The sequence below is a fragment of the Aythya ferina genome (assembly GCF_964211825.1).
Source record: "Aythya ferina genome assembly, chromosome: 10".
Lineage (NCBI taxonomy): Eukaryota > Metazoa > Chordata > Aves > Anseriformes > Anatidae > Aythya > Aythya ferina.
Window position 1 is genome coordinate 11756340 of NC_140306.1, and position 70484 is coordinate 11826823.

The 70484-nt window shown below is 45.8% G+C and overlaps 1 protein-coding gene across 2 annotated transcripts; it reads left to right on the forward strand.

Annotated features, from left to right (window-relative positions):
• The first annotated feature begins 19779 nt into the window (after nt 1-19779).
• LOC311442238 (uncharacterized protein) lies at nt 19780-54594 on the forward strand. 2 transcript variants are annotated; one of them, XM_084531165.1, is made up of 8 exons: nt 19780-19937; nt 22269-22432; nt 31368-31556; nt 35509-35596; nt 37375-37465; nt 42097-42175; nt 52834-53198; nt 54346-54594. In XM_084531165.1, the coding sequence occupies exons 4-8, from the start codon at nt 35562-35564 to the stop codon at nt 54436-54438; spliced, it is 663 nt and encodes a 220-aa protein (XP_084387291.1). In that variant the 5' UTR covers nt 19780-19937; nt 22269-22432; nt 31368-31556; nt 35509-35561; the 3' UTR covers nt 54439-54594. The 2 variants fall into 2 exon arrangements, with proteins under 2 accessions (XP_084387291.1, XP_084387292.1); XM_084531166.1 differs by lacking the exons at nt 19780-19937; nt 22269-22432; nt 31368-31556 and having other exon boundaries at nt 33943-35596.
• Nucleotides 54595-70484: the final 15890 nt, after the last annotated feature.

The window sequence follows — 70484 nt, forward strand, 5'->3', positions numbered from 1 at the left end:
GGATTTCTTTTCTACCGGCCTCCCTCACTAAGCAGAGCTGGCAGGAAAAAAAAAAAAGAGAGAGAGAATGAGCAACTGCAGCAGAAAAGTGATTAAAAAGAATAATTAGCATTTGCCCCCGATAAATGAGCAAAGCCATTAATTAGACTGATTTACTCCTGGCTTTTTTCTTCCTTCTTCCTTTCCTCTCTGTATTTTTTTTTTCTCTTTATCAAATGGCAGCGCCTTGACTGCCCCTTTGGTACGTTTTCATCAGCTTTTCACCAGTTGTCAGAGCTAGCACCCTCCTTTCCTGGAGCCCAAGCAGCCTCTTGTAGCTAATGGATATGGAAAGCAGCCAGAGCTGATAGCTGCTAGATCTCCGCTGGCTTACAGGTGTTTCCATCATTACTGGCGTATTATCTGCCACTGGGTCTCCTTCCTCCTCCTTCTCCTCCTCCTCCTCTTCTCTTTTCTATTTCCCCCCCCCCCCCCTTCTTTGCAGCATTCTAGAAGTAATTACAGTTTTTTTTAAAAAAGAAAAAACTCTGGCAGATTTTTAAGAATTTTATTTAATGCAACACGATGTCCCGGTGATCAAATCAATTTCTTTTTTTGGCATGGTGACAAGCAGCGATGCTGCTGCTGTCGCCTGTTTGAATGTAATTACCAGGATGAAAGGGAGAATTTTAATTAAGACAATTTCCCCCACGCACCTTCTTCCCTCCCCCTTATTCAAATCATGAGCTGGGGGCTGTGTTGTGTGGTTTTTTTTTGTTTTGTTTTCGTTTATTTTTTATATATATTTTTTTATTAAGAAATATTAGCAATCATCAGGCTGTTGCTTATTATATCATGAGTGTGTCCTCCCCTCTGCTCCCACCCTGCTGAGAGCTGGCAAAAGGCGTGGGTCTGTGCAGAATGGGGGAACGATATGTGTGTTGTCTGCAATGGGGGCTTGGCAGTTTACAAGCAAATACAAGCATAAAAGTCCTTGTTTCAATTCCGAATGGTGCAAATGTGTTCACTGGCATATATGGTGCTTGGAGCCTTTTGTGATTAATTACTATGTGCATTCTTGTAATGCCCAGAGGCCAAATTTTTCATGCAGTTTAGGGTATTTGAAGCAGAGACAGACCCAAATCACTGCCTTGGAGCCAAAAAAACATAGAAACATTGTGAAATCTGGATTTAACCTTCACTCCTCAGGCCTACCTCTAATTTCAGGTAAGCATTTGTATTGTGTGCTCCAAGAGAGGTAAGAGAAGGTGCTTTGGAGGTAGAATGAGGAAGAAAAGTGCTGGCAAAAGGGAAACATGAAGTCAAATGGGAGAAGAATATGCTTGGGTTGGGTGGAAGGAGCTGGTAGGAAGCTGTGTAAAAATAAATGGGAGCTTGGAAATCGAGGCCTTTTGTGGAACGAGCTTTGCTTTTAAGGCTTAAGCAAATACAAATGGATATTTCTTATGAATCTCTGGCACCGAGATGTGTTGGCTAGAGATTTTAAAAGTAAAGACTGAATTAGGGTTTTGCAGAGAGGATGTGAGGTGCTGAGCTAAAGATTTTGGGGGTTAGTTAACCAAATTCTCCGGCTGTTCAGGCCAGTGTTTCGATTTTTATCTTGAAGTGCTTGCATGCTGGAGATCATTTTAACTGGCTGTAGTCTGGGAGAAGCGTGTCATCCTGCACTTCTACCATTTCTCTGCTCCCAAATCCCACCACTGTTGGCAACACCCGTACAAAGAGCAAGCTCCTTGCCTTTGGGAGTGCTGCGACACAAAGGGGGCATCTAGGGAAGGAGCACAGAGAGGAGCTTTCCTCATTCCTTCTGGAAGAAGCAGGGGACACTTTCCCTGTCCTGCTGAGATTTGCCGATACTTGCTTTTATCCCATACCCTGCATCACAAAACCTCTGTGCTCCCAGGCGTGGGAAGGGCACACTCTGCAGCCTGGCCACGCAAGTCTGTTAACAATCCAGAGAGGCTGGTGCAGGGTAATTCCAGCTGCCTCTTCCCCAAGGGCTGCCTCCAAAATATGCTATTTAACCTGCAGTTTTGGGACCAGGGCAGAACTATTATTTGGGATTGAAATTAGGTCTTCAAAGGGTCGGTGTCTGGGGGGAAACGTTCATGTCCCAGCTGCATTTTTGAAGCGTGTCTCATGTCAGCAGAAGGCAATTTAGACCAATGTGGGTCCTCAATTTCCCAGAACAACTGCAAGGTGATGCGCAAGTGCCTTAGCTGTGCACCTTGTGGTGGGTTCCTGAGCAGGATTAGTCCCCAGGCTCCCCACGTTTTGCCCTGCTTTCATGGGATTCGCTTCCAGCAGGGCTTGGTAATTGCTGGACAAATGGAAAAACCTGCAGAGCAAGGTAGGTGGCTGCTGAAAATGAGGAAAGCAAGCTCTGGTTTAGTCTTTCACTTGTGTAGTGGTATTCAGAGGGGTTAAACCTCTGCCTCCTGCCTTGCCTGGCATGCTGGCAGCTGTGCAGCAGCAGGGCTGGTGGAAACAGCTGAAACAAGGGAGCTGGTGGGACTGGAACCTCAGCTGAGTGGCTGTCCTTGTCCTACGCAGAGAAACTGTTCCTGCTGATAAAAATCCCTGTGTTTACACCTGTCCTTCCGAGTCCAAAGTGGAAAACGCCTTCCTCTAAGTAATTTCTGAGCAAGTCGGGTGAAAGTTGAGCTGTGGTGGGCTGTGCCTGCCAAGGTTGCGGGGTAGAGGAGGTCCGAGGGGTCTGGGTGAGGGTCAAAGCCAAAGACAGCTTGCTAAAATTGGAGGAGAGGTTACAGCATGGTGCCTTCAAAGGCCTTGGGCTCTGCAGGATCCTCAACCTGACAGAGCCCTTTGCAGGTTGGCTGCGACCACCACGATGGGCAGTTGTGTTGGAAGAGGCATTTTCCTTTGGATGCCAGCCCTCGAGGGTTTGGCAGAGCTTGGATGCCCTGGGTGAGGGAGCAAGGATTGGTATGCACATCCCAGCCACACACAAACAGATGCAAGTAATCCGAATTATTCGTGTGCAACCCAGGTCCCTGGCTTGCTCAATCCATGAGTGGAAATTGCGCCCGAGGTTAATGCACTGCAAAGAATGTACGGGAAATGTTTTGCATTTTAAACAAATAAAAATCAGTGCGTATTTTTTTAACGCTTGCTGACCAGCTCTTCACATCCTGTTAAGCTAAATATTTGCACGGCAGTAGTGCAAAGAGGGCCGAGCAAGGAGCCCGTGTGTTTCGTTTGGGTGGCTGTATATTGCGATCAGCTGCTCTTTCCTCTTCTGTCTGTTTTTCTTAGCAGGGTCAGGACGAGTTTCACAGTCCGAATGGTTCACTGCAATTCTCTACAGGATATCCTCATTTTACTTTAATGGGGAGGAAATTAATGAAACATACAGGCCCTGGGGCTTCGAATACTATACATTAATATTATCCCAACGCATTGTGGTATGTGCGCGCTCTCAGACTAAACTTTACACTGGACAGAGGAAGTTGTGATCAGATTCAGGTGCCTGTGAAATTTAAGTGGTGGGGGGTAGAGGGGAAAAAAAATAAAGGCAAAGAGAAGCTTGAAGCAGTTTCCTTCCGTTTCAGCCCCTGATCAGTGTGAGAACAGGGATGTTCAAATGGGATCAGGTCAGCACAAACCAAACAATCCGAGCTCCTAGGACAGGACTGTTTGGCTGTGTTTGTGTATCTGGGAAGTTTGTTCTGATTTGTCCGTTACTTTCTTTGGAAAGGGAAGTCTTCCATCTTCTGTGGGTAGAGCAGTGGTGGTCTTTGCAGAAGGTGTGCTGCAGGAGGCTTGCAAATCTTCCTACCTTCCTCTTCTCTGAATGAAAAACACTGCAAATGCTTTCCAATGCGTGCATGCAGGAGGGCAATAAAATGGGAGAATATCAAAGTAGTAAAGGAAAATTAAGCTCAGCTTCAGGTTTTCTTGGTGGTAGCTGAGAACAATGAGAAAATGAGGCTGAGAATGAAGCCGTTACTCCTTGTGCAAACCACCTTACAGGGCAGCAGTTTTCATGTGCCCTGTGCGTGCTGGCTGCATCCTAGCCCCTGACCGAAGGGCCAATGGTGCTTTGCCCCAGCAGTGGCCCTACAGGCTAGGAAGCCTCTTTAAAAAGACCAAAAATCTTTGGCCTTTGGTTGGAACAGCTTAGGCCCAGGGCTTTCTGCTGCCATCCTGGTGTTGCTCCTAGCTGCTTCAATCTAGCCCCTGTCCTGGTAGCTGCTCCGTGGCTGGAAGGGGTCAATAACGCTGGGCTGGGTCAGGCCCACTACTCAGAAAGCTGCTGACAGTGGATTCTGGTTTTCCTTCTGGGATTTTTGTTTTGTTTTCTTTCCCCTCGTGGTGCAATTTCCTCATGTTACAGCAACTGGCACTGTCTATGCATCAAAAGGAACAGAGTCCTTCGCATTTTTGGTGGAAGAATGTGGAGGAGAGGACCTTATTTGGGGAAATTGGCTGCATCGAGGAAAAATAAGAAGTTAAAAGGTCATCATGGTTTTGGGCTCTCGGGGGGGTACCGAGGCATTTTTGCTTTCTTTCTTAAAAATACACTAAAATGCCAGAAATTTTCTATGGGCTGAAGAAGGAAGTGACCCCCTCCTATTCCCAAACTCTGCATCGCCAACTCTGTCCATTTGATTTTAAATGTTGCTGAACCGCTTGCCTGGTGGAGAAAACCACAACTTGAATATTACCACATTGTGCAAACTGAAGGCTCTGCCTTGGGATACAGGGACAATTTATTAGTGGAAATATCTTTAATTAATTTGTGCACAAGTTCGTGTTTTTCTTTAATTCTTCTCCCCAGGCACTTGACCCATAGTAATGAAATCCGAGAGCCTTTTTCAGAAAATGACTTTCTCAGCATTTTTGTTCCTTTTAAAGTTAAGTGTATCGCATAATGACCATGAAATGTTATCCTTTATTAGGAACACACTTTTCACTGAGAGTCTTCAAATAGACTTTATTACCAAGAACTCTGTGGTAAGCTGCCATCCGCTGCCTTCCAGTCAGACAGGCCTGGCTTTGAACTCTGCGTGCGGGTATCTTCGAGGACAAGTGCTCTGCTCTGACGGCTCCGTCAGGACTGACTGTCGATGGAAGTAGGTGGGTCCTTGCTTGGGTTCCAGCCTCGAAGGATGGAAATGTAAATTTTAAAAAAGTGGTTTTGACCATGAGAAGCCAAAAGCCAGCTGAGGGGCACCTGTGAACCAGTCATGCGTGACTCCAGAATGAATGTAACCAATGGACACTGGTGCCTGGGGGCCTCATGTGTGACTGGATCCCCCTTAGGCAGGTTTAGGTTCCTCCAAATGTTGCAGCTGGAAATGCAAACCTTTTTACTAGGTCTGAGTGGGCACTGTGGCAGGTACGGCTTGTGCTGGCCTAGTCCTGGCCAGTATAGTTTTGGGGTGGCAATATCCCAAAGGCTTTCTTTTCTCTGGTTTCCCCCAGGGAAAGTTTTCCAGCTCAGAAAATTAGGACATGCCTTTAGCGAAGCTTTGGTGTCTTAGATACTTTGCTTCTCACTGCAAACAGTCCTTACGGACTGAACGGTTTCCTTTTGCACAAAGATGGATCAACAGTCCCCTGTGGTTTGGCGTGTGGGAACGTTAGCACTGACACAACAGACACGCTGGTGATTGAGGGCTTGTTTGGAGGTAAAGCTGCCAAAGCAGAATGGGATTTTTCAGTTTTTTTGCAACTGAGAAAGATGGGAGGGGGGTGCTTAACAACAACAGGCGATGAGCAGTTCTGATTTATAACCCATCTGAAATGTGTTATCTCCCCACCCCACCTCCTGCCCCGTAACTGCCACTCTGAAAGCCTGGCACCTTCTGATGCAACATTTAGGGTGCTGATTCAGTATGGATTCAGAGGACACAGTGTCGTTGCTGACTGTTTCTTAGAAAATCTCTCATTCAGATACTAACCGGGCTTTTATTCTGCTGGGCATGTGCTAGGGGAAGCCACTATGCTGTAACACGACCATGTTATCCTGGAACGGGACAGAGCTGCACAAAGTCACCTACACACCTTCAGCTGCAGGTCAGAATCCCTTTTTCTGGGGCAGTAGCACAGGGCATTTGCTTCTCCTCTTTGTCTCTGTTTCATGCCCAGTCCAAGTAGATTCAGACCCCAGGAGCTGGGGTCAGCTCCCTGATCCCAATTCACATCATGCCTCAGCGATTTGTCGTATTGCAAAGATATTATTAGCGTTTAGAAACCCTGCCACCAGCAACAGAAAGGGCTGTTTCACAAAGGGTCTGTCCCTATTGTTTTGAGGTCATCCATCTCCCTGTCCTGGTCCCGTTTTCACTCTAATTTGTTTAGACCGCAGAATGGGCGCGTGAACAACTCGTTTTGTTTTTGTTTTTGATGGGCGACCACAAGAACATTGGCTGCATGTGCTTTTCGTTTGGTTGCAGTTGAACAGCTGTTCCCTTTGAAATAACCCTGTTTCTGCTGGCTTTATTTCTTGGTTGCTCTTACCCAACTTTTCCGACCAGTAAGCTCGCTCCCTCCTCCCCACCCACCTGGCCCTGTTCCCTGCCCTCCCCACCGCTACCCTAGGAACCCTTTTGGTTATTTCAACCTCTGTGATTAAACTGGCCCCCAATTGTTATCAAGAAGATTCAGGAAGGAGGATGAAAAAAGGAAACATAATCTTATCTGAGAATAGAAAATATGATAAGGGCCCCCTATCTGGAGGCTGCAGTGTCCCTCGTGGTGGGGCTGCAGCAGTTCCTTTGAAAATAATCACCGACACCATCTCTGCTAAATCACCTTTCACACAGCTCAGGCCTTTGATACAAAGGCCTCTGGCAAAATTAGAGCAGGATTGTGTAGACCCCAGAGCAAACGCATTAAATGCTCAGGAGATCAGAATTAGGGGGCACCCAGCTCTAATTGCAGAGGAGGAGCTGTCGCGGGCAGAGGATGGCGTGCCTGTTTGTGTACATGTCTGTGCATTTCTGTGCCCCTCTGGTTGCTACCAGACGATGAACACGGCTTATAAGGTGTGACGCGCCATGCTAATTAAACGGCCTTTGTACCTTTTAATCATCTGCATAGGAGAGGAATTAAAGCTGGACCAAATGCAGTGTATGATTGTGAGTGCTCAGCTCCTGCAAAGCACTGGCAGAGCAGTCCTGTGCATGTTGTGTGTGAGCAGCAAGACCAAGCAAGGCTTTCTTGGTTTAGTTTTTCCTTTTTTATCCCCTTTTTTCCCTGCTCTCTCTCCCCCCACACCCTTTTTTTTTTTTTTTTTTTTTTTTTTTTTTTCCTCTGCCTCTTTTACTGTCAGAAGCCTCAGGGTTAAACATCTCTTGTTTAATTTCAGCTGAAATGAATTTAATAGTCTTGTATGCTAATAGGCCCTACCGGGCACATTTCTGGGGGGGGGGAAGGGAAGAATGGGACAGGACAAAACCAAACAAACAATACCCAACAGCAGTGCATTGCTCCCAAAAATTTGGCAGATGCTTGCGTTGAATATACCTGACCTGAAAGAGTTCTGGCATAGTGAGAGGGGGCTGTTGGGGCTGGGAGAGTGAAACGGGGCCAAGGTGCTTTGGGTGAATGTGTAGAGTTGCAGGAAATGCAGATATATGTCCCATAAATAGTATTATTTTAAAAAGTAAAACAATCTTCCCTGTGATCTTTCTGTAACGACTGGCTTTCTAAGCAGTGCCTAGTGGTTCGGGGTGCTGGGTCTTTGGCATGAGGTGCCTTTCGGACAGCGTTATAAAATGTCCCTTTCTAAAACAATGAGGTTCTTCCAAAAAGTCTGAAATAGTCACCTAAACAAGGAGGTTCCCCGGGTCCCAGCTTTCTTCTGATGATTGTGCATTGCTAATTGGCTTCATTCATCTGTGGTGGCCATGTCTTATATCTTTTAGGAGCTTAAACTGAAACTGGAAAAAATCTCCCAGGAACAACCCTGTTTTGCAGGTGTTAGCCATCAGCCAGATTACCCATTTCCAAGACACTTTGAGACAAAACTAAAAGTATGTTGGGGGTATGTGTATTAAAAAGACTCCACTCTCTTGTGAATTCTGTGAATATCAGGTTCGGAAGTTTTGCTTAGGGCATAGAAAGTGCTGAAATTGTCACATCTTGTGAAATAATTTCAGTAAAGAATCCAAGCTGAATTTGGCAAAGCTCAAACTGTAACGGAGCTCCTTTGCAACGTACTCATCTGAAATTAATTCCCTTTTTCCTGTGGACAGAACTACATTTTTTCTCATGGTTTTGTGAGGGGATGCTGCAACAAAAGGGAAGGACGTTACAGCGTTGTCACCTGGTGTCTCAAGGCAAGGTGCAGACTCCAGGACTACATTGCTATTTTAAGGTAAAAAGTTTAAAGTAACAAAATGTTAAGTGTTGGCTTGGAAGCAAACTGCAGTGGTGGGAAATTGGCACAAGGAGTGACAGATAAGCTCAGAAACCCTTGTCTTTCTGCTGATCTGGTTTTCAGGGGCTGGCACTTGTGAATGCAGCCCATTGAAAAGGAGAGCTATAGCGGGTTGGTGTGTAACAGAGAAGCGGTCCGTGTGGGATAGGGTTGTGGATGACTGGCAGAAACTTGTGTCCAGTTTTTTCCAGATACACAAAATATGCCCTTTAGGTCTTTTCCTCCTATTCTTTCCTCCCGACAGCGAGAGTTATGGATGGAGGTGCCAGCCTCAACTTTAAATTTCCTGTCGCATGTTGATTTGTGGGATATTCATGCAAGTGAAAAACACGTTGATTTGTGGAGCCTTCACAGAGGGCTGAGCAGTGACTTTGAGCATAAATCCATGTTACCTTTCAGAGATGGGTGGAATCCTTTCCTTTACTTCTATAGCTGTCTATGAACTGCACCTCTTCCAAACCCTAAGGTCTCCTTGATGCTTGTGGGAAGCTCAACTCTGAGATGTCCCAGAAGGAGCTAAGCTAAAAACACAGGTTCATCAAGATGGCTATTTTAAGTGTTGTTTTTTTTTTTTGCTTTTTACAATTGGTCTTAATTGCTGACTCAGAGATGCTATGCTCTGATTTGCTTGCGGAGAACGAAGCAAGGTGCAGGCCAGCTGAGGCAAGCTGTCACTTCAACTGCAAAACTGCTCCTTGAAGTCGTGGTCTGGAGGCATTTGTGTCCTGCAGCACCCCTCTTGTATCGGTGACCCTGCAGGTTTGTAAGGTGATGCAATGAAATGTCTCAGGGAACTGATATGGCTGCAGGAGAAAGAAACCCTGCTGTACAGTTGTGCATGTTTCTTGTGAAAGTGGATCAATCCCCATGCCAGGCTAATGTCAACGCATGGCTGCAGCAGCACCGCAAAGGGATTCATGTGCTGTAGGGCAGAGACAGTCAGGAGGGGAATCCCTTAAACCCATACTGCTGGAGAACTTGTAATGTGAAACCCAGCAAAGCAGGAGAGTACAAGTGTGTCAACAGTTAAAAAGAGAGAAAAAGGCAGGGAAGACTGAGTGCTAATTTAAAACTTTTTTTCCTCTTAAACAACTTAGAAGTCGTTTCTGATCCCAAAGTGTTGAGGGGGCTGTTCCAGCAAGCTTGCAATGCAGAAAGGAGGGAGTGGAGAGAAAACAAGCAACACCGACAAGTGCACGGTCAGTGAGACTCAAAACTCCTTGTCTGAGTTTTCACAGCAGAAGGAGACGTCAGCCACCGTAAGGGGAGAGCTTTCCCATGCTGTGTCTGACCCCGGCCTCCTCCTCTGTGCCGCTAGAAGGGGCTGCGTGCAGGGCTGGCATCCCGCTCCGGTTTGCAGGCCCTTTTAATGGTTGCACCTTTTAAAAAGGGGTTCCCAGGCATTGCTCAATCTGTAACCTTTGTGCACTTCCTGCGGAGCGCACTCTTAAATTATTTTTTATCAAAAAGGCCCAGAAATTTGATAGGGGAGATGAGAAGATGGGCACAACCAGGGAGGATAATAAAGAAGAACTGTCACTTCCCCGGCTGGAGCTTTGTTGGCCCTCCTGCTTTCTGAGATAAAGACACAGCGGCTGGTCTGGGTTCTATATCAAAAGACTGATTTGGCTGCTTGATTATATATGAAATATAGATTTAAAGCTTAACTTATGTTACCAAAAGCGAATCAATTGCAGAGTAAAGCCTGACACATTTGTTATGATCACTAAAGAGCTTTGCTGGGCTTGTTGATGCTCGTAGTGGCTGGAGGGGCTTTAAAAAGCTGTTTGGAACCCGTTTACTGAGATCTTACCTGTTCAGAATACGTTATTTATTAATAACAGCTTGGGGTGGGAATATTTTTCTCTTTGCTATCCTTCTGCCCTGAGTTTCAGGAACCACCTCCAAAGGAGGAGTTAAACATCCTTTCAGCAGGCAGAAAGGGAAAAAGGAAGGCAGAAAGGGAAAGAAAGGCAAACTTCCAGAGCCATGGTCCAGAATGGCTGTGATCTGGCCAAGTCCTTAAGTTCTGAAGATGACCTTGCACAACCCCCTGGACAAATGCTTTGCTGGATCTGCTGCTTTAGGCTTTGTTCCTGGAAAGCAGAGTGTGTTAGACACAGGGAAAAGCCATCCTAACGTGACTAAATGGCTTGTGGTACCCGTGTGAGCTCTCCCAGAACAGCCCGGCACGTATCTGTGGGTACTGGAGGAAGAAACACCTCTCGGGGGCCGTGGCTCTCTGCCAGGCTCACCTCCCTCCCAGCGCCGACAAGTGCACAGCCAGAAGGTCAGGGCTGCAGCGGGGATTTGCCAGAAGCCGTGGTTGGAGCCTCCCTGCCTTGGCTGACAGGCCTCTGGGGCTTGTCTTGTCACAAATGACACACACATGCATGCACAAATAAAACCCTGGCAATCTCTTTCTGCAAGAGCCTCGCTGCTTCCAGGGGGAAGGAGTGCAAAGTAATTTGATGCCTTCATTATCTTCATAACACGAAGCAATTTGTCAGCAAACTACTGTGCGGCCTGATTCCTGATTGCAGAGAAAACCAGGCTGGGAGAGAGCACTGTTATTTGCAACTAGTTTAAGCATTGTTCTTTTCAGAGGAATATAAATATACTGTGTAGAGCTGGCTCATTAGACACTTATCCGTTTGTATTTATGGTTTAATTAAATAACTGCGCAGGAGGACCTTGGTTTCTAATCATAATAACAATAACAGTTTTGCCCTCCTTATGACAGTTTCTTTCTGGGGAAGGCTTTGTAGGCATGAGTGCATTTAATCTGTCAGCTCCCGTCCCTTGAAGGAAAGAAAGAAGAAAAATATTTTATCCCTCATTGTACAGGTGGGGTACCGAAGGGTGAGGAGCCTCAGTGACCAGCCACAGGTTGCCCTGGCCTCTGGCTCCTGGTGGGAACACTGTTTTCTGCCTGAAACACAGGGTAAGGTTGTTCATTTGGGTAGTTAATTGCTCTTTTCATCTTAAGAGATGGGGACCCCATGGAGCTTCATTCACCTCCCTTCTTGTTTTCTCACATATTGCAGGCTGAGGCCAGCTTTCCAGTCCTCCCAAGTCTTGCTTTTGGATGAGTTCTGTTTGAGCTGCAGATTTGGAAGAAAAAATTGCTTGTTGTGCCTCTAATTGTAACCCAGAGCAGGAAGGATTCATGTCCTGGATACGATCCCTACGCAGGGGGACCTGAGCCACTCCCCATCCTGGAGGGGAGCCCCTTAGGGCCAGAGCACAGGTGAGGATATGCAGGACAGGGGCAGGAGCTACCTTCTACTGTAGGCATAGCATGGATGTAAAATGGATTACAAACCACCAGAAAAGCTGCAGCTGAGTTAAGCATCCCTCTGTCTGTCTCTGAAGGTGGCCCCTAGCCTGATATTTATTCCTTTTTGTTCTAGTCTGTGTGTGCACTGTTGGCTTCAGACCTACCAAACGCTGTCGGTTTCTTGTCATCCCATATTTCCTATAAAAACAAATCTACGGAAGATTTGCCTTGAGTTTTTGATGTGAGAGACTGTCACAGCTCTGGCATGGGGGCTGGGTGAATGTAAAGCTACTTCTAGGTAAAGGCAGACTTTCTGCATCCACCTACCCCTTTACTTCCTTGCTCTCGCTCCCCTCTGTGATCTCGAGCTGGGACAGAGGACAGAAAGGTCATGAGACCTGATCAGGCATGCATCTTCAGGCAGTGCTTTGACTTTGAGGCTGAATTTTCTCTCTGAAAAGTCAGGGGAAATCTAAAGGAGCTGCCTGTTGCTTAGAGAATAGAGAGGAAGAAAGCTTTGACATCATATTTTGTTGTTCGTAATCCCTATGGTAGCTGCTGTTTTGGGTTTTTTATTTTTTTCGCTCTTCTATGTTTAATATTGTCCCTTAAATTGCTTAAGCTTCTTTTTCATTTCTTCAACTCAGTTAAATCAGATTCCCCGGTACCCTGAAATATAAAATACATGGAGGTTTTCTCTAAAGCATAGTTTATGCAAATAATTCCCTCTCTGCATTCCTGTGCTAGAGTCAAGCACTGCATATCTGATTGGGCTCTTAATGACTTTTGGGAATCATTTAAATATCTAGCTGACTAGCCCAGTTAATAATCAAAGCTGCAGCTCCTTGAAGCAGGAGTGACTCATGGAAGAAGAAGAAAGCTTCTGGTTATTTCTAAGCTGTGCTCCTGCCCCTTCACCGACATGCAGCCTCTGAAGGGCACGGTGTTATCAGATGTTCCCAGGCAATGTGCATCCTCTCTGTCTTGCTCCCAATCACACGTTCAGGTGATACAAACTGCCAACTCGGTTTCTGAACATCTGTTGCCTGTGCATCCCGTTGCAGAGAGATCACTGAAGCTTGCAGATTAAGCAGTTCAGGGGCAAATTTAGTGTTTGAATTGCAGATTTTTCGAGGGGGGAAACCCTTAGAAGTTGCAGAGGGGATAATGGTTGGGAGGTGACTGCCTTTTACTCTTGTGTGCTTAAGTGTGCCCTGATGCTGCTAGTACCAGCCGTGAATGAATCAGAAAACAGGGAACATTGGGATTTTACTTTGGAATTACTCATCTAATTCAGGATGTCCTTTTCCAAATAAGTGTTACTTTACTCTGATGCTTGTCCCAGTTTTTAAAGTATTTTCAGACTATCTCACTTAATGGCTTCTGAAGTTTATGAATAGAATCTCTATTTTTGTTTTCTGTTCTAGTGTGTCGTGGATCATTGTCATGTGCTGTTACTGCTGGTGGCATGGCAGCCAGACAAAACTACGCTTTGGAGATGGAAATGTTTTAATGGAAAAACAATCATCACTGTAAGTTTCCCCTTCTCCTCCCCCCCTGAAATACCCTCCCAAACTCTAACGTGATGTTAGGGACTACCTTTGGCAACTCTGTATCCTCTGTTGTGTCCTGGATGGCAGCATTCACTGGGACGTGCTGCTTCTCTGATTTATGAATCAAGATATATTCCACCAGAGAGAATGAGTGCCTGGGGGAGGAGAGCAGGGCTTTGATCTCACTGTGCATTTGAAATATGACTGTAAAATCTGAATTAGATTGTAATCTCTTTGGGGCAGGGACATCTTTGTTTGCCTTGTACAGTGCCTAACATGCTTTGGGTGCTACATTATCAACAGCAGAGGGTGAGAAATGAGCAAGGAGCTGTTCTATTCTTGTCCTATAACTATTAGTATGTTTTCTTTCCCCTGCTCCCTGTCTCCATAGTAGCGTGACTTTGCTGAGCTCTGTGATCATAGCTGTGTTGGGATGGATCCACAGCCCAGCCGTCGCACAGGGTTTGGGGCTCTGCTGTGCAATTCTGGCCTTGCGGGTAGTGGGGAAGAAAAAGAGGGTAGGGAATGACTGGTGCTGAGCACTGTCTCTTGTGTGCATTGTGTGGTGCTACACTAAAAAATAGCTGGAAAAGTACTTTGGGATCACTTCTGGGAATGTGTTTTCTCTGGCATTGCAGGAAGCAGCCATGGTGCTGGCTCTCCACCTGCCCCCAGCCCTGTGCTGCAGGCAGTGCAATGGCAATGTGCAGTGAGATCCTGTGGCTAACCTGTAATGCCCAACTATCCATGGTTGGCCTCAAGCAACCCTCTGTGGCCTCAGGATATCTTGAAATGGCAAAGAAAATCATGGGGTATGTTTGCATCTGAGAGGAGGCCAGCAGCCTGTTGACCCAGGGTTTTTATTGCTCACAGACTGCCCTAGCGAATAGCTCAACTGCTGGGTGTGCTACTTTTTCCGGTTTGATGTAAAGGGTTGCAAAAAGCAACCTTAGCATTTGTTGTTCTAGATGTTTTCTTACAAATAAGTTCTTAAAAGCCACTGAGAGCCCCTTTGTTGCCCTTTGGAACAAAGTCCCAGTTCTTAAAAGGGGTCTGTGACTTTACTTGTCAAATACATGAGCAACTGAGGAAAGCAGTGCCCATCTTTCCTTCTGGAAAATAGAATCCCCTGATGAGAATCCCAGACACACCCCTGCAATGGGCTTCTGGGGCCAGTCACAGACTTTTTCCTCCACCAGTGTGAGCACAGAGGTGCAATTTGAGGGCTGATAGACACGGCTTTCTCTTGATTTGATGTTTTGGAGTAGGTGTACAAAGACTGGGGGATTTAGTCACCAGGCTGAATTGCCCTAAACCCACAAAAATCTCTCTTCAAGTTTCCTCTCCTTCCCTGCCTTCTTGGGATTTGCTATTGAAACAGTTGTGATAAACGGTGTATGTGGCTCTGCTTTTTAGGCAAAAGATTGGGTTTCTGTCCACTCCGCTCCTGTTGGCTGGGATGCAAGGACAGTAGGTCCCACAGTCTTCTCAGTTCTTGGAGTTGTACAGCTTTGGGATAGAGGGCTGTCCCTCTGCAGGATGCCCTTTTGCAGTGGGGAGGACGTTGACCTGATGGCAACCACTTTTTGCAGAGTGGAGAGCAGAATGGGCTCTGAGATTCTTAGGACTGAGCTGGCTGAGGGAGTAGATTGTGGTTCAGAGAGAGACAGAAAAGATGTCTTTCTTGAGATCCACCAAACTGCCAGACTTAAAACTGATACAGGTAGGTGATGTCTCCAGATGCCCACAGGTATGTTGTTCTAAAATGGCACGTGTTGTACCTCACTTTGTATGGGCTACTGAGCTGTGTCCTTAAACACTCACCTAATTGTCTTAGTTCTTCAGCTACAAAGATTCATTAGCGGAGGCTGAAATTTCTTCCATCCCCAGCCAGAAACAAAAAGGCAAAGGACCTGTGAAAGGGAGGGGGAATTGCTCAGAAGGAGATGTTGCTGGCAGATGACTACAGCGAATCTCACGGCCCCTTTTAGCGCATCTGTCTCTCCAGAGCAGTTGATGGCATATGCAAAATGCAGCAAGTCCTTGGGCTATTGTGTAACTTGGGGGATGCATGCAGCCTCTGTTCATAATTAATCATTTAAGCAGCAGTAAAATCAAGTGACTTTACTGACAGTATCCAAACTGCTGACCTCAATGCATTTTAAAAGTTCGCTGGATACTGAACCTCGAATGACCCATGGATGGATCTGGAATAATAATTTTCATAATCCTCAAGTCATTATCTTAAGAGGGAACGTATTGTTCTCCTAATTAAGTCCGTCCACACGCTGTGCATCTTCCCATGCAAATGCACTGTGCATAAACTAATTAAAAGAAATATACAGCCACAAGGACTTAAACTGTCTTTTGTGCAATCTCTTTAAATTATAAGGAGCCTCCCTCCTCCCCCTTCGCACACAGTCTAACAAGGGATTCAGCACCATATTCAGCAGGGAAAACCACTGAGTAGTTTTGGATCAGAATGTGGAATTCCCTAAAATTTATTAGAAAGCCTTTGCTTTATGACATTTTTGTGAGTCCCCTGGATGTGTAGAAGACCTTAATTAAGAGAGAGTTATGATAGCTTAATAAGAGACAGTCCCTGCCCTGAAGAGCTTACAGTCTAAACAGACAAGACAGCCAAAAGCTGAAAGAGCTTCATTTTGCAGTTAAACAGTTCAGCCATTGAAGAGTTGAATGGCTTTTTCAAGGTCATACATACAGAGCTGGAAATGGGAGCCAGTCTTCCTCCATCACTGCAAATACACGATTCTTTCACCTTTAGCAGTAGACCCAAAAGACGCAATGCATAAAAACCTATTTGATGCAACAGCACCAGAAAGCAATATCCCAGAAACTTGCTTGTGTTGGGTTAGATGAGAAATGGCTGCAAACCTTATCGTCTGTTTTCGGTAGCTGCTTCAAGTTCTCTGGTGGGGTGAAGGCTGTCCCTCAGAAATGCCATTTTTTAAGGACAGGTGATCATCTTAAAATATTTCTTGTTATCTCTTCCCACTTACATCTCAGCAGCACTGCATGGATGTAGCAGAAGTGTCACACGCACCATGCCAGCAGTGTGTGTGCTCGTGTTGTCTCCGTGCCTCACACGTAGGTCCATGATCTTGATGAACCCCAGGCTGGCACCTGTATTTGGTTGTGGCAAGGACATGAATGAGGCAGGTTGAAACATTGTCAGGGTCAGCCTTTTTGTTGTAATCTCCCTTGGGACTGCTGCTGACATTGCCTTCACAGCAGGAGCAGAGCGGAAGCTCTGGCTGTGTCTTGCTTGCTATTTTACGCTCCTCTTGTAGGATGTGTCAGTATCTGGTGCCTACACGTCTACCAGAGCACTGTGACACTTCTGCTTGCTCTCCTCCTGTAAGAAATCAAGCGCAGTTAAGTACTTTGTCCAATATGCCATCATGGTCTCCGTGGGTGCAGGAAGGGGTGTCTGTGCATACTGATATGCTAAATTGTTAAACTACTGACAGCAAAATAATTTGGATTTTGTCTTGCTCATTTTCTCCCACAAACTGTTCTTAGCTTCTGAGGCTATGGGATAGCACGGATTAAATCTGGGGCCTCTGGGCTGCAGAACTATGTTGTAAACCGAGTCTGAGTATAAGATCATCTCAGTGTTTTCACTGGTCTGAATGGTCATCAGTGGGTCTGGTGACAGAGACTCTGGCATTTGCAAATATCACATGGATGACTGTGGACCAGCTCTGCACAAAGGCAATAAGTGACAGGTCATGGTAAACGGGACAGTCAGCAAAGGAATGGTTCGCAGGAATAAAAAAGTAGTTTTTGTGCAACTCTGCTCTGAGCCAGGTGGAAGAGCACCAAGCAGCAGATGAAGATGGGCTGCATAGTACACAGTGCTGCACAAGTCCTGAGTTCTGCCAAATGGCCATTACTTGGTGCATGCAGCTTCTGAACAAGTGATATCTGCAATGCTTGAGACAATGGAGCTGCAAATTTCAGGAGCAACTGATCAGCATGCATGAATGCCTTCCACAACGGGACTAGCTTGGGAAACTGTCAATCAAGCCTTCAAGAGCCCAGGCATGGTTGTTAGCTGGGGAGTGACGTATTCCATCTTCCAGAGGGAGTCTGTCATTGCAGAAATGGGAGCAGGCTGGATTTGTATTGTCTTCTGATTTACACAGCTTTGAGCACTGTCAGAGAGAGGAGATAGGGTAGACCTTCGACTTGTTTTGGATAGCGATTTGCACATGGATTTTGAGAAAATGCAGGGGGGTTCCTTGCTCTTTTTTTTTTTTTTTTTTTTTGGTACTGCGTGTTTAGAAATGCAAAGTGAAAGATCTAATTTCCTTAGGCTGTTCTTGATCGCTGCCTCATTCCTTGCAAGTGCCAGGTTTCCTGACAGCATCCCTACCAATGCAGCAGTCACTGAAGCAGGCAGCTGGAGAAGGAGGGTGAGGAAGAGTCTGGCTCTGCGGCTGGGAGGCCCCGACAGCACAGCATCAGAACCGGAGCGAGCAGGCAGTTCTCTTATCTGATGTAGCCTGGAGACCAGACAGATAGGACTGCAGCAATCAGTATGATGGGAATGTGGTGGGTGGACTCTACCAAGAGAAAAGAAACCCTCCCCTCTATGGATGAGCCTTCATCTCTCTGAGATGTTCCCCCCTCTGGAGTCCTCATTCCGGTAAGAGGGAGGATCTTTTCCCCATCCAGCCATGAGATGAAAGAGTGCCCCCCATTTGACACTTCATGAGTTGGCTGAACCCTACAAAATGATCTTCATAAAATCCTGATTCCAGAGCATCAAAGCCTTTTCCTGACTGGTAAAAACCCTAAAAATTCCTGGAAGAACTGCCAAAGGGCAACGGGGCTGATTCTGTCAACTGCCTTTGGTTAGAGCTGGGTTTGGTTATTTATGGGGGCCGGGGGAGGCAAGAACTTTCCAGATGGGCGGCTGAACCAAATATAACAATGATAAAAATCAATGCAGTTATGTGAAGGAAAAAGAATGCCTGCGCCGAAGGCCTGCATGAGGCACACTTCTCTGTGCTGAAACATCCCTCAGCACGGTGCTGCTCTTGGCATCTCACCCCACGTTGTTTCATCCCCATGCATTGCACAGGCACCTCCTGTGTGTCTGCTGAAATGTGGCTTTAGCTGAGGGTATCCTAGCTAAGTTGAATGGTACCTAACAAGACCATGCACTGATTGAGGTGTAAATACCAATTTCTGCTAAAAACACGGCCAGAGGAGTGATCAGCTAAGTGCTGTGATTCCCACCCCAGTGAGCTGACAGTAGGGCTGCTCGCAGCCCCTGCAAGAAGCCAACAACTGATTTAGCAGCATGATATTTGCTTCCTCTGAAAGGTAACAGTGATTCGGTGTTCAGGTCATGCTGGGACTCCAAGGAAAGGTGCTTCTTGCTGAAACACTGTGATGTTCCCTGGAGCAGATGCATCTTTTGTCGAGTGATACCTCACACAGAACTGGTGCATAGGGTATCAAGCAGGTTGCGTGGAAGCCTTGGGTGAAAGGCAAAATATAAATATGAATGTTTTCTGTCTGAAATGCCTGGAGAAAGTTGCTGTTGTGGTATGACGGTGTACAGGAACTGAGCAAGCAGGGGGACAACCTTCAAACTCCTCTGGGTTCTTAAGTCACCTTGAAATATTAATTCTGATTGCTTAGAGCGCTGTTCATCTGCGTGGCACTCACCGCATGCTTCCAGGTCAGGCTAAATACTGTCTCTTCTCCAAAGGCTTTGCAGTCTGGGAGCACAAGGGAAGAGAAAACAGAAGAAAAGGCAGAACATATGGGACTGGGACTGGTTGTTATGTCTTTGTATGCATTCCAAAATAGAGGATGAAGATTTATTAATTCAGTCAAGAAGAAGCTTGCTTGCCATCTACTTTGGGAGGAAGCATGCTGAGTATCTGGTATAAGTGGGAAGATGGCTAGGAGTCAGGACTGAGAGGGAGAAATGAAATGTCTGGTGAGAAGGGAAGCTTCCTGGGGAGAGTTGGAGTTGGAGAGACTGCAGACTGCCTCTCGCTGAGTGTAGCCTTGGGTTTCTTGCATTAGTGCAGGTTTGGATGCCTTGCATGGGTGTTTAATAGCCACACAATTATCTGGTTCAGTATCAACATCGTCCTAGTCTTTTTTAGAGGTATCCTTTGGTGGAAAGCCTTCAGTATTGTCATGGAAAGTATATGTAAACTCTACATTCTCCCTTGAGCAATTACATTTTTCCAAAGTCCTCTTGTACTTGTTTTGGTCTGGTATTTGCACTTCTTGGCCTCGTCTGTTGAGCAACTTGTGTTTACACTGCTGAAGAGGTGTTGAGGCTCAGCCTGCGAAGGTTGCTGTTCATCACTGTGCAGGGAGTTCCAGCTCTAGGTAAGTCAAATGAAACGGGGAACAACTTACCCAACAGGCAGCCTCATCCAGTTGTTTTGCTGGTGGTTGTTTTTTTTGTTTGCTTTGGTCTTTTTTTTTTTTTTATATATTTTTTTTCTTGTTTAGGTCAGGCTCTCCATCTGTGTTCATAGTCCTGCCATCAGGTTTCACCAGACTGCTGTTTTGTGGAAGCCCAGCTCTGGTCACAGCCATCAGTCAGCTGAGGTACTTGCTCCTCTCTGCTCCTTACTCACAAGCAGACCCTGCTTGCAGCACTTCAGCAATTTGGCAAGGAGAGAGCCAGGATGAGGTGAGTGATTTGTTCACTAGCGTGATGGCAGGACCCCTGGTTCTTGTTAAAGGCACGGGAGATAAGAGATACTGTTGATGTTTTAAGGTGTTCTTATCATAGACTTGAGCCCCAAATGGCACTTCATCCACACTTTCTCTCCAGCTTGTTGATGAAAATGGAGCACTTTCTCCCGCTGTCTCCAGTCTCTGGAAAGCCCCTAGACAAAAGAATAATTTTTCAGACACATCATTTCCTTTTGTGAATCAAACTCTAACCCCTTAATGTTCAGCAAATAATTTGTTCCAAAGGGACTGTGTTGTATGTGATCGTAATTACATTTGGTTTTTAATAATCATAAACACTCTTATTTTCTAAGAACCAGCAAAACTGATTTCCAAATCATTTAATTTGAATGGCATGTTTTGTGTTTGTGTAGCATCTTCTCCCCCCATACACACTTCTAAAGAAAAACAAACAATGTATTAAAAAAAAAAAAGGCAAGTGTGGGGGGAAAAACCTTGGAGAACTTTAAAAGACTCTAAACCTGAAAAGGGAGGGTGGGATCAGCTAATTTGTCCCTCTTTTGTGTCGTTTATTAAGCCTTTTGTTCTGGAACGCATGGGTTCAGTGGGAAAGCGGTTTTTGATATATAATGTATTTACTTTTGCTAATTAATTAAAGCAGTATTCATATGAAAATGCCGACTGATAATGGCTTTCACAGCAACAACTGTGTTTTTTAAAGTAGCAACTTTTAATTACAAATTGACTGGCAGAAATATATAAACCCAAATATTGTTCCACTGATTTCCTTTTAACTGTGTTACTCTTGCTTGATTTATCGGATTAGGGCTTTTCACACATAGTGCGTACAAGATATTGTTTTTAATGAGAAATTAAAAGATTACCAACAATACCCATAAACCATTAAAAACACAAACTCTAGATGAATGGTAATTAGACAGAATGATTTGAGGCTGATAAATTGAAAGCAATTAATGTATTTGTTTGGGATTCTGAAGATAGCTGTGTTCCAGAAAGCACTGAAGGGTTCAGATTTGGTGCTGGATTGAGTGCGGAGATACCTGCACAGCTTCAGGTGTCCAGGGTACCAGTAAAGCACCAGTGGAGAAGATGCTGAGGGGGCTTCTCTGGTCTTTGAGAAGGGGGAGAGGTGAGAAGTCATATGAAAGGGCTTTGTGGGGAGGGCTGAAGGGATACATCAGAGCAGGGCTGCCTTGGATCAAGCCTTTTCTGTGTTTTGTTATCTGTGACATAATGTAAGGGGAAACTTGAGGAGGTAAGAGGGGGATAAGTCCTGAGGACAAGAGTAAAGGCTCCTTATCTGTGCCGTGGTTTATCAGTATTGAGTCTTCTGCTTAACTCGAACAGTCCTGAGTCAATGAGCCTGTGTGAGGAGCTGAGGAGGAGCTTGCATTTGGAAATGGTGGATTGTAACCCCAGCAAAATCATCCTGTTCCTATTCCTGCTCATGGTCTTGGCAAAGCAAATATTTCAGAATGCTATTTCATCAAAAGGGAGAACTGTTGGGTGGTGATGCTTTTGGATTTTGTGTCCCTTGTACTTAGGTCTAGAACAGAGCTTACCATGATTTCCTATCTCAGGAGAAATTTTTAGGACATGAAAAATCGCAAAAATCAAGTAACCTCCTAAATCCAGGATTGGTATGTCTCTTCTCAAAAATATTAAAATAGTCCTTCACCCCAAAACAGAAAGCCCCAGGCAACACATGATCTGAACAACCAAAACATCTCATTTAATTTTTACTTACTTTTTTATTTTCAAGTCTTTTCCAAACGTAAATTAAATATTGAAATGAAGAGTCATGGCAAACAAAAACTTGCAATGTTTTTCTCATTTTCCCTGAGCGAGAAATATTCATCAGAATCAGCCCTTTCTTACATACAGTGTTTTGCTTATGATAATTTGGCATTTCTGACTGGGGGGGATGGAAGGGGGGTCATAAAAAAAAATTCTTGACATGGAACTGTGCAAGTGGAACTCCCTTCTTCTCCACCATCGGCTTATCTCTCTGTTCCAATCCCTCCTTTAGATGTATTTCTTCCATGAGGCTTTTCAGCGCTTATCCGCTGTAGAAAGAAATGCATTATTTAACAAGGCAAGAGCCAAGAGAACAGTGCCTGCCCTTCACGTTTAACCATCAGCTGCTGGTATCTTGTTCAGGGAAGCAGGTTTTCAAAGGAGCTCAAGCTCTTGAAAGCCCTTACGAGAATGGATGCTGGTGGGAGCTCAGCTCTTTTGACAACCTGACCATCAGGTTCCTAGTGGGAACTGTTGGACTCAACCAGATTTTTATTTTTATTTTTAGGTTTTGCTCTTTAAAAAAAAAAAGTTCTCTGGAAACTGACTGGAGCAGGAGCCCTGTCCTCTGTCCCTCTCATGCTTTCTGCTGTGTCTCCATCCCTTCACAAAACAAGGATGTTGGCTCTCCTCCATCCCGCTGGAGTCACGGTTGGCTGCAGAGGAAGGCAGGTGTGTTAGCAAAGAGTTTCTGAGTTTCTTGCTTCCAGGGATGAACTGGACAAGGTACGGCTTAACCCACAGGGCTTACTCTAGGGAACATTTGCTGGGTTGTTGCCACTGCTGTAAAGTAGCATCTCAGGCATTTCATTAACTATTTTTCATTCCTCCTACACCAGTTCAGCCATCAAATTAACAAATAAGGTTCCTGGAGGAGCCACCTGGGAGCTATTGCAAAAGCTGGATGCCAGTAAAATCCAGTTGCATGTTGCAAAAGGGAAAAGACCAATAAGGAAACAATAACAGAAAAGCTCTATTAAAAAGGCATATGGATACAATGTTGCTGGCCCAGTTAATGAACCTGTTATATTCAGTAGTGCAATAAAATCCAAAGTAATTGCAAATGAAACTTAATGCCTTGTAAAAGAGTTCAGCTCCTTTCTTCCATGGCTACAGCTTTTTGAAATAAAGGCCTGATCCAGCAGGAGGTGTATGTGTGCTGTATAGCTTAAACGGTGTTTTAGGAAACATCTGATTAGCTGAGGACAATGTTGAGGTTGTTTCTAAAGTTCCTGCTTTTTAGGCCAGCCCAGCCTTCTGCAGGAGAATGTGACCTCGACCCTGTGCATGTGGGATCCTGCATGTTCTGGTCTTCCCTGCAGTCTCAGGCATCACTTCAGACTGGTGCAACCAGGAAGCTGTTGAAGTGATGGTTACTTTTTCCCCATTTCTCAAATTCCTGTGTTTTGCCATTGTTCTGACTACCCTGGTGAGCTCAAAAGCCCTGTGAAAAGCAAGGCAGAGGAGTCCCTCTAGCCTTCCCTGTATATGTATTCATTCTGGGCTTCAGCCCAGACTTCTTCCTGACTTTTTCATGACCTGTGATTCCTACCTGCTTCAAACTCCTTTCATTTAGGGAAAATAGACTGAGCCTCATGATTTTTCTTTTATGGACTTCAGACAGTAACAGTTTCTGTATGTCATAAGGCTAAATCCTGATAGTCTTCGCTTGGTTCTCAGGTCAAGCTTCCTTCGTGCCAATAAGAAATATATAGAAGGGAGAGGATGTGCAGCACCACCATTTTCTAGTGAGGCTATTGATTTTATTTTTGGTGATTTAGTACCCGATCCCTGGGGATTAAATAGCTGCTTGATAGTTTTAGCTTCATTTTAAAAGCATGTTTCCAGTCCTTATGTTTGCGTAAACTCCATCCCCCCCACATAATTTGAAAATGTGACTTGGTTATGCCTGAAAGACTAAGGATCCAGAAGGCAGAGAAAAATAACCCAAAGCTGATTGTTATTAAAAACAACCACCACCCCCTCCCCGAACTGATGGTATTTGAATTCCTGGGTTTGCATTGCTGATTTGGGGCCAGGAGAACTGAAGGCAGGTAGAAGCCTGACTTGCATTAGATTAGAAGCTGGGACCTGGCAGTTTGCTTGAAAATGGCCTGAGCCTGGTGAACGACCACCTCAAAATGGGGTGAGCAAGGACAGAACAAGAGTCACAGAGGGAAATATGAGCCCTCAGAGAATCCTTCCTAATTCCACCTATAAAATATCATTTTTCAGGAGAGATGTATCAGTCCTACAAAGGGTACTGAACCTTTCTTCTCCTTACTAATCATTTTTATGTTTAATTTGCAATGCTTCGTTTCCCCACACGAATTGACTATCGCTGGTAGATAAAGCTGCGAACGGCCCTTTTAAGTTCAAATGATGGTTCTAGTTGCACATTCCTCAGTTAAAAATGTGCAGTGTCCTTCTTTCCTGGCATGTGCTAGCAGAAGTCATGGGGTGCAGTCTGAGAAATAGCCTGTGCTTGCTTTATTGTTGTTCTTTCCTTCCTCTGATGGCATGAGTCAGGGATACTGTTAGTCTCTGAAATGACAGTGTCTCCATTTCAGCAGTTACTCTGTCCATTTCATTGTTTTACTGAGCTCTGGCAGGCTATAAAGTTTATCTCGAGTCTGTGTAGTTGACAATAAAGGGGCAAATTTCTGAAACTCTAGTGGGATTTCTAGAGAAAGCTCCTTCCCGCTTTCCTCCTTGAAAGGAAGCAACCTCCTGCAACCTCACCAGCCCAGTCCTTTCCTCACTGGGCTGGGGCTGGACTCCTTTATTGGTTTCCTGTGTAAACGTGGGTTTGACTTGGCTTCTGTCAAGGTTCTTGCTGAAATGGGTCCAATGCTTTATCCTCACGGCCACCCACGCACGTGAATTCCTGGGTATCATAAATCGGTTAAGATCCATGCAAGTCATGGCACCTCTCCCTCCTCACCCCTTTGTCCACCCCTGGGGAACTGTGCAGCATTGTAAATGGGGGCAAATGCGGATAGGTTTAAGGTGGGGAGCTTTTGTTCTCTGCAGCTAAGAGATGGCAGCAGCAGAGACATAGTCTGTGGAAGGGCATTAGGGCTCTTCGATAATTAAAAGCAAGGCTGTCCTTTAAAGCTGGATGTGAAGTCTGATGAAGTCAAAGGAGAGATTTCTATTGATGTCAGTGAACTCTGGATCAGTCCCTTCCAAAGCAGCAAGGAATATGGTCCTAATCAGATGATGCAATTGTGGCTAATTACTCATATATTGGCAGCTGGATACTATAGAGGCTAAAAATAGGCTTAGCATCTATGCAGGACCCTAAACAAAACTTCACATCTTTCAGGAGTGCTCATTAGGAAAAGGGACAGATCCTGTACTCAGGAGGGTATTACAGCAGAGGCCAGTGGGTATTGTGTCCTTTGGCAGCTCAGCTCCTTTGTATGGTTAAATGAGAACACCACGTATTTTTGGATTTGGCTCCACTTGTAGGTGTTGAAAGCTTGAAAGCCTATATCTGAACAAATTTTAAAGACTGCCTCCCCTTCCATTTCAAAACTGCATTTTGCAAGGTGTTATGTTCCTTCAGCTGCTTTTGATAGCACTGAGACAGCACGATACCTTTTAGGGCTATGCATATAGATAGTCAAAGACTTTAGGAAGACCAACATTGGATTTGGTTATTTAGATCAAGGATACATTTGAGAGCACTTCAGAAACAGCAGGCCAGTCAGCAATTTCACGTGTAGCTCTTGATTTGAACTTTGAAACCCCAGCAAAGCTGGGGTATGTGATCCCAAGACTGGGCTTGTCTAAACACAGAAATCGCACAGAACTCCAGTCAGAAAAAAGCAAACATAAAAACACTGAACAAATGCAGTGGTCATGGGTAGCTAATCGTCCCACTCAGGAGCCCTGGCGTTCTCAGGACACAACCGTTATCACCTAAAATACTACCTGTCCCACTGCAGCCTGGGTTTGGTCTCCTTGCCTGTGGATTAGGCATAAGGAATATAAAACAAAATACATGCACAAAACCCTTGTGTTTCCTTTGCAAAATCAGGCTGTGCACATAGCTAATTCTTTTCATGTTAATCTACACTTACAACCCGATAACAAGCTAGAGCTTTCTTCTTAACCAGGCTTGATTAAATTTGGAAGATTTCTTCCCAACAGGAGAACCCTTTCTGCTTTCATGCAGTAAACATGATTTTGTGCTTTCTGTATTTCCCTTTTTTATTTTTATTTCAGGAATTCTTTTATTATTATTATTATTTTTATGAATAAGCTAGTTTTAAATCAATTTCAACAGCTGGAATTAATTTTCCTGTTACTGACTCTTCACTTGGGCCTGTCACAGAGCGGGAGGCTTTCTATTAGCATAAACATAACTGAAAGCTCTGGAATTTGCATTAATGTACTTTTAACAAGTTGACAGTCTTTTGGCACACGCTCCTGAGATCTGAGAAGCAAGGGAAAAAAAGACTGTATTATACCTTACACTGGCTGGATTGTAAGAAGCTGTCAGGTAAAACCTCAGGTTTCTTTTCCTACTGCAAAAATATTGGACAAAATACCCACTCATAAGCAGGTGCATACATCTGACAATTTTGCAAAGTCCTTATGGCTTGCTCCTGGCCTCTGACAGAGCACGCTCACGACTCTGGAGTGAGCTGTTTTATTGTTATTTAATGGATGGGGAACTCAAACGAGGGCTGGAGGTGCTGAGGTGCAAAATATTTTACAAAGTTTTTAACAGGTCACAGGAAATGTATAGTTTAGTGAAAAGGGCTATGGACCCTTTGAGAAGCGATCCGAACCCTGCTAAATAAATTGGAAAGTGTCAAATAAGGAGGTGGGCCCACAAGCCCCTTATTACCTCGAGGCAGGGAATTTTAAGAGGGCTCAGCATGGCAGTTTTGCCAGCAGGTGACAAAATCATAAGTTAAGACCCAAAGACTGTGGCAGTAGTTTTATACAACTGTGATTAAACCCAGTAATTACAGTGAGGGTCTTCCCATCTCCTTCCACCTCCTAACTGGTAAGTGAACCTTGTCTTCATTAGCCACAGGCCCAGAACCCAATTTCTGGATAAACAGAAGCTGGCAAATGATGTGGCAAGGCCTTGAAGGAGGATGCAGAGGTGTCTGTGTGCATGGGTGCTGTCATTGCTGGAAGCTACAAGTTAATTGAGCCCCTGCACTGCGGGCATCAGCTGTGCAGATAGCAAGCTTTGGGGGGCTCTGGACCCCTCAGCTATGTAGGTGATTTGCCTGCATATCAGTGGGGTTTGATATGTGTAATTAAGAAAGAAATACCTCTTTGACTACTACTTGGGATAATGATGTTAGAGTACTTGTGAAAAATGTACAAGCCTACATCAAATTTATGTGTATATTTATGTGTGTATTTCTAGTAACACTAGAAAAGTAGGCAGGAAAAAATATTTGGACTGCAGTTCAGGCTTGTATCAATTGCCACGGGAATAAAAGCAATACAGAGAATTGAGGGAATCCTTTAAACTACAGGATTTCTTAAATTGACTTCTTATTTGACTGTTTATTTAGGCCCTACATTAAGACAAAAATGTGTGCTTAGCCAGCTCCTCCTGCTGGATCCAGAGCAACTATTAGAGCTTATTTCCGCAAAGATATTGCTGATGCTGGCTCCAGAACAGAGAGGAGAGGGAGGCCTGGGAGAGCCTCTTGGTGCTCTGGTGCTCAGCTCACCCTGCAGCCAGGGCCTTGTGCAGCTCCCCCCGGCTCAGCACGCGGGGGCTGTCGTTTTGCTCACACAGGGGAGCTGCTGCCAGCGGTTTGGAAGGGCTGTGGTATTTATCAGCTTCAGGCTTTGTTCCTGGGTTTGCCTCTTTGAGTTTGGACAGGCCAAAATGGTACCCACTTGGGCTGGAAACTATGAGTCGATCTCCTGGCCAGCGCTGGAGCAACGTGACGCTGCTTACAGTCAGCCGTGTGGCAGTGGGCTCGCTGCTGGGAAGTGTCACCGAAAGGTCTGCTAGTTAACAGCAAAGGAATTGTAAATAGCTGAAACCTGACTGAATTCCTCTGTCAGCTCATGACAGGATCCTTCTGCCACTCCTCTTCCTGCCTCTTCGCTCTTGAACCACAATCAGTTGTTTGGGAGAGAACGTCTGCTCTCATGTGTGCAGTTCCAGTTGCTATCATCACACTCACTGGGACTGTTATTTGTCACCTCTAACAGGGGGAGAGTAACTTAGAGCTGTGGAAGAGCAGTATCCTACCAGTCCCTTCCACGTCCTTTGTAGTTTTTCCCTTTCCCAGGTGATTCAAGGCCCCAGAGACACTAGCAGGGGGCAGAGGCAGCCTGTCCAGTGCTTCTTAGCTCAAGGGCTGCTGTCCTCTGTTGTGTGGACTGATGAAAAGCACTCGAGGTGCATCTGCCAGCTGTGACAATCACACCAGCTTTCCTAAGATAACTTTAAACCTAGGTCTGGCACATCTGCTGGTGTACTTCTGTCTGCAACGATCTCTGTGCAGGTTTCTGATCCAGCCAAGGACCACACGTAAGTGCACAGCCCGTGTGGGGCTGGCTGGCTTAGAGCTACCTTGGGAAGACTCAAGTTGCAGTGTATGAGGCAGAGAATGGGCTGCAAATGCACAGGAGCTTCACCCAACTGACAGCTACACACCCTCCTTAGTCAAAAAGGAGATGTTTTTCCTCTTTCACAAAAGATTAGATGTTTCCCTACCTGCCAGCTCAACCCCTTCAATTCCTGTGAGCCCAGAAATCATCCCAAATGCTGGAAAGGGGAAAGGATGACTGTAGTGCTAGAAGCAGGGGCCAGCAACTGCTCTTGTGGCAAGCAAAGTGATCTGAAGCTGAGGGCCTGGCTGCCTATGCCAGCGTTGACTTCAGCAGCGCCAACAGTGGGTGTTGCGTGAGCCAACGCTGACAGCGCCGGGCCCACGGCCAGGGGACGTGTGTGAGCGGTGGGCAAAGGAGCTGCGGGCCAACAGGGCCTTGTGGTGATGGGAAGAGGAGTGTGGGAGGGGAAGGGGCAGAGGAGGTTGGTTTAGAGATACTGTCCACAGCGCTGATTCACCGGGCTAATCGGATCTCGGTGGCCTTTTTCCTCTGGTATCTGCTCTGGGCGTCTGTCACTGTTTTTGAGAATTTATCTTTCTCATCAGAGCTTGGTGTATTTTTTTTTTAGTGTTTTTTTCCTCTTCATTCAATGCGTGTAAGAGGAAAACATCTGAAAACAAAATGTCCTTTTCTCAGAGCTCTGCTCAGCAGGCCTGTGATGAAGTTTCTCCTTGCTCTGAGGAGCGGGGGTGCCCTGCGTCAGTGGGCAGTCAGGGCTAACTACAGCCTCGGCTGAATTTTTCCTTTTTTCTTTTTTTTTTTTTTTTTGGTGAGAGTTCTCAGTTCCCTTCCATGCTCAAAGCAGTACGTCAGGGCCATTAGTTCCTTTCTTCTGCAGAAAATGTTGCTTATACGTTCATTGTCATCGAAATATTCACTACGGCATAGACCCTGTGTGGGTGAATGTCTGGTGCCTTTCCTTTGGTCACCTTGTTTCACCCAAGCTTTAGAGATGCCAGACTGATTTAGAATGGCAATCTTAATGTGTAATTTTCTTGTCTAGTGGAAAGCTTTTAGTATAGCTCAAGTTGTGGTACTGTTACCAGAGCAAACTGTGGAGCTCCGTTGTGTCCTGTGCCGTCTGACTCACTTGGTGTGAGGTGAAGCCATGAGCTATGTGGAGCTCGTGATGATCAGCACGCCAAACCTCCAGCCTCTGCAGCATGGAAAGAGGGGTTCAAGTATTAGTTATCTGTCAGCTGAAACCTCCGCTTCGACCCTGCCTTATCTGTTAAGCTGAACACAGCACGAGAGGGGGGCTAGTTGGGGAGCATCTGATAAAGGAACGTTAGCTGTACAAAGCTACTTTGGTGAGACCTCTCCGTAAACATCATCTGTTGCTGATTTAGCTTTGCATGTTTACAGGCAGACGTTTGTTGATTATTTCTGCTTTCTGGAGGAAATATTTTTTAAATATGGAAATGTGTGGAGATATTTGAACAACCACTTAGCATCTATTTTGTATTACCTAGAGACCTTGTAATAGGGCTTCACCGAACAAGAAACAGAATATGCTTAGGGGAGATACACCTTGCTGCAAGTAGGTCGAGGCAGCTCTGGCCAGGGAAAACAGCTGGGGAAGGGGAGACCAAGCACAAGGGGCAAGGTGTCCACTCAGGGCTGTGAGCAGGAAGGTTGGGAACGGAGCTGCGCAAGGCTGCAGGTCTTCTGGCTCTGCCCAGCCCTTAAATAAACTGCTGTCACCCCAAGCTTAGGTGGGCAAGTGATAAATTAGATTAACTGTGTTAACCATGAAGGCAAATGGTATAATATTGCAGTCTCTGCAGCGTTTTTGCCTTCTCATGATGTCTGGCCTAAGATCCTGAGCTTTTAATGGGAGAGGTGCTGGTTTTCTTGAGAATAAAGCGTGATGCTAATTTTGCTCTTTTTCTGCATGCAAAGTGTCAGAGACAGGAAAAGACGTTCCTGCCGTTTAAATATCAACATTCAAAGAGTGTACTTGAGTGTGTCTATTGGTTTACAGGTCTGTATAAATCAATATATTTGCTTGTCTAAATTTGAGAACTTGGGATGAGGCAATAAAAGTAGATTACATGCAATTATAAATGGAGACAGACTGTTCTGACTTGTTTTAAGCTACTTTGGTTCAGAATTTGTGTGTGACTGAGAGTCAGAGTCTTCCTTGGAGTTTGTGTTCTGTGCATTTCAATTTCTCCTATCCGGAACATGAGAATCTCAGGAGATCAGCTGAAGGCTATACTATCACAACTGCAACCCAAACAGGGCTGCTGTTGGATCCTACCCCAGCCTATTTCCTGAAGACAAGTTCTGACCTAGAGATCTAAGTTATTTCCACATACCAAAAATGTAGAAATGCCAGTTGGCCGGTGTGTTCCACTGCCATGGATTGACTTATGATAACTCTGTTATGGCTGAATGGCTGCTGTAATGTAAGAAGTCTCATATGGGCTTCCAGAGACTATTCTTGAAGTAAAACATGGTTTGCTTGGAGTGTCTTGTCCTGTCTAGGCTATTGCTCTTGTCCTTCCTGCTCACTGGTTGCTTTGACCTGATCCTTACACTCCAGAGCTGAGTATTTCCATGCTTGTTCATTTTGTACTTTAATTAAGGATTTTCAGAAGCAGTCAGGGTTGACCGAACTCTATTCCTACTGAACCCAGAAGATGTTTTCTCTCTGTCTTCAGTGGGAGCTGTAGAGCAGGGCTTGGTGATGTTGGAAAGCCCATGCCAACTGACTGTGCAGGTGGTGCAGATGCTGTGGGCTCAAAGAACCACATGTTTCATGGCAGAAGCAGTATTTTTGAAGACTGTTGAGGAAAACTGGCATGAGAGGTTGCCTTGTCTAGGAGTGTTGTGCAGGGTGTAGGAAAGACAGCCCAATGCAGTTAGAAGAAGTGGAGGATTCAGTGGGTAAATATGGGGAGCATTTGTTCCTGAAAGGAACTTGTTTCCTTCTGCTCAGTCTAAAACATGTCTCGTTCCTCTAATTAACTTTTTTTTCTTTTTATCCCTGCAGGCTATACTGAATCTCCTCTTCATGCTACAACGTTCCTACTCTTGAATGTGTTGTCCTTAACTCATTCCCACAACTGCACCAGCCATGAGGGGACTGGGAATGCACTGCAATGCTCAGGGGCATGTGCCAAGTCCATATTTTTCTGGGACCAGTGGTAGGCCACCACCAAGAGCCCTCTCCCACCAGAAGGTACGTGCCTCTTGTTGATGCAGCCAGCGTATTAGTGGCAAGAGCTCAAACTGAGCTTGAAGTGCATGGGGAGGCTGTAGAGAGGAAGCCCAGGTTAGTGGGACTTCAAGGTAACCTGTTTCATTGTCATCACCCAACACTTGAGAACCTTCCTGTGATACCAGGATGGGCATTTGTTACGGTTATCACAACGGTAAAATTGTCATGGGTAAAAACATCCCATTGTCCAGAAATACAAGACAATAGTGTCGGCAAAGAGGGCCCATCCTCCACACCCCCTTCCCCTCACAACTCCTCCACACTCAGGAAGTGGCAAGGCTGTACTGTGTGGCCAAAAACAAGGCAGCAAAACTCTAGTGAAAAAGGGGAGTTAGAGCTGATCGGTAAGCCAGGCATGGGCACTGAACATCTCTCAAGAGATAAGTCTCTGATGCTTGATTCTTTTCAGTCCTTTTGGAGACCGTGATAAGGAGGCGGCAGTTGCTTTGTCAGGGTTGCTCACGCTCTTTTGTGCAGTGTTCAGTCACTGAACTTGCTCAGATAAGACAAACATCTAAACTCCATTTCCGGAGACACATACCAGGCTTTGCACTCAGGCAATGGTTATACCAGCAGTGGGCTACTAGAGGCAAAACTGATCTCGAAAGGCTGTGAGAAGGATTCTCCATAGCAGCTGGTGCTTCTGCATCTCTTGTGCTCCAAAACTGGAATCCAGACTTTCCAAGGGGCCCAAAAACGCTGGGGTATTTGGCAAAGGTGGCCACTGGTATCCCACTGGGAGCAGTGGTGGGGTGAAGGACTTCTGAAAAACTGATCCAAATTCTGGGTGCTCTGGGCTTTGCAAAGCTGGGCTCTCACAGAGTCCAGTCCCAGGCATGTATCCTCTTCACTGGATTTGTGAGTTCTCGGTTGTCAGAAGCGAACTTGTTGTAGGTAGCAAGAGCTTTGGTTGCTGCTGAAAAGCAGCCTCAAGAGAACAGAAATGTGATTGATTAAAGCAAACCAAGTCTGGACACAATTGTTTAGTACAGACAGTAAAGGAAAATGTACAGGGAAATGTAAATCTGAAGGGAGTTTTGTAAGGTGTCAGGAGGTGATAAATGGCTGAGTTAGAAACCAGTTGGCATGCTGCTGCATGAGGGGATGGGGCAGCCCTTGTACCTGTGCTTGGCTAGAGTTTCTGGCTAAAGTCTTACATAAAGGGATGTGTTTTGGGGATCATTCCCAACTGGAAGGAAGGAGCACTCCCTGTTCAGTTGCCCTAACTTCATCTTCAAGGTTTTCTGTAGAGGGATTCCAAGTAACTACTATGCTTGATTTAACCTCTGAGCTCAGAGAAGTCTTTGCCAAGTCTTTGCTTGGTATGGGCAGATATATGCCAAATGGATACAGCTGTACCTGCTTCAGTAGAAGAAGCAAACCTGTGGGTTTCAGGCGTTTTGTAATATATCTGAATAAGTATTCCTTGAATGATTTCTGGCACCTGACAGCCTGGCCATGAGCACTCAAGCTTTTGTTTTCTGGCTGGGTAGGGAAGTAAATAAATCTAACAAACCTTTGCACCCCAGAAAAGACTCAGTTCCTCAGCAAGGGGACAATTCCCCAAATTGAATAGTAACAACTTGCAAAATGCTTGCTTTGTTCTCCTAGACCTGGGATGAAGCATGTCCTCACTGTGTGCAACCAACTGTGAGTGACCTTCTGAGGTCTCCGGTCCACATAAAAATTCCATTTTTGAAGTGTTGGTTTTAGTGTGTAGCTTTGTGCTTAGCCTAATGGGAGGCTGACTCAGTTAGCCTTAGAGGACATGGGAAAGTACATCAGTAGTGGAAGGAAGGGACTTTTGGGACAAAGCATTTTTTGAATTTCGTGTGAGGGAGTTCCTTTATTTTCATCCTGGAAAAAAAAAAAAAAAAAAAAAAAGTGGGATTAATTTTAATTTACATGATGTTGTGGGTCCCTGCCCATTAACTCAGGGCTGGCCCCTGGCAGCCTTGAGACTTGGCCTTGGTGGAGCTGCGCATTCAGCCACTTGGTCCCCAGGACGCACTGAGAGTGTTGTCACCACCATGTCCCTGGGAGATGTTCCTCCCGGTGACCCTGCACTGTACTCAGCTTAACCCTCTGCTGAGCAGCAGTTGCATCACTTAGGCACCTAATCCCATTTATAAACCAAGATACCAATTATAAGATGTCAATAAATTTTCAGAACCCTACAGTGGAAAGGCCTATTATTAGGTCATCTAGGATATAGTTCCGTCAGTGCAGGGTTATTCAATTAACTGGAATACAAGTCATTAGTATGGGCTTTTCTTCCTTTTTTTTTTTTTTTTTTTTTTTTTTTTTTTTTTAATTGCTACTACCAGAGCAATGATTTAAGGCATTTCTGAATTTCACTGGCACTTCCTTTCACTGCTCATGGTCAAATACTAGGCCTCAGGCATGTGATTGTGTCCTCCTGCTATCTGCAGCAGCATCAGATCCTGTCCTGAGAGCCTGTTTCTGGGAGGAATAGATACACACAGACCTCCTCTCCTTTCTCGTGCCGTGTTGCATTGTTACAGGTAGCTCAGAAGTGCTGTGTAATGGTGTGGATTTCCCAGTTTTTCCACTGTGTTTTTCTCCAACACGTGGGAGCTGTTTCGGAAAGCAGTGACCTAGTCACAGTGCCAGGGCCTCAGTAAATTCACGACCTCGTGCCTCTCAGTTTTTCCTGTTTTCTGCTGATGTGCTGTGGAAATTGGAATAATGTGTTCTGCCTGCAGGCAAAACCTTCCAGCCCTGCTGTCTTACAGCAGTGTTTCCCAGATGGAAACGTTTCTCCTACTTTATCTGAATATACCTGCCAGCCTCTGAGGTGGGATGTGCCTGGTGTGCTATGTGCCTGATGGGTGAATACTCCCCCCATGTGCCCATCCGTTCTGGTGTCTTCTGGTTCCCCCAGGCTTTCATTTCACTCCTGCTCTTCCCATTCTCCTTCCCCAGGCTGGCTGCCTGCCCTTTGGGAAAACCTACATGTCCCTTGTTGTGGCAGGCGGCTCGCTGTGTCAGGGGAGCTCCAAGAGCTGCCCGAGTCCTGAGCAGTGAAACTTTGTTTTTTCAAAGTCACATTGACCTGAGTGCTGCAGCAAACGTGTATGGTGTCTGCTGCCGTTGTTTCGCATGAGGGAGCTGCAGTCAAATATTAAAAAGGCAGCAAGAGCATTAAATTATTCGGCAATGGAACATTGTCATTCCTCCATAAAACTATTTTGACCTGTAGTTTTCTATGGAGTCCATTGCTCTTAAATGTGCAATGAGAAAGGAAATTAAAAATTAATCTTTATTTCCATCTCAGAAGAAAACCTTAATTCTCTGCATTGAAATTATACTCGTAATCCAGGGTAATAAATTATAGTTTTTAATTGCAGCTAGTCACAGCCAATCAAACGGAGACGTCTCTCTTTCTCTCGCTTGCTTTAACTTTGCTATGCAGAAGATTTCTTGGAGTGCTGGGAAAAAAAATCACGTACATTGACCCAGGCTCTTAATATCATGCAGAATAAGCCCTGGACATGCTACAGCAATAAGGCTCTGCTCTTTTCTGGCACCCTTGAGCCAATGACCCGAAAGTACCTTATGGGCAGTGATTGCGCCATAGAGCCAGGCACAGGGAAATGGGCAAATTCTGCCATGTCCCCGTGGAGAAGGTGGTGTAGCATCTTGTTCAAGGTTACATACCATGAGTCAGGGTTGAGCTAGGAACAAAATTTAGATCCTGATTCAACTATTTTTGACTATCAGACACCACTCCTCCTCTGAGCAGGGACTAGGAGCCAGCATGCCCTGCTCTGGCCCACTGCCCAAACACCTGAGCTCTGATACCTCTTCTAACAAAAAGAACAGGTAGGTAAAGCAGGTGTTTATGCTTGGTGTCTCCTGCAGGTAACCTCTGTGTTCTTTCACATTACAGTACGTTGTAGGCAAGCAAAATGTTTCTTGGTGTTTGACATTGCCGTATTGTGAATGATGAAAGCTACCATGGAAATGGGCTCGCTAAGGTATGGCACGCTTTTAGCACAGCAAAGGAGGTTTGTTCCCAAATAACTGATGCTTTGCATGTGCCATGTTCTTCTATTGCTATCCTTCAATGTTTGTCTGAGTACTTGCATACTTTCCGTTCTTGCTAGATCATCCAGGCTGTCATCTAACCACTGGTATGGTGGCACTTAGCCAGGGGTTGTTGTCTCCAAGAGCAGCCCATAAAGTGTTCGAATACCTATGCAGTGTACCTGAATTCTTTTGTAGTACCTTTGTCCAAGCAATCCAGCCTTGGCTTTTTTTTTTTTAGCCACATCATATCCAAACAATGAACCAGACTTGTATGTAACAGGGAGGATTTTAAAGGTGTCTTAATACTTCCAGGCTCAGCTAGGAAAAGAGAGTCAACAGGAATGGAATCTAGTTGGAGAGAGAAATAGGTAAGAATCTACAGTTTTAATAACAGCTGCTAAGTCTTTTTCCTAGCTTTTTCTTAATTGCATCAGTATGTGGAATAGCGTACAAGAGAAAAAGGACAGCAAAGTGGCAAAGAAAAAAAAAATGAGACAGCTGTGGGAATGTGGTCCACCTGACATAAAAAAACTTCTACAATTGCATAGTGTTATCAATATATTCACAGCAAAGGTGTTTGTTACTAATCAGGATTAGTCTGGCACATCTGTAGTCTTTAATTTGGAAAAGACTGTAAAATCTCTGCCGTCAGGGTCTCCAGGCTGTGACCACTATTCCTCATGAGCTCAGTATGACTATTAGCAATGAGGAGTATGGTGAAATCCTTACTCCAGGATGCATAAAAAAAGTGCGGACAATAAATCTAGCACTGATTTTGACTAAGAGCACTTATATTCGTGATGATTAGTCCCAAGATTCCAGATATGATGTTTATGGGGTCTTATTCTCCACTGGTAGTTTAATAGAGAGCTTTAGCTGGGCAAAAGAAAACAGTGTTGGCAAAACATCCCTCTGTCATAGCTGATGTTCAGGCCCTCACGAATTCTGCTGCCCACCCCACATCACTGATGGTAAGCTGTCGTGCTCATCAGCCAGGGCTGCTGTCTATGGAGGATCTCTGAACCATGCACTAGCTGGGAAATCCCATGTGTATGTCCCACAAAGGACCCTTGTGCAATTAGAGAACCCAAACCATGCACATGCTCTGCTGTCGCAGCCCTCGGGCAGCCTTGGAAGTAAATTAGAAGATTGCAAGGAGATAAATTTCAGTATCCTGAAGTTCTGCCACCTTTGGGCATCTCAGCTTTTTTCATTACACAGAGATGTCCTGGGAATGATGGTGGTGTGTGGATCAGCAAGGGCTGCTTTTGGCTGAAGTCACAGGGATGTAGCTGAGCAGCTTGCCCTGATGTATTTGTCTACATTTTGCTGCTAGCAGTGTGCAAGTTTTAGCCTAGATTAAAGGTGCCTTATTTGTGCTTACGTACTCTGATTGCATCTGAATTGATTTGTCTGAGCTGCTTTAAATGTGAACCCTACCACTTTTCTAGGCAGTATTCACCATGCCACAACAAGTTGGATTGCTTGGAGACTTTTCCTGGTGGTCTAGTTGAATTTTGCAGTTAAATTCCTTCTTTTTCCTTTCATTCTGTTTCTGCCAATTGTATTTACCTATAAATAATTCTTTGCCTTTTTGGGGAGCATTTAAGGATGAGTCAAAGCTGTTTGGTTTTTCCTCTCCTTTTCTGTTCCACACCTCGCCAAATCAATTGAATCAGCGTTTGGTCGTTTGTACTATCTTTTTATTCCCTACTTTCTCTTTTAGGTATCTACTCATAATGCAGTATAAAACAATTGCGGAGCCTGTTCTCCTAGCTGTTGATACTGCAGAACAGCATATTCATCCTGCTGCTGAGGTAAGTAACAAACGTATCCTCCTCTGGATCACGAAAAAGATTCTTAAATTTTGAATGAGGCATCTTTGTGGTGCAGCAAGCAGAGACTGCCAGTACCATACTCACCCAAAACCTCTGCTTCCCAACTGGGAGCAATCAGTGAGAACAGAGAGCACCCAGTGGGCTATAACTTGTGTCTATATACAAACAAGGCTCCTTCTGGAAATTAAATGGTTTATCTAAAGTTATCGGACTGCTGACTGCTCTTTGAGAGGTACTCCAGGGCTGGGTAAGTAACTGCAGTCCTGCTTGTCAAATCCAAAGGAAGAATGATCCTGGAATTTATTGTCCTGTATGCGTAATTTTTGTATCTAGGAAAAGAAGGATTTATGGACTAAACAAACATGTTTCCGGAAGACGATGGCAGCTGTATGCCTTTAGCAGTAGTGGCGGCATGGTGAATGTATCTCATCAGAAAATCTTTATATTTTATAGGACAATAAAATTAGTGAATGAAAGCAAAAAGGGAGGTATAATGGATCTGGATTTTAACAAGCATATGAATCAATATCTCATGAGATCTTGCCTGAAAAAATGTAATTGTGCTGTGGTGAGCAAGGACATGCAAAGAATAAGGGAAAAGAAGCAGCAGGGTAGTCTTGTGACCATGGTTGGAGATTTGACCAGGACAGGATGGCCTGGCTTTCAGGGCTTAGCCAGCGGTTTTAATTCCTTGCTCTGCCAAGAACTTTGCAAGGGCACATCGCTACTTTTCTCTGTTTTGGTTTGCCATCGTTCAATGAAGGCAGTTCCATTGCCTGCTTGCTTGTGAGAAAGATGGCATTTCAAATCGAGACGTGCCATGAACCGTGGCAGTGGAGACCGCACAACAATGTCAGATTTTCCACCCCATCATATGAGCAATTATAAGAAATTATCAATTTCTCATCATTTCATGCTTTATGCACAAAGGGAGAGACTCTGGTTCCTATTGGAATTGTCGCATTTCGTACACGTTTTTCATCAGTGTGGTTATTGATGCAAGCTGCGGAAATGAGGAGAAATCAGGCAAAAGGTCTTTGTGATTATTGGGTTAAGCTCCTCTCCCCAAATTACTGTTACTCACCTCTTACAGGCTGATTTTTTTTTCTTTGACTTAGAGTTGTGTGGGAAGAGGAAAAAGATTTATCTGGCATTTGGAAACTTCCTGTAGCAGCAGCAGGAGCGAAGAAATGTCTTTGCTTTTCCTCTGTCCTGGCAATAAGTAGGAAGAGGTCTTTGGGGCTGCACAGTGATCCTTCAGGCTTACGGCCATGTCACTTGGTGTTAGCTTGGCTTTCTGGTGCTTGGGAAGGAAGAGCATTGGCTGTTGCCCACCCCCCGAACACGTGTGCTATCCGGAGAGATTGTCTCCGGCGAATGCTGAGCAGCTCTTCTGTATCAAACACTTCCCACCTTGAAAACTTCCTTGGTTAACTGCTCATTTCAAAATCATTATTAACGTATTTGCACAGGGATTTTAGAATTTAATTAGCCTCTTTTGAACTGCTCTTAGTGTGTTTGTCTAGAGAAACAGAAAATCCCTCCATGACTTGTTTGCTTTCTTCCTTTGCTGGTTTTCACTGGAAGGGAAAGATACCGATGGGCTTTGCGAGGCTGCATCCTCCTGGTGCGACTGGTGCTGCATCTGGGGAGGAGCTGCGGGGCTCTGCAAAAGGTGCTGCTGCTTCTGCAGTGCATCAAGGCCCCCCCATGCTATCGAGGGTGTGTGAGCATCGGCACAGGCCAGGCTGCTGAGCTCAGGAGGGCTTGGTCCACTGGTGACAAGGCACTCCGTTTCCATTTGGAGGCTTCCTTCGAGTTTTTTTTCCTTTTGTCCCATCCTGCTTTGAAAAACAAGGCTGGGCAGAGCAGGGTTTCTGGTGTTCCCTGCCTGTGCAGGAGCGCACGCATGCGCGCTCTTTCTCTCTAGCAAACCACAGTGGTTATGACCACTGCCTCTGGTACTGCTGTATTGGTCCCAAATTGAGGAAGGATGACTAACTTAATCACTTGATAGTTTTGATTTCTAAAATTAAACAGCCTGCCATATGTGCAGCACTGTTACTATATTTATGCCAGCAGTTAGCAGACAGCATTGGCCAAGTGAGAGGGGCTTCACAGCTGCAGCCTGTGCCTGCACTGCTCTTGTATGCACACAGATGTTTCTCCCCCCTTCTCCTAACTGCAGCCCTGTAGACATTGCTCCAGGAGCAACAGCACTAGTGCTCATAGAGCTTTCTGGACAAACTCTAAGCCATTGCTTCGTAAAGGTGTCCTGACACACCTTGGTGCATCTCAGCTTCCAAAGAAAGGGTGGAAGAGCCCACGAGGCTCCAGCTCCATCAGCAAAAGCAGCTGCTCTCTGACATATCAGGGAGAGCAAGCGAGGTCCAGAAAGGCTTCCCTGAGGAAACGGTGGGTGCTGTCCCCAGCAAGTCCCTCGGAGGGCTGTGTGTGGCCCCGGGGGATGCGTGGCAGCATTCTGTCCTGAGCTGTCTGAGCCGTTGGGTGAACGAGGGGCTGAGATGCCCTTCTCTCACCTTCGGCTCTGTAGGAGCTCAGTTAGCGCCATGCGGATTTATTTGGATTCTAGGGGAGAGGAAATAAGAGGAATAAGCACTGGATAAAAGCCAAGGTGAAACGTACAGAGGTGGAAGGAGCAGGGCCTCTTTCTTTGGAGGAGGACAGACTGAGGGATGAGATGTTAGTTATTATTTTGGTTCGGGCACCATTCCTCTGATTTCAGACATGTTACTCAGCTTTGTTTTCTAGCAGGAAATCTGGTTCACTTGGCAGGAGGATTAAGAGATGGAACTAATATTTAGCACTACCCAGCTAAGAGTGTTTGGGTGAAACTGAAATATTTTGACATGTTAGATATGATTTTACTGACTGACTTGGTGACTCATGGGTGCTTTTGTTTGGTGTTAAGCAGGTGTTGCTGCAAAGCATCGGCAGCAGCATGCTTTGGTAGGGTTGTGTGCTTGTTGAGGAGGTGGCGGGGAGAGGGTTTGGTTTTCATTTGCTTAGGCTTCTTATTTGAAACAATTGGTACTCTTGGGGATTTCTTCCTTGTGGAATGGAGCTGCATGGATCTGGCAAGTGTATTTAAGGGGAACAGAGAGCATCCCAGTCCCTTAGGACTGTGTCAAATTAAGAAATCCATCTACATTACGTCAGAAAAAAGCAAATTATAGACAAGTTTCTGTCAGCAATGCAATGCTGTATGCTCTCCTTTAAGGATGCGTGAACGATCCTGGGGTACGGGGACACCCCAGAGCACCAAGGGGTTACCCAACACTTTGCAGCCCTGTGCACCAACCTTTCACTTGTCCCTGCAGCTTCCAGAGGTCACCTTCAGCACCTTCTGTCCAGCTAGAGATTAACACTCAAACAAGAACTGCCTATGGACAAAGGTGTATGAGATTTACATACAACATACATACAGTCTCCCTACAAAGTGCAAATTATTTCAAATTTTATTGACGTATAGGGACAAATTTAAGCACAAAGGTGGTGTTTGGTTTCTTTTTTTTGGGTTTTGTTTTTAATAAAATCTTCCCTCTGGTATTTGGGGTATTTTTTTGTCTGATTGTTTTCCTTCTGTTCCTTGTTTATTGGGAGTCAAGGAGGCGGTAGGCTGGGCTGTTTGCTGTTGTTTATTAAGTTTCTTTTAGGAAGATTTTGAAGTCTGCTGTGGCCAAGGTGTTGAAGTACCTTCATGTGCACCACCTCTGCTCACAGGGCAAGAATCTGACACACACACCAAAAAAAAACAACCAACCTTAGGAATAACCCTTTTTTTAAAAAGAGATGCATCTCTCGCAGCATTTAAATTTTTTAGTTGAAACCAGGGATTGGCATTTCCATGGACTCACACAATTGCTTTTGCTCCTTAAAACAACACTTGCCTTTGGGTGCTCAGTCTCCCTCTGCTCAATTTCTGCATCTGAACAGTCCTGTTTACCTGCATTGTTAGTAATGGTACACGGTGAATTATTAGCATTTGGAAAAGGCTTGAATTTACGTACAGAGAATGCTCTGGGAATGCAAGGGTGACTACTGAATTTTCCTTCATTTAGTTAACTAAGTTCAAGTCCATATTTGGATGCATATTTTAAATGGTAAAATCGCAGCATAAAGGAACTTGCTGTTTATGCCAGCAGGGTATTTGGCTCTCTCCTTCTTGCTGTGCTCTCTCTGCCTCCCATCTGAAAGGGAACACACAATATATTGATCCTAGCTTTTAGGACTCGTTCTATTTATGAACCCAAATTGCAGTATGAAGGTACAAAGAGCAATTGAAAAGGGAAGATCTATATTAGGATGACAAAGAGAATAAATTAAGGCAGCCTCCCCTCTCTAATGGCCTGCCAGGCTGCTGGTAGTGGAGGGAATGCCCCTGTGCTGTCTACCTGAGTGATGCTCCAGCATCAGGGGATTTTCTTGAGCACGATATTGATTTTTGTTACTACATTAAGCTTTTAACTTTGCAAATGGTTTTCTTTGAAGTCATTAATGCTGATGCGTAGCATGAGGGGTGAAATAGCTCCGCTGCTGCGGTGTGGGTACAGTCTGGGATCACTTCCTTCTTCCCTTTCTTGTTGAAGCCCCATTCAGCTGATGTGCCTCGAGGAGAGCAAGGAGAAAAGGAAGTAAATCTGCAAGCCAGGATGGCCTCGGAACTGGGTGAGGAAGACCAATTTTTCAACAAATTGGAGGCAATGGTTTAAGCTCGCTTAGCAGCTGTGAGTCTGGGGTGGGGAGGGTCTGAGCACAGCCCAGGGCTGGTTGTAGGGGTCCTCTGGAGGGGTGTGTGGGTGTGCGGTGTCTCAGTGGGGGCTGAGAGCTGCAGTCAGCATTATTTATTCCTGCCTGAACGATGAATCGGAAATAAGCTCAGCTATCAGGTGAACTCGAAGTGCCCTCGCTCAGGACTGAAGATAAAGGTAGGTGGTGACAGGGCAGGTGTGGAGGGCTGCTATTGTGGAGGTTTAGACCAGGTCCCAGGTTTGTTCCCTTTAAGCAGAGATTAACGCAGATGGAACACAAATCAGTACCTCCAAATGGTTGTGGTTGTTTCAAATCTATCCGGCTTCCCCTGTCAGACAGGAGCTGCTCGCAGACAGGAGCGTGTTACTGCAGACTCAGCTTTGCTGTTTGCAGCAGCTAATTCCTCCATCCCTGTCTCCTCCCTCTATCACTCACTTCCCAACAGTCAGCCTCGGATCAGCCGGGCTCCCTGGTCCTCAGGGTCTGCGTGCATGAGCCCAGCGACCTGGGTCCTTCAAATCTAATAATATTGTTTTGTTTCAGGACAGGGTAAGGAGCTTTCTGCCCTTAACAATCCTGACTTCACTCCTCTGGTGAGCTCTTGGGAGATGTGAAGGTGTTAGAGGCAGAATACCCTGTTACGGGAAGGAGAGAGATGATGTGATGTGATCACAGAAATGATGAATGCTCTAGTGACTCCTGTGTCATCTGGCCCTCAGTTTTTGTTTTTTTGATGTCAGTCCTTCATGGGAAGGAGAGATGGAAGGAACCAGGAGAAATTGTCTAGTCCTTTCCACTGCCCCAGGACGGAGTCAACTCACTTAAAGATCTGTTTTGCTGCAGCATGTAGCACAGTAAGGGCTCTGCTCTCTGCCTGCCTGACCAGCTCCTCCTGTCCTGCTCCAATCTTTGGGCAACCCTCTGCAATGAAGGTGGATGCTACTCAGGTAGGAAACTGCAGTGCCTCTGCACTGCGTGGTTGGTTCAGACAACGCTACTCAGCCAGTGCCATTTCTTTGCCGTGGCAATTAAAGGCATCCCCTTCTCATTCCTTGGGAGGCACGGTATTTAGTCTTGTGTTGCCACCCTTTACCTAAAACTGTAGCTTATACACACAAATGGTGTATGTGATGCTGGGGGATTAGTAACATCTCTGTTTGTACGGTGGTTTAGTTTTTAATGTTTTGTTCTCTATCACGTCTCCATGCAGACAGCTCAAATAAGAGGTGGTCCATCTCATGGCTGGAAAACATTTTCCAGTCTTGCTGATAGCACATGTGCTTGGGGAAGTGACAAGCCTCCCACCTTAGCAAGCAGCAGAGAATTTTCCTCTTCTGCAATCTTCCCCCCTCCCCCAGTCCACTACTGTGTCAAAACCTTGAGTTTTGTGTAAAGTTGTTAAATAAGCTTCTAGGCAAAATAAAAGATCAAAAGGGTCTAATTAGCTGCAGTCTGCTTAGGAATTGTGGATGTTCACCTAGTTTTATAAATTGACACTTTTAGCATTAAAACTCAAAGCAAAAAACGATGTAATTATTCCCCCCCTTTTTTTTTTTTTTGAAGCTTAGGTTTAATGTCTTTATTGAAAATTGGGTACTTCTTTGGCATCTCAAGATGCTTTATTCTATCAAATCTGGAGCAAGTCATTTTTCATTTTGGATTGTAATGTGTTATAAATGATAAGGGCCTGATTCAGAAAGCCTTTTTTTTTCCTTCCCACTGACAGCCTGACGAGAAAACTTCATAGTCACATCACAATAACCCTGAAGATAATCTATGGTTTGAGTCTTTGTGAAACTGCTTGCTTTAATACAAGGGGAAGAGTGAGATTTTGAGCTCTTAGTTAGGGTTCCTGAACCTCACTTGTCATCACAGGATTTTTAGTTCTTTCTATTTGTATATCTTTCACCAGATGTAGGATGCCAAGGGACAAGTAGATATCTGCTATGACCTTTCTGTGCTATGATTGTGGCTCTGGGAGTACTTTGAGTCTAGTTTAAACTCAGAGAAGGTAACAGGTAGTTGAATGGAGTGGTTAAAGAAAAGTAGGAATGAGAGTTACGACTTTTGGGGGGTTTGTTTCCATATGACCTGATCATGTGTCTTGTTTCCCAGTGTCTGGTCATTTGGACATACCATGTATGATTCACTTTCACATGTCAAATCTCACTGAATTTGATCTCAATAACCTGGAGTAGTGTGGGGAGATGAGGGAAGGGTTGTCATGAAGTCATGTGTTAGAGCTGGACGGGTTATGAATAATATTTACACTGTGGCAGGACACACGCTCTCCATTTAGAACCAGAGGCTGATGATGCTGGCCTTTTACTAATGCATAGGAAGTCCTGGTGCCTGCCCCAAAGACCTTACCACCCGTAAAGACAACTGGCAAAAGGATTTGCACAAGGGTGGCTGCAGAAAAGGGTCAGTCCCGTAGTGAACTTTAAACTTTTTTTGGATGTTTATCTAAAAGTTCGTGCAAATGGAGGTGGGTTTCTTTGATCTGGGATTCTTATGGGAACTGTCTTTTGTAATTCCAACTGCTCCCTGGCTTGTGTCAGAAGTGCTCTGAGTGGGCTCTCTCCTGGGATTTGGCACAGCCCAGGTTTTAACTGGGTTGGAAGGAAAGTGGGGCAAGATTTATGCGTCAGAACAGGGCTTGCAGAAAAGAATTTTTTATTGGCATCTTTTATATTGTCCCAAATTCAAAAGTTTCAATTCTTGATGATCATTCTGGGCAAAGGTTCAAGGTTTCATTTGTGCTTGGCTCAGCTTAAATGCTGGAGGAAGGTCCCATGATGGGAGACAGATCCTTTTCCTGCAAAAACAGAGCTGCTCATTTGATGCTAACGTTTGGATTAGAGTCTAGTTTAAGAATCCAGTGGGGATTTGCTTAAATTCTTACAACTCCGCTACTCTGATCCAGTGTGGTGATTAGAGGAGAGCTTTGGAGGTGTTGCTGCGAGAGTCTGAGAGCAGTCTGGCTACTTGCTCCTGTGGATTTTTTCAGTAATTAGAGGTGCTGGGTACATCCATGTATTATTAATTCATAAAGGTTTTCCTGAAAGAATGGGTGTTCATTCTTTATTACTTCTAAATTGTCTTATTGCCTAACTAGTGAACAGGCGTTGCTTTCAAACACCTTTCAACTGCTTTCTGGAAAAGATGCAATTATTATTCCTTTGCGCGTGCTCTATATGGACATAGATAACTTAAGGTGTGTGTATGGTCCAAGCCTTTTCATTTTTGCTGCACAAGTTGCCTACTGGTTTCACTGGGAAGAGGCAGAGCACAGAAGCAGCTCTGGGAGCTGCTGCAGTTTGGTGCGATGACCAGCTGATGTTAGAGGAGCCACTAACATAAGGCTGGTTTTGTTCAGGAGTTAACAGAGTGTCAGTCCCTCCATCCCACCCAGAACAAGAGGAGATGTGTGTTCTGTTTGGCTGTACGTCGGGCCAAGGACTCGACCTCCAGTGAGCAGACTGGTGCTGCTGAGCTGCTCCGTGCTGCTGGGAGGGTTTGTGTCGTGCAGAGCATCACTCCGGGGAAGCCAAGCTTGGACAGCACAGAGCAGCTTCCATCTGGCTCTCATATTGCCGTAATGGTCATTAACTAACACTTTAATGTTTTACAGCTTAATGTTTTCGTTTTAATATTAAACAAAGATTTTCTTTTAAGGGAATTTAGCTTAATCATCTGGTTGCATGGCTGACCTGAGTAGGAGCACCGAAAGTCTGCAAAATTCCCCAAATGCACCAGAGAATGGAAGTCCTTATGATTTAATAAACTGTACAAGATGAAGTAAGTGGACTAATAGGTCTGTGATCTGCAACTGAGGGATGTGGATGTGTGCACATATGAGAGGAAGGAAAACATCACTTCTTCCATCAGATACACAGCTGCTACTTAAGGTTAAGTGAATATACTCTGGTCTTTGCTTCACCTTTCCTAGGTTGCTAATACCAACCTGCCTATTGGAAGATGGTCATTTACATGTGTGTGAATTTGCCCTTTTTTTCCTCGCTTCTCAGGAACCTGCAGGTTTTGTAAATTCCAATTATCATTTAACCATTTAGAAAGTCACCAAAGTTGGCAGATGCACCTTACTGATGCCCATCAAATCTACTGTGCTGCTTCTAGCTAATGCCTGGAGCTTCAGTGCCCGTCCAAAAATACCCAGAGTGTTAGTTGCTAGTTGGGTAACAAAGAGAAATTCTTAATTTGAATGCAGGGTTACAACCACAAAATAAAGAGTTGGATTAGATGGGTTGTTATATCTAGTACTAGTATTACTACTAGATTTGGACTACCTACAAGCTAGGGCATTAAACAGGTAATGAAGTTATTTCTGATTACCTGAAAATGCTCCCTCTTGAGATGGTCATTTCAGATTTGATCTGTCCTTGGCAGAATTGACTTTGCAGTTGCTCAGTGTGATTTCTTAATTGTGTTGCAACTGAGTTATCATCACTAGTTTTATTGAATGCATCCAAAACCAAGGGTAACCTTTTTTGTTTTCTCTAAAGCAAGCTGTCATGGGTGATGATGTCTCCCTCTCCTAGAGAAGACAATGAGGTGTTGGTCCTAAAGCTCACTTCCAATGGTTTTGGCTCTTGAGAATTTCTTATGAGTTCTCAAGCCTCTTGAGAGACATACATCATATTAAAAAAAAAAAAAAAAAGTCCTTTGTAAAAGTAATATTAATTTATATTTATATAATTGCTTATAATTTCTTGTCATTTATAAACTTCATTCAAATTTCTCTTTTGACCATTTTGATTTTGGAAGCCTTCATTAGAGCGCTGGGTTTTCATTTCCCTTTAACTGACAAATATTGGAATCAGACAACGTGCATCTCTGCTTTCTGCTGGACAAGGCCTGCAGGTAGAGACAGTATTTCAGACAAACTTGGATGGCCAGAAAGCTTAGGCAAACTGGGAAGCATTGAGCCCTTCATGTCTGAAACAGAAGCTTTTGATATTTAGTGAGCAGCTGCTCAGGGCGTAGTTAGTTACTTGTCAACTGCATCTTCAAGGGGAAAAAAAGTAAGTGTTGGTATCTTTTGGTCATAACAGCTCCTGTAAAATACTGCTGGATTACTTGTAAGCATTGTTCGGGACACACAAAGGGTGGACAAATTTTATGAGGTAGTCTTTTTGTACCTTAGATGTGGGAAAGATTTGTTTCTTTTGAATGACCTAGTAAGAAAATATAAACATGAAAGCTCTTACTGTATACTTAAGAGTGTGCATCCCCCAGAACTGACTCAAATATGCTTCAGATTATCTTTCCTTTCAGTTTCTGAAGGCTCTTTTGGGAAATTCAGAAAGTAGCTTTTACATTCACAGCCTTTCTTGCTCTGACACAGGCAGAGCGATCTTCAACGTGGAAGCTGAAGCCCTGTCCCTAGGGTAGTGAGTCCATGCAGAAGGTCACATCTGACTGACAGTGCTGAGCCAGTGAGATCTGCTGTTCTGCTTTTGTCAATGATTACCCTGGTCTGACAAAGGTTCTACCATGAGCATTGTGGTAACTTCTTGAAGTTGATTGGGAGCTATTAAAGAGTGATAAAAATCAGGTATTTCTGACCATGGTGATCAAAGGAGGAATTCAGTGATACTACAATAGGTGCTTGGAGTTCTCCGGGCATTGCCATCAGTATTGTTTAATGACCCAAGTGCTATGGCTATGTTGGGTAAATAGCAGCTTTGGCAGCTATATAGAAGTTTTTAGGGGACAGGGATTTCAGAGCGACAGCATAACTCACTTGCAAACTGTCCTCTTTCCTTGAACGCTGCCAGTTGTCATATTGCGACTGTCAGCCAGGAGGTTGACCCCACTTCCAGAATCCTGATTTATTCACAAACCTGCAGATTTCAAGCATGGGTCTACAGGCAACAGTTCCACCAGCTGAGCTGCTGAAGGTTTCTTTCTGGCTGAGGTTACAAGCACACGTGTTAAAAGCTGGTATCAAGTGAATGTTGCCTAATAGGATTATGAAGTTTTCCTCCCCCTTTCAGAATGAGGGTAATTGAATACTCCTGCCCTACCTATAGAAATATGCTGTTTTGGGAACACAGATCCTCCACTCACTACACTGAAAGCTTTAGCAGCCTGTGCTAAGAAGTCGGGAGGCTCAGTAATGGTAAGCGTTATGCTGAGAGTAGCCATGAAGTCCTCTGGCAACCCTGAATTATCTTTCCCCAGTTGTCTTTCACCCAAAACTTGTGGACATCCCCTCCCTGCTTGGTGCTTGGAGCACTGGCTGGGGGAAAGTTGTTGGCTGTATCTTAGGCCTTGCATGTGTGAATCCCCAAATTGCTTGAGCCCGCCACGCTTTGGAACTGTGCGAATCTCCTTCTTGTTCCTGCTCACCGACAGCCAGCAGTTTCCCAGGCACTGAGTACATGTGTGTGTAGTAATGAGTCATTTCTTTGGGGCTATTGTTTAAGTCTTCAAACCATGGAAGGAAACCAGGAGCCTGTTGGATGTCACTAAAGGTCACTGGCTATTTTTATAGATTACATTAAAGAACACCAAAACTGCACAAAAAGAACATTCAGGTTATGAAGTCAGGACTTTGAAAAATATTTTAGCTGCCAAACTATCGCAAATCGCTATGGAGCATGTGCAACCGGTGATTTTTCAGGGGCTCACAGTTTGGCCAAAGGTGTGTCACTCCCCTAAATGCTGTACGGACATAATTCCCTTGCACTGTTGTGACGTTCCTGCCAAATTTTAAATCAATGCTGCGACCTGTAGTGCTGAGACTGTTTGACCAAATGCTTGTAAGACATATCAGTTTATGTTTTATTTTTTAACTTGGGTAAAAAGTTTTCCTCTAGTGGATGAACTGCATTAGCTGAAATTTTCACCCTAAATTCCAGCTGGGGCAGACAACCCGCATGGAAAGCTTTAATTCAGAAGATTAAAGTCTGGCAAAATTCTGAGCAACCGGAGCCTTCTAATAGCAAGTTCTGTACAACGTGGTCAGCCTATCAAAGGGAAATCATTTTTTCTGTCTGTTTTGGTTTTGATGTCATTCCATCAAACATTTAATTGGGAGACACAGCATTAGCTTCAAACTCATTTTGAGGCAATGAACATTAGTCAGACATAAACAAATGGGCTGGGGGCAAACTACACAACTGCCAAGTGGTGGGAGAGATTTTAACGAGGGGCCTTGCAAGCTGCTTCCCTGAGCGAAGGAAATTGCCGCGGAGCAGAAAGCAGAGCCCTGATGGAAGGAAGCAGGGTTTGTTCAGCAGAGGGGAGGCACCTAAAGGGCATGATCCTGAGCGAGGTATGCGAGTGCTCAGGCTGGGGACGCAGACCTCGTGTCGAGGTGCTGGGCTTGGGCGAAGTGGTGCAGCTGAGTGGTGGCTTGATCCGGGAGCCTGCCCGACTGCCCTCCTGGGGAGGGGGCAGCAGGGTAATCTCCTGGCATTTCAGAGGCAATTTAGGAGGTTAAACTGGAGGTTATGGGGTTAGATTAGTCCCTGTGCAAATGTGGATCGAAATGCTAATATGTACGTATACAAAAACTGTGCAGGCAGCAAGCTTCTGGAAAGACCAACCTTGCAGTGACCAGACCTCAGGGAGCAGAAAATAAGGAGTGACCTTTGCTAATTCTCAGCCATGGCCAGCGCAGGGCATTGCAGATGAGGGACCCAGGCTGGAGTGGCTTACTTGAGGTCGCATCTCAAGTCTGAGCACAGCTGAAGGTTTATTCGAAGGTCCCTGGTCTCCCTGCTGGGACGGGCTGCCCAGAATCCCTGGGAATACTTTTGCTTTTAATCTTTGTCCTGGTCTGCTTGCTGAGGTGCCTGGAATTTGTCTCCAAAATATCTCGGAGGGGAAATGCGATCATAAAGCTAGAGCTTTGGGCTATGCATACTTTGTTTCGGGGCCATGCCGTCTTTGATGGGGGTGAGTGTTGCTAACCTGCGCCTTTGTTTTCTGACAAGGCGAGTAATTTCCAAAATAACATTTTAATCCCTTATGCTGTGGGTCCGGGTCAGCTCTAGCTTAACTCAGGCCACATTTCAGGAACTTTGGGAGGTGTTTTACTTTCGTTGAAGTAGATTTTGTTCTTTTATTGCTCTTCTGACACGATCACTAACTGGGACCAGAGCCTTGTCACGGCTGGCACGTACAGTAGGTAGCAGAGCCCCTTTCTCAAGGTGCAAATGAGAGAAAGCCGCTCAGCAGAGCAAACTTTTTGCCCGGCCTTATGCAGACAAGCTGAGCCTTCAGTTCCTGTCCAGCTCCTTACACAAAGCCCCGTGCTTCCTCTCCAGCATCTCTGGAGCCTCGTAAGACCCTTCCTCTTCCCAGCAGATCGAATTGCAGCTGTCTCGAGCTGGCTGGCAGCGAATCGCCACGGCTGGAGCTGGCCTTGTTTTTCCAGAGTGAAAAAAGGAAGAGGTTCCTGGTCCCTGTAGATGTCATCCAACCGTCCCAGCCAGCTCATTTCTGCCCTGTTGAGAGACGCCTGCGGGGGGAGAGCGTGAAGGGGGCCGAGGAGCGCGGAGTCGGGCGGGCACCATGCCTGCCTGCCTGCCCCCGGCTGATGGGAACAGGCAGGGACAAAGGTAACGCTGGCGGCATGAAAAGGCCGCTTGTTGCAGCGTTTCATGGCCAGTGAGCGTGACCAGCCTTCAGGGCTAATTACCAGAGGAGAGAGAAGTATGTTCTTGTCAGCAGACCTACAGGGTTACTATTTAATGAAGCAGATATGCAGGTAGCTTGTTCAGTGGCACGGGCGAGTGACTGACTTGTGTCCACAAGGATGTAGGTGTGCAGGGCGGGCTCCTGCGGGTGGCTTTCGGCCCCGGTCTTCTGCTGCAGTGTACAACTCCTTCTGCTGAAGGGTGCAGCTCCTTCTCTTGGCACTGGTGACCTGCAGCTGCTTTCCCCTTCTCCTGTTTTTCCTCTTTCCCTGTATATTCCCAGTCCTCTTTTTCCCCTTTTTTCTTTCCCATTTCCCCCTTCTTCTTGCCCCAGCACCTCCTGTTTATTCCATCCTGTCCTTCCCCAGCTTCTCCCCTTATTTCTTCTCTTTTTCAGCTGCTAATGCTGAATGGTATTGAACAGTGGTTTCATCATGATCTCATCAGGATTGCCCCAGTTCCCTGGTAGTGGTTTGTGGAGCACATGTGAGCAGGGAACAGCCGGTACCCGCCGTGTGCTCGCATCAGGGCCTCCCCCAGCTCCCCCTTGCTCAGCAGATCTGATGAGCGTTACTCGTGCCTTGCTCAGGACTGCCCATGGAGGTGTGCAGGGGGCTAGGGAGCTGTGCCAAGCCCCCGTGTTGTGCTGGCTGGGTTACAGTGAAGTGCAAGTGCTTCTATGCTATAGGAATCCTATAGTGCTGTGTGATCACATGCCCAAAAACTGATGTCTGCTGCCCCAGTGCTTTTGCTGGTCTCCATGTGAGAGAAGGGACAGAACACAGGGGAGTGAATCAAGTGGTGAATCTTTGCCTGAACTGGTGGGTATGGACGAGTCTGGTGGCTATTTCTGACTCCTCATCTCATGCTCTGAATTCATAAAACTTACTGTGCCTGGTATCACTTCCTAGGCTTGTTCATCTGGGCTGGAGTAGGCATTGCTGAGGAGGAGCAGCACCTGTGGTATGGCTGCTCAAAGTCTGTTGAGATAACTACTTGTTAACATCACTGTTACCTGTCTTTAGGCTTGACAGTAGGGCTATGTTTGTCAGGGGATCTTTCTAATACAAAAGTTGACTGATACATATATCAGACAAGGGTATGGATCTCCTCTACCAGTGTCCCGTGTGTATTTGATCATCAAAATTTCACCCATCTGAGCTGATGGTCGTCCCATGGTATTGGGACAAAACATCCCAATTTGGGACTCAGAGCCACAGCAGAGATTCTGAAGCAGAGCAGCCTGGCTGCATACGGAGTGCACAGACTGCAGCAGTAAGGATGTTGCAGGTCAGAAGTGAGGTGTGTCGGCAGAAATTTGGGAGGAGGTGCACCGTGTCTGACTGACTTGAGCCTGCTATTTCCTGCTTGTGGGGTCGTCCTTTGGATTCTTCTCACAGAAGGGTTCATGAGGGTATGACAGTTTGAAAAAAAATCGTTTGAATTGTATGTTCCCTGGAATTTGTGCTCTGTTTTCTCTGGTAGATAAGACTTTTTTTTTTTTTGGGGGGGGGGGATATTAAGCAAACATCTCTTGGGAAACAGCCAGCTTTCCCTTTATTCTCCTCTCTGTCTATGATTGCTACACAAACCACCCAATATGAAGGGCTGGAGATGTTTTGGTGTACAGTTGTGTCCTTGGCCTTGGTTCAGGCCACAGAAGTGGCTGCCACCCACAGGAGAGTGCGAGGCTGGGACGCGAGAGTTGCAGCTGCTCTACCCAGCGAGTGCGCTGGGTCTTGGGCTTGCACTCAGTGTCTGCACAGAAAGGCCGGGTTGTTGAAAGGCAGCCCCAGGTGGCTCCTTCAGCTCCAGGTCCTGCCACTGCTCCCCTGGTAATGGTTCTGAGAAAAGCACTTGTTCATAGCTGTGCTGCTTCACTCTCTGCATTTCTTCCGACAGGATCCCGGGCAGCTCTCCGACTCCAAGTGGCTGTGCCGTCCCCTGGGATGGGATCTCCTGCTGCCCTGGCCACTGGGGACCTTGCAGGGGACATGGAGGCGCTGGCTGTCACAGCACCAGAAGCAGCACAGGAGGATGCAGCAGCATCACAAGCAGAGGTGGATGCCTTAAAAGCAGCAGCAGTAAGAGGGGAGATGAAAGGTCCAAAGGGAAGCCCTGATGAAAACCTGGTCAACCCTGACGGAGCAGCGGTGGAAGCATCAGAAAACCCAGAGGCAGACAGAGTCGCTGAAGCATTTGCCCAAGCAGTAGAAAGAATAGCGAAAGCAGAAGTAACCAAGGTGTTGCAATCAGCAATAGCTGAGGTAGAGACCCTGGCAGCCTCAGGTGTCCACTGGGGTGAGCGGGACGTGGGTGCGTGCTCCCTGGGTTAGGCTCACACACACCTGATGGTACAGGGTGCTGCAGCTCTGCAGCTAAAGCGACATCTGGCCTTTAGCCTTGCCCTCCGAGTGCCTCAGGTGGAAGGGACTATATTTCTTCTTAGCCTTGAGCTGTTAGAGAGAGCGTTATTTTGGAGAAATTGGAAGCAATCAAAAAAAAAAAAAAAAAAAAAAAAAAGCAAAAATCCTTAAAATCCCTGCCGAGAGTTTGTGCTCTTTTCCCATCTGGTTTCCCTCTGTCTTTCAGATGAGCTTTTTTTTTCATGATAGCGGGCACTTTATCACGCCTGGTAGAGTTAAGGATACAAAGCACTCTCCATTACAGCCCCGCTGGCCACATGCTCATCCTGTTCTAAAGCATTCATATTGGGGGATCAAAAAAGGTCCACGCGTGGTGTTTACTCAGCCGAGAATTTTTATTTGACGTTTGAGCAATTATGCCTTGTGTTGTTCGTGAGTTTGCGGAGGGTGATAAATGCACTTTTCCCATTTGAAAAACCTGTCTTTTAACATTGACGATGTGGTGACAGATTTTCAGCAGGGCTGGGAGTCAGATTTGCCAGGGCTCAGTGCCCGCTCTGAGAGCCAGATTTTCAGATGTGTTCGGCACCCAGCAGCTCCTCGTTGGGTGTGAGGCCTTTGGACATGTTTGTTCCCATGTGTGGAGCTCATATGAAAAGCTGGCTGCTTGCAGCACCGCTGAGTATCCACCTTCAGCTCACAGGACTGCACACAGGAAAATCTGGATCTCATCTCCCCAGCCTCTGATTTCGTTGGGGCTTTGTAGGGTCAGCTTGCTGCTGTCGCTGTTTCCTGGGCCTCAGAGCTGTCTTGAGTGCTTGTCTTTTCTGGAGGATATCTTCCTTTAATTTATCTCTTGGTTTGGGCAAGACACTTCACTCAGGATGGGTGCCTCAATGTGTGTCTTTTTGTCTCGTGAAATCAGCTGGACTTAATGCTGAAACAATTCCTTAAATCAGACTATGAATAGGGACCTTGAATTTAAGTGCCAGTAGTATGCTTTCCAGTGACTTTTCTGGTGTTCATGTGTTTACTCTTGACTTTTCAGCTCAAAGAAAAGAAGAGGAGCGTGTGGCTAAAGCAGAGGAACACCATCCAAGCGGAGGAGGAGGACTGGGTAAAAGAGGGAGAGATGATATGAGGTGGTGGAGAGGTGGCATTGTGGGTTGTACCCAAAGGGGGGCTGGTGCCCTGATACTGAGTGCTATGGTCACTCCTGGAATGCAGGAGGGCTGTCCATTATGTCTTCTTTGTGAGTGTCCATACTATTAAAAAATAAAGATATGCCATATTTGAAGACCCTTGTCTCTTGGCTTTGTGAAATAACGGCTCCCCACCAATTCCTTAACAATGAGGGAGAGCAAATAGCAGTTCATGATGGAAGGTGGGTTGCTGCCATGAAATGATATTTTAAATATATGTATATATACTAAACGTGGGGTTGAGTTTTCATGCCCTGTAGGCCAGAGATGGTCTGTGGGAGCACCACTAACGTGAAATAGTTTCACATCCAAATAGAGCAGGTGTAATTTCTAGGAGTCTATCCAGCTCGCTCCAGCTCTGAACTGTTTCTCATCTAGGTGGCACTGGTAAGTATGATCTTTTTTTTCTAACTTTGGTTACTTTTCTGGTGAAAGTAATGGGAAAGGCCTCTCCACCAGATTGATAAAGGTCAAATGTGACACAGAAGAAGTCCACAAGAAAGTCAAATTGGAAACAAAATCTTCAGCACAGTGTTGGATTTGTCAGCATGTATGACGTGCTCTCGAGGCAGTGCAGATTGATTGTTAAAAGTGGCTTCTCATTTTTGAGTGGAAAACATATTATTTTAAGATTTTCTCATTTGCTGAGGTATAGGTAAGTTTGGGTGATGGGCTGTTCATGATAGGGAGTGACTGGTGATAAGGTGTTACAGAGTATGGGATTAGAACAGAAGTCTTGGTGTGCATCTCCCAGATTTTCCTATGAAGGATGATCGCAGCTCAGGAGCACCTGATGCCTTTGGTAAGTGGCTGCTTCATGAATTTCTTCCTGATACTTCCTGCTTTGCAGCTCCAGGCTGTGTTTAGCTGCTGGAGGAGATGGAGGCAAATTGGATAGGAAATTTCTGAGCCAAACGCATGCGATAGTGCGAGTGCCTGCCTGTGGTTTGCTGCTGCGCTGCAGGTGGGCTGTCTGGGCAATGCCACCACGTACTCCAGGTGAAGGAGAAAACAGCTCCGTGACCACAAATCCTCATGAGAGGAGCTGTAGCACTTCTGGTAAGAGTGGAGTGTGCAGCTCTGGATTCTGCTCCCAGATCCATGTGAGTATTGACAACCCACCTCTGAACTCTGCGTGGCTGCAGCTGGCCACGATGCTCTCCACAAACCTCACCACTACTTAATGCTCCCAGTGGGGTGTCTGTGGGGAAAAGAGTGCTTATCTGGTGTGTGCCGCGAGTGGCAGCACGTTGGTAACTGCTACGGCGTATGGAGCTGCTCCCTGCGTGGAACAAGTCTGCTGGAGCAGACCCCAGTACAACATGAAGGCAGCAGGGAGCCGCGGACACCCTGGGCTGCCTCTGGCAATGGAGATATTTCTACCTTCTTCTCAGAAGCATGCCCTTGTACCGCAGAAAGGCTGAGGGGTTTCGGTACCTCTGCAGTGCACCCAACACCCAGCGCAGCTCCGCTGCCTTCGCTCTGGTGCAGTGACAGGCTGGGGAGGAGCGGGGAGGGGAGAACAGCAGCCTCTGATTAAAACTCAGCCCCCCTGGCCCTAGATCTGAGGAGACAGAGCCCGCCCTCCCTTCCCTTACAATAATTTTATTTTATTACAAAAAGAGCCCATATTAAAAAAGCTCATGATTGTGTTTTCTGTTCACCAAGACTTTTCCTGTATTCGACCTTTGGATAACCTCCAAGGCTTGCAAACATTTGAAAGGAGTAAAGGAGCTCGTTTTATTGCAGGGCCTCAGCATACATTCTTTCCAGCCTATCTTTAACATCAGTTGACAAGAATTATATAATTGCAGTCTGTGATCCCTTTAAGGCTAAAACGTATTCGTTTTCCCTCAAAGAACACTTCAGGTTTCAGAGTTAAATGTATACATTTTTTTCCATCTGGGTTATTCTGTAAAAAGCCGTTTTCTCTTAAACTGGCAAGTCTCATTCTACGAAGTTGCATGGATTTATTTTTTACTGCGGTTTTGAGCTCACATGTTAACAAGTCGAAGAAACAGCCTCCAAATCCCAACCTGTGTTTCCCATTCCATTGGAAAATTAGTGGGTTACAGAGACCACGCAGGGGGAATTATACTCCTTAGGTGGAACCAAATAAAATTTCAACATACTGATTTAATCAAATTAGTGTCTAATGCTAATTGATAGGCAGTCTGGAGATGGACAGGTAGCTGGACTGGATTTGATCTCGCATTTCAGAGGCATGACGCAATCCTCTGGGTCAGGAAGGAATTTCTGCTTCCCTATCAGAATGGCATCTGCCACCATGTCGTAGGAAGCCGTGGACATCGGATACTTGGATAGGAGCTGGGGCATGATGCCAAAAAAAAAAAAAAAAAGTCAGGTCTAAAGACATTACCTGGAATTTAAAAAATGAGTTAGCCATAGCCACAATGACATTCTGTTTGCATACGTTCCCCGTGGGTCAGGTTTTCACTGGTGTCGGTGCTCCTGAGGGTGAAAAAGCACGTAAAGACGTGGGTGCTGCTGGAAGCTGTGATGGTTGTGGTGTGTAGCGGGGCCGGCAGCATTTGGATCACCTCTCTGGGGAGCCGAAGTGATGTCCCAGGGGTGCTGAGTGAGAAGTTGAAGGAGACTGCAAGAAAGCTCGCTCCTCGGAAAATGTCTGAGCTATGAGAAATGGAGGGAGCCGCAGCCTGGTATCTGCGTGCAGAAAGGGAGGTTAAATTTATCTGGTAAATTAGCCATTAGGAGCGATTAACTGGGTGAAGCTGGGGCTCAATGGGCCAATTGTCTGTCCTGGTACAGCCAAGGGGGCTCAAGGGGTCACACAGGGGTTGAGAGGGGTTGAAAGGAGAAGGTTTGGGTGGTGGCTCTCCGTTTTGCCGTGGACTTACCCAAATCTTGGAGTTCTTACCTGTCAGAGGAGGACAGTGCCAGCCAACGTGCCTTACTTCATCCTCTTTTATCTAAGCACTTTAGGAAGTGCAAGCTTTTATTCCAAATAGTGTTTGCTAGTAAAAATGGCTCCCTTCTTCAAATATTTAGTTAATCTAATGCTGATTGCCCCCATTCCCTTAGGGGAGGGGGGCAGGGGCAGCATTCCTGGTTTTATAGAGGGGCAGGTTTGAGAGGGCTGTAAATGCACGTTGCGGGGGTTGGATACAATAACCTGCGAGAAAGGAACTGGTAACAGAATCCTTTTAATGAACTACAAGCGCACAGTTTATAAACTTGGACACAGATTACGCTCCTGCCTACTGTATAAAAATAACCGCATTTGGATTTCTTTGTGGCCAAAGGATCTTATAAGATCTTATAACCTGTTAAGTTTTCACCGCACGTTTTTCTAACCGAGACAGGTCCTGTGTAATACCCTGTGTCGTGCTGAAAGGAAAATCTCGGGTCTGTTAAGCTGTTCCCTGCTTTTGGTAGCCTCTCTGTATCAGGATTCACATTCTTGTTTCCGTTTCAAACAGGAGACTAGTTTACAAGGCAAGTTCCTCCTTGGAGATCACAAGAGGCTTTCTTTCCCTTTTCTTTTTCTGAGAGGAAGGATTAGGTCACCAGTAATACCGTTTGCTTTTTATTTTTTCTCCTTTGGCTAATCTGCTCTCCAAGATGTCCATGTTACAAGAGAAATAAAAGGCTTTAAGTGAGCGCGGGATTTTTTCCCCCTCACCTCAGCTCTCCAACCGAGAGGGGTGATTTACAGGAATCGCTGCATGGAAAAGCCTTAAAACAGAATTTCAGATGCTTGTAAGACAAAGCAGAAAGATAGTAGAGCATCAGGTGCTCCAAAGGTGTTCAGTGGCTGGTGATTACAAGCCTGTCTGCACCGTGTCCGGGCGTACTGTTCTCGCAGTTACAGCTTTGTAAGGAGAGCTCCTGTAGCCACTCACCTGCAATCAGCAGGCTTATCATTATCCAAAGGCCTTTATTTTCTATTATCTTTGTGCGTTTTTACATGGCACAGACGTTAATGGTCCCCCAGCGATTTTTAAGATGTGCTCCTGGAGCCTGGCACCCTTCCCACCAGCGGCACGCAGCGTGCCGGGTGCCGGCAGGCTTCACCCACGGGAGGACGCGTGTTAATGCCAGCGCTCGTGTGCAGAAAGTTTGGGGACCCAGAGCAAGATGATTCTGGTCAGAGAATGGTGAGCACTAGCAGGTTATTGCTTTTGTGAAAGCGGTATTATTCTTGTTCAGTACCGAGTGCTGGTACCGGTTTGTGCTGAGGCCGTAAACGTTTTGCAGCAATAGCTATGAGTCTGCATTGGGTGCTTTGTACCTCGCATAGTACAGCGTGTTCGCTCTGGTCACGTCATGCTTAGCAAACTCTGTTTAAAGGGCCAGGTCGGACTGGATTTACATCAGCACAGCTCTGCCAAACTCCGTGCCAGCTTCCACCAACCGAAGCTCTGGCTCTCAAATGTTTTCAGCTATTTTTTTTTTTTCAGTCCTTTCTGAAGAGTTTTAAAAAATGCAATTAAATGGACAGTAACACTCAGCAGCTAAGCATGAAAAGCTGTTTATCTAAGGATATCTAAGTACTTGACAAAGGTGGGTAATTCTCACAGTGCCCTTTTTCGCAGGGCGGGATGCTGGCATGCGGAGACAGCGAGCGGTTTATCTGAGTAACGGAGTCGGTAGCAGAGGTAGTAATTAAAACTCCGGTCTCATGACACCCAACTCTGTACTGTAACCACTAGACAAACTGCCTCCTGGAACCGTATCTCATCTCTATCTCCCTACATATGCACAATAAAGCCTTTGTAGTATATGCTGTACACTTGCTATTGATAGTTGTATCAGCTGAAAGATAATGCTTGCTCTTCTAACTGGCTGCGAGTGTGCTCCATGCAACCTCAATTATCTGAGCATAATGGGGAGCAGTGGAGAATTTGGGATAATCGGGGTTTCAAATGATGGAGGGAGGGTTTGGTGTAATTAACAGGCATGGTGGGACGCGGCGTGTTTGGGAGAGCAGGTTCGGATGGCTGGCGTGGAGCTGCGCAGCCGGTTAACAACCCCCATGCTGCAGTTTGGGATGTGTTTTTGGTTTTCTTTTTTCTTAAAGGAGGTGTGTCTCTTCCTCGCTTTGTTTCAGAGAAAAAAAGGACAAATGCGTTTCAAACATGTTGCTGGTATCCCTTTAAGATCGGTGAAGGCCGACAGCAGTTATTAATGTAAAACCTCTACTATATGGGGGCAGTTTAAAAATACAGATCGATAGGCACTGTGCACCCAGACCACGGTGGATGGAGGCTCTGTGGGTGGCTCGGAGCCTCTGCAGAGGAGTAGGACCAGAGAGCATCTGAAAAATAATTTCCCCTGCATATGCCGTAAGCTGTAGGATTTTGAGTGTGACCCAGCCGTTAATGAGCTCCATACAGGCAAACGGACACAGTTACTGTAGGGATGCATTTGTTTATAAAGATAAAATGCAGGAGCCGGTAGCTGCTCATGTAGCATCTTTCTGCTGCATGTGCTGACCTCCTTGTGACGGAGATATTTACTAATGTGACTTAAAATACATTTCACCGGGCCGTTTCGGCAAGCCTCACATCCCTGCTTGCTATCTGTAAGAGCTAATCTGTCTCTAAAAGCAACAGAGTAAAAAGATGGGATAAAGTTTGCAAAGTATGGCACCGAGAGAGACTGACTGCTCAGCTCTCACTGTGTTGTGTGCTCTCAGCACAGCCAGCTTTGGAGCCAGCCCTGTCCTCTGCCTCACACCAGCCGCAGAAATTAAGAGCAGCCTTCACTCTTGGAGCTCTTATGAACCAACAGATGGGTGCAGGTAAGGCTGAAAGACCTTCAGGAAGGAATTAACTTGGTTTGTTTTTATTAAAAATAGTGTCAGATAGAGGATGGCTATTCAGCACTGAGCAGCCTCAGAGTTCATCTCGAAGCATTAATCTGCTCTGAGACTGTGGTGTTACGTGGCCCCTGCCAGAAACACGCGGGCGAACTGATTAGGACCAGAAACACGGCTTGGTTTGTGTTTTTTTTTTTTCTTCCTCAGCTGTTACCTGAGAGCCGGGGTTCATTGACATCTGGGAGCTGATGTCTGGCTTCTTTTTTGAAAAAGTCAGTCCACTCTTAGGTGCTTTAAATTATAATCTGTACTTTTCCCCCGTAGTGTACGGTGGCTGGAAGTCATGATCTCATCAGTGAGTTTAAATGCCTTAAAATATATATATATATATATATTATTTTTTTCTTATGTGCTTTAGTGCTTACCCCGACATGCATGTTTGTGCAGGGAGAGCGTGCATATTTATTATCTTTAATGCAGTCTGTATATACACACACATGTATGTAATTCTCTTTCTATTTAGACACCAATCTGTAGATGTGTATTTATGAGGACTTGACATAGACTTCAGTGGAAACAGGACTGACCCCAACATTTTATGTTATTAGGAGGAACAACTGTTCACCCTTTAAAATGCCTATATTTGGAAATCTGATTCCAAACTCACACTGGTTTAACTTAATTTTGTGGCGTTTCTCCAGATTTTCATAACCAGTGGAAGCGAGGACAGGACCGAGAGGAACGCTCGTGCTCCATGAAGGTGAGCGCCCGTCCCAGCACGCTCATGCCTCGGCTGCCCCAAGGGATGGGGCAAGCATGCAGCTTCAGCCCTGGTGCTGTGGATTCCCTCGTGGTCCTTCTGCCTCTGGTTTTGGTGCCTTTTCTTCTCATCTTTTTCTTTTTCTTCTTCACTGCTTTGATCGTTGCGAGTCCCATCTATCTTATTTAATTTTTTTTCAATATCTGGTCAGCTGCTTTTGTGGGAATCTCGTGCTGCCTCTTTTTTTTTTTTTTTCTTTCCTGGGTTGTCTCGATCACTTTGGGGATCATCTTGTAGCGCATAAAGCAGCGAGATAAAGCACAAAGGGCCCTTGATAAAGCCCGAGTTTTGTTTAACAGTTCAGATAGTGAAAGTTTACAAGAGCTGTACTGGGAAAGCTATGCTGTGAATAGAGCTATTATTGCCATTATCACATTGTTTAGACTGGTGGGCCAAAACACAGGCATTTCGTATTTGTTTAACAGCTTCATCAAGCTGTATATTTGTATTGTCCTTTGGGCTGTGTTGTCAGAGGGTTGCAAGCGGCATAAGAAGAAGTATCAGCCGTTCCTTGGGGGATTTGGCGGTCCAAGAAGTCATTAATTATCGAAGAGTGGAGACGAGGCGCAGAGGCAGGGCTTGGCTCTCCCAAACTTGCCGGAGCTGGGCTGTGGGGGCCGATAGAGGGCAGCAACCTCCTGCCGCTGCCGCTCGCCCAGCGCCGGGGGCCCCCGGCCGCCTCCGTGCGGGGCTGGGGAGGGGGTTGGAGGGGGTCCCGTCGTGCCAAGGGGGGGCTTTTGGATGGGGGGAGCCTCGTTGCCTTCCCCTCCGAAGTAAAAAGCAATAATAACGATGTAGAAATAGTCGCACTAATAATCTAGAAACGATTCCGAGGTTGCGATGAAGAACGGCCAAGTCAAGGTGCGCGTCGTGTTTGTAGGTTCCCGGAGAAGCAGCTTTTTATTTGCGTAGGTACGTGTGAAAACGAGGATGATATATCATGTTATGCCTAGATCTTGAGACAAACATATAGCTTAAATTGTACAATTGATGTTATGGGTTATTTCAGCACTAAGTATTCTCCCGTTTTCAGTACATACAGCTATGATTAAAAGCTAATACTAAATATTAATAGTAGCAGCTAGTATTAAAAGCTAATGGTTATTACTTTTTTTCCTCTTTGCCTGCTTATACAATCCTTCAAAAAGAAACAAAAACACACACACAAAACAACCCCACCCACCCTTGTATATCCCGTGTGGATTCGTTGCACTGATTTTGGTACCGTCAGGTCTGGGCTTTAGGGGCCAGCATGAAGGTGAGCAGCTCACCCTGCAGCGTCTGTGCTCTCACCCAGGCTGTGCAGGCACTGCGAGGTGAGCAGCAGAGAGCACGGAGCAGATGGTTACAAACGGGTGCTGCTCCTCACTTCCATGGTTTGCTGTATAAATGCGCTTTATTGTACCTTTTCTGCAGTTCGTTGCGAGGACAGTCGCACTCATAATCCTTATCCGACACAGGAATCCCCTCCTGGCTCGCAGCTTGAAGCCATGGCTAGCATTGTGCTGCTCTGATTTGTTGACTTTGATATTTTTTAATTACGCTTCGTATTAGTTCTTGTCCGAGTTGCTGGTGCAGCTTACTTCTGACCACCACCCGAGACCGAGTGACAGTCGCTATAGCGTAGTCTTGGCATTTTCCATGGCTATATTGTTTTCAGGGCTCACCATCTCAGCAGAACGTGCGCCTTATTTCAGCAGGGCTCTTGCGCTGCGCGGCAGCCGTGAATTCAGTGAGGAACCCACAGAGAGCCTGTGTGCTGGGGGGGTTAGATGCAGGCATATTCCTTAATGCACTGAGAGCATTAGTTCTGATCTGTGGTGCTCTGGAAGCTTTTCTGAACTCTTTTTTGATGATGGCTTGAACTATTCCTCAAACTGAAAGTGGCTGCTGTTCCTATATTTTGACAGCAGCTTCTAATACATGGAAGCCCTTCCTGGTATTTAAAAAATCAATGTATTGCATACGTGCTGAGGAGCGAGCGTGATTCTTTTTGAAGTTCTTCTGTATTGTGAAGTAACAATGTTTTATACATGAAAAACAGTACAAGCAATTCCTCATAACTAACACGTTTGCTTTAAACAATGAAGCCTTCACTCAGGCTCAGTCCGGTGTTCGTTAGCGAGTGAGCGCAGCGCTGGCCCCAGTCAATAAAAGAAGTTTGCTGGTGGCAGGACTGCAGAAGAGGGAAGTCCATGTAAGTATTTGATGCTTGTTCTGGTTTTTATTTGCTTGCTTTGGGGCAAAATATTGTCCCTTAGAGCAAGTAATTTTTATTTTATTTATTTTTAAAAAGGATCGAGCCTTGCAAGCAACACTGAAAACTTAGTGCTGAGCCTTGATCTTACCGGAGTCATTCCCATCAACCTCACTGTCTCCGTTCACGGGAGTAAAGGCCACGGGAGAAATCCCACACAGGAAAACGTATTCTTTGCCCTAAAAAACTCATTATCTTATACGATCCAGGTATAAACAGTTGGTTCATTCCCGAACCGCAAAGGGCGAAATCCTGCCTTTCTTACTCCAGCAGGGTTTTGCCAGGGCAAATGCGCTCCTGGCTGACACCTCCGGTGAGCTCAGCGTGCACAAACCCCGGCCCTTCAGCCCTGATGGAGCCCGTTTGATCTGCTCGTTTATTGCCAAGTGGTATCAGCAAGGGAGCCGAGCGCAGAAACGTGACCACACTGAGTGCTATTTGTTGCGCTGCATTATCTGCAGTGCCCGTGTTATTCTAGAAACTTTTTTTTCCTGCCTGGAACATTTTGCTTCAGCAAATGAAGAAGGGAGAAAAAAAAAAATTGAAGAGACCTTCATTTGGTGGCATAGAAAATTTGCATAAAATATCGCTCTAAGCATTGAAGGATCTTATTACATAGGGTTTTGATGATAATCTTTGTTGAAATAATATTTAACACATGCTGCACTTTTAATTAAGTATCTGAATAATCTCAAATTAATACCAGAGGTTTAAAAATAAGTTTTCATTTTAGTGAACTGTAACATAATAGCAAGCTGCACGGCAACCCCCTCCTTTACCCTTTGATTTAATTAAATGCCCTTCTGTGTGCTTCTTCTCACTTCAGAAACGCACAGGAAGAAAGCAGCCCCAGACGTTTTAGTTAGCGTTTTACCACTTTGCTTCTCCCTCCATCTCCCCTCGAGTACTTGCCCTGCTCCCCACAGGGCTTTGGTTAAGGTGTTTCTTCGGGGGTCAGCTTGTCTGGGGCTTGGCGACTGGCCTGGGTGTTCGGGAAGGGCAATTACATGGGGTTGCCTCGGTGCTGGTGTTTCAGTGCCGACACGGGGGTCCCTGCCGGGAGCAGCAGCCCGTGGTGGGGGGAAGCGTTGGGTTTTATCTGTGCTCACGGTGGGGAGGATGCATCCTGTGAAACCCTGGGGTGGCTCCGTGCCGAGCACTCCACTCCTGGAGTTTGTAAGGTAAAAAGGAGCTTAGCGGTGTCATGGTTTCCGAGAGCAATCAAGCCATTGCAAATAAATTCGCGTTTATTCTATTTATTTTTTCAAATTAAAAAGGCCTGATCCAGCCAATTTGTTTGCCTTCCAGTTAGGCAGCTGTGACAGTCACCGCTTCATTATTCCATCTTAAGAAATCCCATTAACCAAAGGAGAGGAAAAAAAAAAAAAAAAAGACCTCACTTAGATTCGTGTCAGCGAAATTGTTTTGCCGACGCTACCTCGCTGCGAGAGCGTGCGCCCAGCCGGAGCGCGGCCGTTTGCTTCTGCTCTGAACACACACTCGCAATTTGGGAGCGGGAGGATGTGAAGCAGGCTGGCTTTTGAAGGCTTTCTGTTAGATTTCCCCTTTATCCCTTACCATCTATCATTGTAAAGGAGACATATATAACTGCCGCGCTTTGTATATTAAGGGGAGCTGCCTGCTTTTTCCCTCTGCGGAGATAATGACGCCGAGGGTTGTTGACTGCTGTTATCTCTGATGACAGCCTTATCTGCATGGCTCTGATTCCCGCTCCCGGAGTCGCAGATATATCCAGTCCTTCGCAAACTGACCACTGCTCCGATTACGCCTGGGCACCGAGCTGCTCGGCGGCAGGCTGGAAAGCCAATATTCGTGGGCAGTGTCGTTTTTAACCAGTTGTGTCGCTTGCTGTGCTCCCCTCCCACCTCCAAACGCAAACCTTTGGAGGGAAATGCTGGGGGTAAGGAGGAATGGGAGCCTCTAAAGAAGGTCAGCTCCAAGGCAAATGCCCCCCTGCCCTCGCCAGCAGCCTCTGCGGGTGCAGGGGGGCAATGAGAAGTTGTTGAGCAGTGCTAGTGCTGTCTCTGCACGGGGAGCCCCCCTTGCTGATGCACCCAGGAATGCTATTTGCGTGCTGCACCCCTCCCAGCTACAGCGACTAGGAATCCAGGAGTTTATTTTAATTCCTCTAAACATAATAATCTGCAGTTAATTGGCTAACATTCACCATGCCTCGAAGGTGCGGCATGCTGCAGTTGTTTGGCAGGCTGAATTCCTGTCCCTCAGAGATCTCAAAGCAAATTTCAAATATTTATGAATTTAGCCTCTTAACGCTCTTGAGAAACAGCCTCGTTTTACTGCTGCAGAAAGTGAGATTCGGAGATAGCGAGCACGCTTGGCTGGGCTCACCCGGAGCCTGCAGTGCCGCCAGCCACGAAACCCAGGTCTCCCAACACCCCCAGCTCATCGTACCCAACAGGTCACCTGTGTTTTACCCTGCGATCCTTAAAAATAACATTCTCCACAACGTGGGTTTCTGCAAATCCTGCCTGGAGCTGCACAAGGTTGTGTTGCACATGGAGCACTTGCCCCGTGCTCTGCACACAGCCGGATTTCTGCTTATGAGATTGTCTGCTCTTTCTCAAATACAGGGCACTTTTTTTCTTCTCCCTGTCATACCTTATAATATATGTTTCAATCTGAACACTTAGACCAATTTTACTGATACACGATCCAGCCTGTCTTTTCCAGCCTGCACCTCTTACTTCAGTGCTCTTCGTTCTGGGCTTGTCTGTGTTGCAGTTCGAGGCTACCATGGTTAACTACAAAGAAAAGTGTTACTGGAAATGTGCATCGCTGAAGTATGCCGATGCTTTTTTCCCCTTCTTAAAAATATGTTTTACTGGAAACCATGGCAAGGGGAAGATACTCATTTTGCCCTAAAAGTTTTCAGGGATGTTTATTTTTCCAATGCTTCAGAAGAAGGCAAAGCCAGACTTTTTTTTCAGTGCTGAAGAACAATTATTGATTAAAAACCATAATTTATCCTGAAAAATCACTCTAATTTTCATTTCTGGTTGAAAAGGCAACAATGTATGACTGAAAAGTTTTGGTTTGAAAATCATTTTGGTTTGAGAAGCTGTTTTTGTCACGTAAGAAGTTTTTGCCCTGCTCCCGTGGGCGTGATGTGCGGGCACCGAGGGCTCGTCCTGCACCACTCTGGTGGTCGACCCGAGGGGCTCTCTGCCTGAGGCATGTGAACCAGCCTACGAGGAACGTTGAATTAAGATTGTAGAACTGTTTAGGACGGCATTCAGGAAATTCAGTTGCAGACCACAGCATGGAATATTCTTACGCGTTTTGAAAAGGAGTTTGGGTATTAATAACGTGTCTGTTTTTTCCACTCCAGTGCTTCCAGCTGGTCTAACAGGAGCAAATGCCTCAGCCCGGAGCTGTTGCCTTGCTGTTGTACGTGAGGACAGAGCAGGTCACATGCATAATGCTTGTTTTCCGAACTTGTGGGGGACTGGAAGGGGTTGGGGTGGGCAACATTACCCCGTCTCGCTGTGGCTATACCACTCCTGTAGCATTCCCTGTGCCAAACCCTGAGTGCAGTGTAGGTGTTAGTGCTTGGGGCATGCCCTTGGGCACTGTTAGTCCCCATGCTAGAGGACAGGGAAGCTTAGAGAAGCAGCCAGACTTCCCCCAGTGGGGTTACAAACTTTTTTGTAATGGACTCTTGTCCATTACCCTTCTTTCTGGGTGGGTCTGGGGTTCTGGCTCAAACCCACTACCGTGGGCAGCCTCAGAGACGGACCCAGCAGCAGATCAGGCTGCGGGTGTACTGGCTGCTGGCTCCTTGCTTGTGTCACCGGAGGCAGATCCATCCTTACCGGAGTCTTGCCAGCGAGGGTGGCACCGTGTGGTGGTCCCTGCCTGGGCTGAGCTGTGCCCTGTGGGATGCAAAGCCCCCTGCTAAAGCCAGGCACCCTCTCTGCAGGGCTGCGCTGCCTCAGCTCGCAAACCAAACAGCAATGTCATCACTGGAGTGTGCTGTTCTGTTCATAAGGGTTGTTAATCCCTGTCTTTCCATCCAGGATAAAAACTTTTTCCCTAATGATTTCTCTGTTGTGATCCCCATGTGTGCCATCTCTGGCCACAAACACGGTCCTTTTTCTGTATCGCTTTCAAACATCACCACGGACGTCCGTCCCGTGACACAGTGATGGGAGGACACTCATGCCCTCAGGATGGTGATGGCAGCAGCTTGTGTGTGGTGGCCAGACCCAGCTGCAGCTGTGTGTCCTGCCAGAAGCCCTTCTCTCCCCAGCAGGAGTTACTCAGGCCTGTGTGCTCCTGTTCCCAGCCATAACGTGGAGAGAGGCTGCATAACCCACACCATCGCTCTACTTCACTGCAGCTCGCAGTGTGCTTCTGTGTCTGCTGACAGGTGATTAATAAGGAGGTTAGTAATCAATGTTATGGGTCAAATCCTGCTCCAGTTCCCCAGTTCATGCCTGACACAGAGGTCGCTGCCGGGAACAACTCCCCGTGTGGCTGTGAGCTGGGCTGGGCACTTGGATGTAAAGTCAGGACAGGCAAAAACGAGGTTGGATAGATTTGACCTTCACCTGATAGAAACATTTCTGAGGTCATGAGGTACACTCCATGGCATTGCAGAGGTATAAAATCATTTCCAGGTGAGTGATGAGTGGTCCCACAGACTGATGAGGTTTTGCAAGCTGTTCAGTCCAAACCTTGGTTTTGTTATTTGAGTGAGGTGCTGCTGAGACACTTGGACAAAATCCCTGAGCCTCTGATGGTGTCAGGCAGGCAGTAAATGCCCACTCACTGCAGGGAGAAAGCAGCACTCCTCGGAAGCGTGGTTTCCATTTAAACTTTCGGAGGGCTCCCAGCTCTGGCCTGGCAGTGTTTATCTGCGCCGAGTGTGAATGGGAATTGGAAAAGAGGAAAGAGAGAATGGCTGCTTTTTAAAAAGCTAATTTAAAAGCAGGCGCAGTCTTCTGTAAAGATGATTCTGATTGTCCAGAGCTCTTTTAAAGGGACAAGGTTAAATGCATTTGTATTGAGAATGTGGGATTAGGCACACACACAAAATGAACAACATCTTCTTTATTTATTTCATACTTAAATGGCCAAGAGTGTAAGTCAGTCAATTCCTGATGATTTGGGAATGCAAGGGGATTTTCTGTATTGTTTTTTTTTGTTTTTTTTTTTATGTCATAAAGCTTTTTATCTCTGGCTTTGTATATTAGCTATTTCTACATTGCCACCAACCTCCTCTTCCGTCCACCATCCTTCTGTAGCCAAGGGGGCTGAAATTATGCGTTGTCTGTACGTGGCACAATGGCTTGGAAGCTACAGGTAAAATACTTGAGTCTGTTCCCATGTGCCTCAATTTAGCAGTATAAAGCTGCTTCGCGTGGGAAAGGCTGATATTCATACTGCTATTCTACACCCGAGCTGAAATGACCGAGGGTTTAAAACAACCCTGTGAAGCAGGGAATTGCAGTATTATTTACAAAGTGCTGATGCTTTGGCAAAAAAAACATGAGTAGACCCAGTTCAAACTGATTACAGTCTCTGTTCAGTGCTGTCTGGAGCAGGACTGCCTTTTCTTGTATATTTTTACTGTGTGATTTTAATCTTGGCTGTGTCTGTTCATTGCTATTGTAAAAGAGAAGGAATCGTAATAATTTGAAGAAAAAGCCTGGGGAAGTGGGAGTTTCTTTATTGACAGCTTTATAGCTGGAGAAACTGAGGCATGGAGAGGCCCTGGAGGTTCATGGGTGCAGAAAGCTGGCAAAAAGCAGTGTAGGAGCTGGGGAGGGCACCCAGAAGATCTTCAGCTGATAGAGTTTGCCCCACACATCAGCAGCACTTCTGGCCAGGGGGCTACGGGCTGGAAGGGGACCGTGTGTGCCTCACGAGTTACGGCTTGGTAGCTTGGTCTCTGGTGGCACAGGGCGAGGAGACGCCGCTGGTCGTTTTGCAGAAAATCTGTTTGGAAGCAGCTCAGCTTAATGCTCCCTTTGGATGAGCACAGCCAAAGGACTTCAAGGGCTCTTCACGTGGCCTCCAAGAAAGGGAACTCTGGTCTCGGGCTGCACACCAGTGTCCAGATATTTCCCGTCAGTGGACTCTTTTCCTTTTAAAAATACATATATATTAATTCCAGCTTGTCATGCACTGTCTGCCTTCTCTCAACAGTCTGGCTTCGCCCTCCCACCCTTGCTTTGGTAGTGTAGCTCTCCAGATCCTATCTTACCTTTCTGGAGCAAACATCCTCTCCTCCTTGTGCAGGCCGGGCCAGGAGCTGTGCTGCAGAAAAGCCGCGTGTGTCACTGCGCTCAAACGAGCTCTGAGTGATGCCAGCTGAGGAACCCACTGGTTGGATTCACTGCTGAGTAAAGACCAAGAGCTGAGTACCCAGCACAAGGAGGGTTCTGTCTTACGTGCCCAGTAGGCTCGATCAGCACACAGATTGTGCTCTGCTGTTTCTTAAAACCCAAACCACTAAAACAGATGATGTAAAGGAGCAGGGCAGGAACGCTGTGTTCGTGGCTTGTTGCTGTTTATATAGCACCAAAGTTGGGCAAGGCACTTTAAAAACAGGCCTGATGGTATAAAGTACTGGCCCTAATTAAGCCAGACAGAGTTTTGGTACTGATTTTAGAGGAGTCAGGATTGCCCTTTCACAAGAAGTTCCTGCTTTGAGTTTAAATATTACCTCAAACAGCTTCAGCAGGAAGGGGGTGGACCCTCTGGGCAGGATTTGGGGCTGGAGGAACCCCCAAATGGTCAGGATGGGCCCTAAGCACTGCAAAACTGTGCTGCTTGGGGAGCTCTCTGTTTAGCAGAGCCATGTCCCAGCAGACCTATGACTCTTCAAACACTCTGGTTAAACACTTGTTATCCATACAGATGGAAATACAATAATAAAAATAGTTTTCTGCAACCAGGACCTACATTTTCTGTACACTCATGTTCATTTCTTTGTTCCAGGTTTATTCTTGGCAGTGAATATTCCCCGATTCCTGTTCAGAGTAGAGCGGGCTATGCTTTCCCCAAATCCTCGGGTTGAATCACAAAAAATGTGTTATTTCCTTGCTGCGGTGTTGTC

Bases quoted from the DNA above. Each gene is read 5' to 3' on its own strand.
- LOC311442238 (XM_084531165.1), top strand. From the start codon at position 35,562: ATGATGAAAGCTACCATGGAAATGGGCTCGCTAAG. The intron at 35,597-37,374 runs GTATGGCACGCT...TTTCTCTTTTAG, and splicing joins ATGGAAATGGGCTCGCTAAG to GTATCTACTCATAATGCAGT. The intron at 42,176-52,833 runs GTGAGGAAGACC...TTCTTCCGACAG, and splicing joins CAGGATGGCCTCGGAACTGG to GATCCCGGGCAGCTCTCCGA.